Source organism: Dermacentor variabilis, chromosome 2, assembly GCF_050947875.1.
Source record: "Dermacentor variabilis isolate Ectoservices chromosome 2, ASM5094787v1, whole genome shotgun sequence".
NCBI classification, from domain to species: Eukaryota; Metazoa; Arthropoda; class Arachnida; order Ixodida; family Ixodidae; genus Dermacentor; species Dermacentor variabilis.
Genome location: NC_134569.1, coordinates 263,009,968 through 263,082,056, shown reverse-complemented (window position 1 = coordinate 263,082,056; position 72,089 = coordinate 263,009,968). Strand labels below are relative to the sequence as shown.

The following is a 72,089-nucleotide window of genomic DNA, read 5'->3' as shown; positions in this document are numbered from 1 at the left end:
TGCGTGTGTTCATCAAGCTCTTTCTTGGCGACCTCAGAGCGGAAGTTGGGAGCGCCAAAAATCTGCCGAAACTGGTGTTTGAATGCCGTCCAGTCAGGCAAGGTGCTCTCGTGGTTGAGAAACCAAGTCCTGGCAACACCAGTGAGGTAGAATGCGACGTTGCGAAGCTTGCGCATGTCATCCCACCGGTTAGACTCACTCAGGCGGTCATAATTGTCCAGCCCGTCATCAATGTCGTCACTACGAAGGCCAGCGAACATGGTGGGATCGCGCTGCCACGTGCTGACGGTCCATGAAGTAACAACCGGTGGGGCAGAGACAGTGACGCCGGAGGCTCCTGGAGGATCTTCTTGGGGCATCCTGGCCCAAGAAGATCCTCCTCGTGGAGCAAGCGGCGGCCTGAACGCAGCTCCAGGGAAACTCGAAGGCGTAGAGAACCAAGGAATCGAAAGCAGCCTCCACCACTAGCGAGACAGTTGTTAAGCCTCAACGGTTTATTGCGCAGGTCGCGCGCTGTAGACGAAGACGCTGGCCATGATGTTGAATATATACTGATGAAGAAGATGAAGGGGTAATATAATGCTCACAATATTGACGTACCGCTTCCGAAGCGTTATGGCGTGGCTTTGCACTTACCCATCTTGCGGCACTAGACTACAGCCAGGAAGCAGCAACCTTTCCTACCACAAATTTGTGTTCTCAAAGTCCTAAATCACGCATTTCAATGAGCACACACACGATCAATGCATAATGAAGCTCTCCATAAAATTTGATTGTCAAGGCACTCGAGGAAAAACCCGCCAGGGGGCCGTGGAGTTCATCAGTGTCTCACATGGGCTCCCGCTTCTCGTGCTTCTCAACCCGGAAAAAGGCCAGTGACGAACCCAAGTTTTGCACCGGTGCAGCCGGCAAGACCAGAGTAACCGGCGGACACTAGCCACTTTCGGGTGAGTGCACCTTATCTCAAGATATAAAGCGTTATTCCCGACGACCGCCCACCCGCCCGGTTAAGCCTAACGCCAGAACCAGCTCCCGCGATCTCATCGGCAGAAACACCCTCGCGCCGCGCGCCACGCGCCGCGTGAGCACGAGCACACGAGCGCTCGCCCACGCCGCGGCAAAGAGCCCCTACGATGAGCCGAGAAGCAGCTGCTGCAAGCGAAATGACAAACCAAAAGAAGATGAAGCAAATGCAATGCAAACAGACCGGACGGAAGAAAACACCGGGGAAGGTACCTGGAACTATGATGCAGAAAGCGGCCGAACAATCGAAGCGGAAAGCACCTGGATCACAAGAAACAAGAAAGCAAAGAAGGACACCTCGAATTCAAAGACGCCGGCAAAAAAACCAACCGATGAGCAAACGCCCAATGCAGCACCTTTACAGCAACAACGCAGACCCAGGATGCCGCCCCTGCCACTTGACGACTTTAAGATCGTCTACCGCCCGCAAGCAGGTCTCGACCTCGCCAAATGGCATACCGTCGCAGTCATGCACGCCATCGGTAGAGCGAGTGGACTATCGCAGCAGGACTTCAATGATAAAGTACGCGTACAAGTACAGAGAATCGAAAATTTAATCATCGCAAGCACGGCCGACAAGGAAGACGCCAAGATGCTGGTCAGCATCAACAGAATACAGCTCGGAGGCACTTACCACAACGTCAAAGGCAACATACGAACCCCTGACGACGTATCCCGAGGCGTCATCAATGACCTCATACCAGGAACAAGCACCGCAGAACTTATGGCAGGAATCCGAGCACCGGCACGATACACCGTCCTTCACGCCCGAATGATGGGTCAGTCGACCGCGGCAATCGTATTCTTCGAAGGACCGCACGTTCCCTACTACATCATCTTCCAGAGCGTAGACTTCCGCTGCAGACCATATCGCAAGTCAGTGCAGTACTGCCGCACCTGTGGCAACACGGGATACCGCCAAGACGTCTGTCCGAAACCCATCCCAGATTTTTGCTACAAGTGCGGCAAGACTGGACAACCACAAGACCATGACTGCAAACCGACCTGCAAGCTCTGCGTAGAAGCGCACGAAACTGCAAGTACAGAGTGCAAGAAGAAACTGAAGCCAAGCCCTCCACCCTACAATATACGGCAACAGCGCCTTAACAGACTACAAGAAAGAGACAACCGCTGGAGCTCCAGCAGTGAAGAGTTCCCGGAGCTGGGCACCTCGGCCACCAGTTCGAGCAGTGTCAGTGCGGGCAGCTCGCCCAGGCGCAGCAGCTCCAAGCCAATACTGCGAAGTGCTTCGCGCTCACGTTCCCGCTCTCGCTCCCGCTCAGTCAAACGCGCGAGCTACGCCGATGCGGTAAACGGCTCGAGCGACTCGGCTGGTACGAGCAGCTTGGATGCATCGGCCGAAGCGGCAGTCATTCGGGTCCCAGCAAACAAGCAGCAGAACCAACAGAGCAAACTGCAGAATCAGCACAGCCAATTACAAAGCCAGCAAGACCTCATAGACAAGCTACTCCGCAGTCAACAGAAACAGCAAGAGCTCACCGACAAACTGCTTCAAAAATGCAAAGAGCAACAAGAACTCACAGACAAGCTGCATCAAAAATGCCAGGAGCTCGACAACATAAACAGACAGTCGGGAACGACGTTGACCAAGGCCGACGTTGAAGCCATAGTAGATGCAAGGTGCCTGATATTTCAAGAAGCCTTTATGAAGAACAGTCACGCCACAATGGAAAAAGTTGTCCAATCAGCTGTCGAAAAAACAGCCGCTACCTTCGAAAACAAGATCGCCACGTTAAACGCCATAATTGATGGGATCGCACCACAGCTCAGCAATTTTATCGCGCATGTAAAGAACAACTACATCACTAAAGCACAGCTCGACAATTCGCGCCCCACGACTCGGAAGAAGGCACGGGCGAACAGCCACAGCGACTCTCACTCGGTCTCGCCCACTCGCGATCGCCGACGCGAATTCGAATCTTACGACGATGGCGACCCCTAACCACAAGGCAAAGAACCAGCATTCAACTATACGCATATGGCAATGGAACTGTCGATCATACCGCCCTCGACACGCCAATCTACAAGAATTCGTCAAGCTGAATCAACCCGACGTCATAGCACTACAGGAAATCAACACGCAGAACGTCCGACTGCAAGGATACGCCACATATGCACAAACCCGACGAACTGCCATACTGGTGAAGAAAACTTTCAGAGCCCAAAAACATGACGTAGAGGACACCCAGACCGAACACACCTTAATCGAGGTTTTACCGGAACGAAAGACGCAGAAAAGCCTATTCGTGGCCAGCGTGTACAGCCCGCCTCGCGACCAGCTACTGGACTTCGATCACTTTGTGCGAAAAATCAGGAAATCCACGAATGGACACCAACTCATCATAGTGGGAGACTTCAACGCCTCGCACACGGCATGGGGCTATCATACCACCACAAAGAAGGGTGCTAGAGTGCATGATGCTGCCCAGCAACACAGACTCACCCTCTGGAATGATCCTCTCCAGACCACAAGAATTGGAAACAGCGTCTCGAGGGACACCAACCCCGATCTAACCTTTACTGCTGACGTCCCCTGGGCAGAGTGGAGTCGACTCCAGGAAACCTTAGGTAGCGATCACCATATCCTCCTATTAGATGTAGCACACACCCGTAAACAGAACAAGACCGGAACTGCACGGGTAACTGAATGGAAATCCTTTAGGGACAAGCTAGATTCCGGAGCAAGCATAACTGACATTGACGAGTGGCTCAAAAATGTATTAGACACAGCAGAACGTTACACCAAGATCATACAACTCGATGCCGATAAACCCGCGGTCGACACCCACCTCCTCCATCTCTGGGAGGCAAGACGTGGCCTCCTGAAGAGATGGAAGCGACAAAAGCTTAACAGAAAGCTAAAACCACGTATTGCTCTCCTGACCAAGCAGGCTCAAGACTATGCGGACCACCTCGCCAGGCAGAACTGGCACGCTTTCTGTGACAAGCTACAGGGGACTCTGAGCACGAAGAGGACCTGGCACCTCCTACGCGCACTCCTGGCCACTGAACCCACCAAAACGAAACAGAAGCAACATCTTCACAGTCTTATCCACAACCACGCCGGATCAGAAGAACACCTCCTTCGAGAACTACAATAGAAACTATGCGGAGACGCACCCTCTACCGCGTCAACTCGCAGCAAAGAATACTCTGGAAAACCGAATACAGAACTCGACCGACCCTTCACGCAGGCCGAAATCCACGTAGCCCTATCCAAGCTGACTAGAAATACTAGCCCTGGTAAAGACCGGATCATTAACAAACACCTACGCAACCTACCGCCGCAGGCAACCGAGGCTCTCCTCCGTTACTACAATGAGTGCTGGGAGGAAGGAGAACTGCCTGCTGTGTGGAAACACTCGGACATTACCATGATCCCCAAGCCCAACAAACCTCTCAGCTTGGAGAACCTACGCCCAATTTACCTCACCTCGTGCGCGGGAAAGCTTTTCGAACATATGGTTCACGATCGCATTACCCAGTACCTGGAAGACAACGGTCACCTACCAGACACCATGTTCGGCTTCAGGCAGCACCTCTCAACGCAGGACGTTCTCTTACAACTAAAGGAAGGCCTTCTAGATCACTTAAACAATCGAAGCAAATACTCCATAGTGGCAGTAGACGTCAAGGGAGCCTTTGATAACGTTAGCCACGACGCGATCCTCACCAATCTCGAAGACACCGGCTGCGGCGCTAGGACCTACGCATACGTCAGAAACTTTCTGATGGACCGCACGGCAACAGTCGGAATCTGCAACAACCGCAGTGAAAGCTTCCTACTTCCAAACAGAGGCACCCCGCAGGGGTCGGTCATTTCACCGCTACTCTTTAACGTAGCTATGATCAAGCTACCCGCACTCCTCGAGACCATACCAGATCTGCGTCACGCGATGTATGCTGATGACGTCACGCTCTGGACCAGAGCTACGAACGTTGGAAGGCAAGAAAGTAGCTTACAAGAAGCCGTCGACACCATCGAAAGCTATCTCCGCGACTGCGGTCTCCGCTGCGCCGCAGAGAAGTCTGAGCACCTCGTCCTGAAAGCAAGAACGAGAGGCCGACCACCCAACTACGAAGAGCCCGACCCTACCATCACACTCAACGGGACAACAATCCCGAAAGTCGACACCATACGAATACTTGGACTCCACATCCACAAAGACGGATCGGGAGCTGCAAGCCTACCGAGACTAGAACGCACCCTTTCGCAACTCACGCACCTTGTCAAGAGGATCTCAAACCAAAGAAGCGGGCTCAAGGAGCAAGACACTCCAAGCATAATACAAGCACTGCTCACCAGCCGCATCACATACGGCACGCCGTACCTGGCTTTAAAGAACGGTGAAATAGAAAAGCTCAACATCATGATAAGGAAGGCAATCAAAGTCGCCCTGGGACTACCCGCCATGGCCTCTACATCCCGTCTCCTTAAGATGGGCGTCCACAACACGTGGCAAGAGCTCGCCGAAGCGCACAAGAACAGCCAGCTAGAACGCCTCAAGCTCACGCCCACAGGTAGATCAGTACTGCGACACCTGAACTACAGCGAGACGTATGTCGCAGACACGGACAAGAAAGAGCGAATACCACCGGACGTTCGAGAGTGCATTTGCATCGCACGTGTCCCGCGCAACATGCATCCCATATATCACAAGAGTAGAAGACAGGCTAGAGCCAACGCCATCCAACGAAGTTTCAAGCATGACCCGAATGCCCGCTACACCGACGCGGCCAAGTATCCGCATCCAAACGCGTACGCTCTCAGCGTGGTAGACTACCAAGGCTCCGAGCTAGCATCGGCAACCGTCAAGGCACGCAACCCGGAAACGGCTGAAGAAGCGGCCATCGCCCTCGCCACCACTACATGCACAGACTCAGTGGTTATATTCACTGACTCTCAGGCCGCCTGCAGAAACTTCTTGAGGGGCCGCATCTCGGCCGATGCACTCAAGATACTAAAACGACGAGGCACTCCGCTCCCGTACACCTCCGTAACGTGGGTACCCGGACACGAGGGACTACAGGGGAACGAAGCGGCCCACGCCGCTGCCCGCGAGCACGTCAGCCGGGCTCCCCTCTCCCCACGCGCTCTCGGACCCGCGACAGAAGAGACGGAGGCCGTACCCACCAACTATTCGGCCATATTGCAACATTACAGGCTCGAGTGTCGAGTGTACCCTCCACCGCACCCTAAACTCGACAGAGAAGAAAGCCTGATCCTCAGACGCCTGCAAAGTAATACGTACACGCACGGAATGATAATGCATCGCCTCTACCCGACGCTCTACGGATACCTCTGCGCACTCTGCAACGTACCCGACACTCTGGCACACTTGTTCCTGGAATGCCCGTGGCAGGAAGGCAGCGAAATGCAACTAGAGACGCACGCAAAACGAGCAATAGAATCAAACGACCTATTCGAAACGTGGGAGGCCAAGCTAACCCTCGGGGACCTGGAAGACCAACGACAACTCGTCGCCAGGGCCAAGAGGGCAGTCGAAGCCAGAGGGTTCCTGGACTAAGGAGCCTTCCCACCTTAGGGTGATCCCCGTCCTCGCTCGGGACACTGTTTCGTACAATAAACGTTTCTTTCTCTCTCTCTCTCTCAAGGCACTCGAAGCTTGTATATGTCTTGTACAAGTAGTGCCTTCTTTGTCCTATTCTGAAGTTTCATAAAGCACCTAATGCTACAGTGCCAACCTAACACATTTAACAAACCGAGGTCCAAACGCTCAAAACATGTTGTTTCAACGTTTAAGATGCTGCCATTTCTCGTCAGCGCTTCGACGCCACACCGCGACACAAGCATCGTCCCAGTCGCTGGCCCAGCGCACTGTCGCCACTCCGAGCAACATAACAAAGGCAGAGAGCTTTGCGTTGCACTGTCCCACTGCAGGTTATAGCAATTGCGCTTGGAGCGAAACCAAAACTGCCAAAAAAATACTGGTAGACTAGTTGGCCAGTCAATAGAATGCCAATCCGAAGCATGTACTTCTCATTATTCCCATGATGGTTGAACGATCGCAGCGCCAGATTTGCCTCTAGGTATACTAATGTAGGTATATTCTAGGTATACTCTATGCGAATTACCAACTAGCTCAAGCAACCACCCTAGGGACACTTTACGAAGGTGAGTCATGCTCGCGAAGTTAAATATCAATACAAGGAAAATCCAAAGGCTTTATGGAAGTGACATGCAGATTTGCCACCCGTTGAAAGTTATACATGTATTTGCTGAGGGTAGATTACAGCCGGTACATAATCCGCTCTTACAGGATGACTTGTGATACGTAAAAGACGCCTCCCTCACGTCTCTACTTTCTTTTCGTGTCTTTGAGCTTGTTTTGCACCATCTGTGCTACAGCGAAGCTGTTAGCATCTAGTTGGTCGGCATTTTCGTGCCCGTCAGCAAAAAAAGAACTTGAACCGAAAGATACTCCATATCTCCTTAGGAATCGGGCACACAACACACTCCTCAGTATTTATTACAATAAAGAAAAGCACAAAACAAGCGTCATAACTGCACGATGGCTGATAAGGTGCCTGTGAACAATGCGAGGCACGTTCCTTCTCCCCGTGTGCGAGTTTCCCGGTCAAGATTACGGTTGCCTAAGCTGATCTGCTGGGAAAGGGGCAGCATAGGAATCAGTGAGTGCCGTCACCAAACTTCATATATATATAAGGTAGACCTGCCTAGCAACTCATTCAGTTCATTGCAAAACCGTTGTGAGTAGTTCACGCGAAGAATCCCGAAGAGCAGCGTAAATACGATGAGCGTCGAAGAGAGCAAATCCCAATGCTCAACAACGCTCCTGTGCCAAGACACAGCAGAGCAATAAAACATTTCGCATCCCCATCGACAACAGTTTCGTGGTTTTCAAACTGCTTCACTGGCCGTCCACTTTCGTAGCTTCGCGGTGATGACCGCGTTTTCGGTAACAGCTGCCTACGTGTAGCCGGGTGCAGTTCTGCTCTCTTCGTCGTCGTTCATGCGCTCTCGTAACAAAATACATCTACCTGCACTACATATTTTCCCAGCATGTTTCCTTTATGGGAAGTTTTGTATTACTGCTCATTGCAGTCTGTGAAATTGGCAGTGTCAGCTAGTATATTTAGTCTTGAAAAAATGCTTATGTAAGCGTAAGTAAAAACTTTACTATAAATATTGCTGCATTTCTTTGTAATATTGTCAGTAACGAATTTTTATGCACTGTTGCGCATTGTATGAAAGAAAAGAATTGATCCACAAATTTTTGATATATTGTTTTGCAGATCATTTTTCAACTCAAGGTAAAACACATGCAAGAGTTGCGTAAGAAACGAGCCTACAAGAACACCATATTTTAATGCAGCTGTTTTTACTGTTAAATTTGATTATTAGTTGTCAACCAGGTGCTTTCAGGAAGAATTTTGTAATGCATAGATTATGTAATCTGAGTTGGAATATTGTTCTTACTGCACTTCATTACGTGGACCTCCTTTTTGCATGCACTTGGCCCTTTGTTATGTGTACTGTATTTGCTTAGGAGGTTAAATCATAAGTTCTAAGTAAAAATACGCCTGTGAGAACGATGAAATAAATTTAGAAATAGACTTGTGCTGGGGGGGAGGGTGGTGAATTGAACTTTTGGATGAGTTACATACGATTTCAGGGTGCCATTAAGGTTCATAGCGGAATTGCAGTGCCGTGCATATGCAGCTGCAAAGTTGGATGTCTCTTTAGGACTGTTTTGCTTGTTTGGCCGTTGCTTCCACTTTAATAGTAAAGAGAACTGTTTTGTGTTCATGGTGATTCTCTGCTGACTGATACATCTGACACTTCTAGAAGACAATAACAAAGAATGATGAAATATTCACTTTTTTCCCAACCTTCCATGGGCTTTTTGGCAAGTTAGCTGTGTTTTTTTTTTGTTATTCGAGGTTATCTTGTCATTGTGCACTGTCCGCAAAAGTTTTCGACTAACTTTAAAGAGCGGCTTGGCACTGTAAGTTAAGAGTCAAGCGACGTGCATGCATTAGGTACTTTACTCTATTTGCAACAGGCCTACACAATGCACTAAGGGTAACTTGACGCACACTGCGGGAGTCATCAAATTCGTTGAGAATAGATACTTGAATACTTCAATCAGCAATGGTCATGCGATTTTTTATGTTGAGTCGTCTGACTCATCTAGATTAACGGACGGATTCCCTCAGCAGTCGCCTTGCAACTTTCTTGAGGTGGTCCAGGAGACTGCTAGAACAGAGTCTGCATGACGGTTGTGTGAGGAGTAACCACCTTGTATACAGCACACATGGACTCGGGACTCTCTTCCGAGAAGAGTTCGGGTGTCTCCGTCAAAGTGCGTCGTATACGTGGCGAGTCCAAACTTTTCCAAAAGAGTAAGGTATACTATAAATTTGCTAGTGTGCATTAGGCTCAGGAGCTTTACGTTTTGGGCGAGTTGGTTGTACATGATTTTTTAGAGACTGTCACGGCTTGTCATCCGTTCGCCGTCGGCGCGAAGTCGTCGGCGTGGTACACAAGCCCGTTGGTCGTTCTGTACTCAAGCGAACACAGCGAAGGAGTCAGAGTCGGGAGACAGAGAGAAAAATATATTTATAGACTGACAACGACACACAATTTAAACGAAACACAAAAACATAAAAACCTAACCCACATGCACTTAATCTAGATCAATAATGAAGTCAAAAGAAATACAACGAACAGTTAACAGTAAATATAGAAACTAACACTACACAAAACACACTTAACGGTGGCCAACTAAACAGAGTTCAAAAGAAAAGAAATGTTGGCATGGCCGGGCAGCAGCTGCAAGTCCATAAAGCGTGGAGTCAACGGCAGAGCTTTCCCGAAGAACGCTGGCAAGCCGATCTCGTCGCGGTGGATGCGATTGCTGGGCTGGGATTCCCGGTAGCCTAGGTCTGACGTCTTCCTTCGAGCAGGCTGAGCTAACATGAGGGCAATTACCGTGAGCTTCGTTGCGGACGTCGGTTTGACGTCTCTTACGTCAACTGATAACTCGCAGTTCAGACGCGGCTAGGCGGCCCAGGCGATACTGGACGGCATTAGCTCCTTGACGATTCTCAGCAGATTGTAGGCTCAGCTTCCAGACTCCTTAGCTCGGTCTAAAACCTGCGTTTAATAAACTTCTCATTTCCCTAGTACCATGTGTTGTGCAACTGCAGATATTGGTGACGATCCAATCAAGTTTACCCAAGTGTATCCCGGCCCCTCCCAAGGTCTTGGCCGCGCTCCTTTTAATTAGGGGCGAGGCAACGGGTGATTTCGCACTGCTGTGAGAGGTCGGCCACTTGTATTGCACCACACACGACACCCTTGAGTCCGTGGCGGGCCTCTATTGTTCGTTCACAAAGGAGAAACGATGGCAGCCAGCCATATGGCACGGTCGGCACACATACACTGTCAGCGATTCGTGGACACAGGACTGCGCAGAGACACCACATATTTCGGAGTATTCGCACCCCTGCTTTCTTAGTAAGCTTCTCAATGCAGGTTTGGGGCAGAGAATACACAGGGGTTCCAACAGATAACCGTGGGGGGGGAGGGGGTCATAGTTGCGCCGACAACACAGCGATTCCTACAAAAAGCTGTCGGTGCGTCACCTTTTCGCCGACGACAAAATTACATTAACCTCTGAACCAGCCTCCGACTTCTTTCGGCCGCTTGCCGGAGCGGCCGGCAGTAACCGTCTTGCTCCCCGGTCCATATTTCCACGACCTTTTGGCGCCTGTTGTTCGGTGCTTCGCCGAAACGAATGATGCCGCACAGCGACGGAGATTTATGCGTGCACAAAGACAGGAAGTCGAATGAAGAAGGGACACACCACATGCGCAAGTGGTGTGTTCCTTCTTTGTTAGGCTTCCTGTCGTTGTGTGCGCATGTATGCGCATGTGTGCGCATGTATAAGGCTCCCCACGCATTCTCTAAGGAGCCCTAAGTACCTCTATCGGTATTTTCTCTTTATTTTATTTCGGGGTTAAAATTTTTATTTTATTGATATTTATTTATAGATACTGCGATATTTTACCAGATCTTAGCAGGGTGGGAACATACAAGTACATTAATAAAAACATACAGTTCAAGCAATCATGCCGACGCTTGAATTCAAAATGGCAAAAGGACAAAAAGCATGAAGAAAGGAGCAAATAAAGTAAGTGCGGTTGATTCATGAATGCAGGTGCGCCTGAAAACGGGATAAAGAATTTTGTGTAACGACTTTATCAGGAAGTTTATTCCAATCAACTATTGTTCTTGTAAAATAAGAGTATTTGAAGCAGTTGTTGTGCGGTGTTAACGGGGTTGCTGCTAGGGAGTGTTTATGACGAGTAGCATAACCAGTTAAAGGTGTTAAGATGTGTGAGGTATCAATATGGTAGTGACCATCCATTAGTTGAAAAAAGAATATTAATCGGGAAACACGATTTTGTTCTGTAATCGAAGAGAAGCCACTACGTGTAAGCAGATCTCTTATAGAAGTTCGACCGTAAGAATTGTAGATGAATCGGACAGCTTTCTTTTGAATTCTTTCTAATTTCTCAATATTTGTTTTTGTGTAGGGGCCCCAAATGATTATTGCATATTCTAAAGTAGGACGAACTATTGTATTATATGCCAGGAGGCGGACAGTTGGTGTGGAGAATTTCAGCGACCGTCTGAGGGTGAACAATTTGCGAAGACAATTGGCCATTACAGTGTCAGTATGTTTTGACCAGGAAAGATTATGGGATATGTGTACACCGAGATATTTATAGTGAGATACTTGGAAGATATAAGTGTTCTGGGAAAAATAGTGGAAGAGAAGATACTTTTTTCTTAGTGTTATTCTCATAAAGACGGTTTTTTCATAGTTAATGGCCATTTGCCATTGATGGCAGCATGCAACTATTTTGCCAAAGTCACTATTTAGCCTGGTTTGGTCTTGGGGTGAGTCAATCTCATCATATAGTACACAGTCATCCGCGTAAAGTTAAATTTTTACAGATAGATTATTGCCAATGTCATTTATATAAAGCAAGAATAAAAGAGGACCCAGCACGGATCTCTGCGGAACGCCAGAGGCAACAGGTAATGTGTTGGAGGAAGTCTGGTTTATTTTAACGTATTGGACACGGTTGGTTAGGTGCGCCTGTATCCAATTGAATAGCTTATCATTTCTAAGTATATAACTTAATTTGTGAAGTAATTTCCTGTGGGCTACTTTGTCGAATGCTTTACTGAAATCCATGAATATAGCGTCGGTTTGTTTTCTATTATTTATTGTGTTGGCAAAATCGTGAATTCTTTCTGCTAACTGAGTGGTTGTAGAAAAGCCCTGCCGAAATCCATGCTGAGAATTTGTCAATACGCAATGCTCATCAAGGAAACCAATTACATGCTTATAGACTATGTGTTCAAAAATTTTGCATGTTGTTGAAGTCAGGGAAATTGGTCGATAGTTTTTTATGCAATTCTTGTTTCCCGATTTGTGTAAGGGTTTGATTATTGCAGTCTTATTGCAGATTATGCCATCCTGAAGCGATTTACTAAATAAAATTTCCAAGTATTTCGCACACCACTCGGCATAACGTTTTAAGGAAGTGTTTGGTATGCCATCTGGACCGGGGGATTTTTTTCATCAATTTTTAACAGTAAGTGACATATACCATATTCAGAAATAACAATATCGAGAATGGGGGGCAAATTCATGTAGAAAGAGGGCAGACAACCGTCATCCGTTGTGAATACACTACTGAAATGATTGTTAAAAGCAGAACATACAACCTGCTCATCGTGTACACTCTCACCGTCTATTATAAACATATCGGACGGGGAAGAAGAATGACTCATCGTCCTCCAGAATCTCCCTGGAGACGTTTTCATGAAACTAGGAAACTGTACATTAAAGTAATTATGTTTGTCAGTTGTGATCATTTGTTTTAATTTATTTGATGCTTCCTCAATGACCCTTTCGGAATTGGAACTTGTTTTCAATTTTGCAGAATTTTTAGGCCGTTTAAGCCTGCGCTGCTGGCGCAACGTCTCCCGGGAAATCCAAGGTTTCCGACGTGTAGCCTTCCTCGCAATTTTTGGGACAAACTGTTGCATACAGTTGAATATAATGCCTTTAAATAGAAGTCACAGATCATTCATGCTAGCTGCGTTGTTTTTAAAGTCGTCCAGATGAAATGCTAGTGTATCAATTACAGACGCGTCATCTGCACGAGAAAATTTAGGGTAATATTGAATGTTGTCATTTTTACTACGAGGGGCAATATTGCAACGACAATACAACTGCTTGATGATCTGAAATGTCGTCTGTGACCATACATGAGACATCATGTTGTGTATTTCCACTCACAAAAAATAGATCGAGAACTGCATTTGAATCTTTGTGGGTTCTAGTGAAATCCTTAACTACCTGTAATAAGTCAAAATTAAAAGCAATATCGATCATCTCACTATCAATATTTGTGGTGGAGCGGGACGTGAATGTTCTCCAGTCGACATTTGGCAAGTTAAAATCGCCGGTTAGGATTAGTTTATCTGCTTGTTTTATATGGGAGTACATATATTCTCCTAAGCATTCGAAGTTTTTGACAGGCGAGTTAGGGGGCCTGTATACGGCACCAAGAATATATTTGACGTTGTTAATACAAAATGTGCAGAAAACACTTTCTACTCCAGAGGTGTCCGGCATTCTTAAGATTTTAAAGGAATGTTTATAAAGAATAGCTTCGCCCCCTCTTCTATCGCAGTCTTTTCGCATTATTCTGCGGTTTATCGGGACAAATTCGCTATCACATATATCTTCATTTAACCACGTTTCCGTTAATACGGCAATATCGGGGTCAAGAGAGCAAAGGATGCCTTCAAGCTGTTCTACTTTGTTGACAACGCTGCGGCAGTTAAGGTTTAAAATGGTGAAGGGTGATTGGCAAGTGTTAGCGCGTCATTTGCTCCTTCGTTTTAGCTTACAGCGTTTGTCCTTTTCCACATCCCACACAAACATTTCACCATCAATGGTGCATTTATCAAAAACTAGTTTAACTTTGGAGCCCTGATCACGCTCTTTTGAGCTTTGCCATAATTTTTTTCTTATCTCCCGAACTTTCAAAGAAAAGTCCTCTGTTATAGAAAGCGTTGTCTCTTTAAGCTTTTCGCACTCTTTCAGCACTGAACTTTTATCGCGATAGTCCAAGAATCTTAGAATCACGGGGCGTGCTTTTTCCTTTTTCTTTCCTAGCCTGTGACATCTTTCTACATTATCAATAGTAAGTCCAAGCCTTTCCTTGAGAACCTCTTTTTTGATCACATTCAAGAGACTATCGTTCGTCTCCCCGTCTTGTTCACTTAGGCCATACACGATCAAATTGCTTCTCCTACCTCTGTTTTCTAATTCATCGACATTACATAGCAAGCTGGAGACATTATTTTCCAAATCAGTTACTGTTTTTTTTTATATTAATAACACCTGTTTGTAATAAACGTAAAGTACTCAGTTGAGCTTCCAAGCTGAGCATGCGTTCTTCTAAATCAGCTATAGCTGCTTCAATTTTACTCTGTTTAGCCAGTACATCATTGATAGAAGCAGTCATGCTACTGTGGGCAGATAAAAGTTGCGACAACATTTCCCTATCCGTTGGACCAGGGTTTGACACAACGTCGCCACATTCCAAAAGACTCATTTTGAACGGTAACAAAGCTCTCAAAGCGCTTTTTACAGTCGTCAGTCTACTACGCAAATGACTGTGTGGGCAACACAGCAGCAGCGGGAATCGATTATCGGATCGGATACAGTACGAGTTGTCCAAGTAACGTACCTGTGCAAACAAGAAGAAGCGTTTAGGCAACATGCTGAAGCTGCTGCTGCTGCATTGCCCACTGTCGGGGCGCCGGAACTATGGAGCTTTTGTACTGATGAAGCTTGACGTCACTGATCCGATGGCGTCCCCTGTCGGAGTGGCCATGCTAGGAGCATCCACAGGAGTGCGCAGAATTGCCAGATGAAGAAAGTGCTCAGGAACTTTACGCCAGTCATACGCCTGGACGATAGGGCAGGACCATGACGAATTGCCGGCAACAACCGCGTGTTCAACCGGTGCAAGGCACGCCATGCCCCGGTGACGAACAGCATGACCAGCGAAGAAATCCAGGAGCTGTACAGACAAGAAGAAGCGTTTAGGCAATATGCTGCTGCTGCTGCTGCATTGCCCACTCAATTGTTTCTGATAGCTCATATAAAGCTACCGATTATCTACATTTACACTATTGTAAAGAATAAATGAATTAACGTTGGAAATTACGCATTTTTGTGCATATTCAAGGTATTCCGCTTTTCGGGTGACTGGACTTGGCTACTCGCCAAAAATGTTTACGCATTAATAGGACAGTGGTGCGGACGGTGATGAATACGTTTGCCCAATAATATTGCTCGCAATAACTACAATTTCCCTTTGCGTCAGACTTGGAGTGCCAGATGGCTAAAGGTGTCTCGGCGCTTTCGTATTCAAATCGTGCACAGAAGCTGTATTGTAATACATTCTTAAGACATTGTAAGACATTGCTAAGACATTGTAAGACATTGTTAGACATTGCTTGCTGGAGCAAATGGTAAAACAGTCTATGCAGGCCGTGCAGACCCTGTCGGCTTATTCCATAGCTTTCCCACAAGTTGTAGCCAAGGTACAGTGGCTGGAATATTACCTGCTGTAAGATTCGTCGGACGATCCCACCGCTGTCAACCAGATGTAGGAGTTGTCGGACGATCTCGCCGCTGCCACCATTTGAAGGAGTTGAAAGTCGTAGTGAGGAACTTGGCAGAAACTAGGTGAACAGGGTTTATTTGCATTATTTACAGCTGAACATGAGATACATTTACACAGTCTAGCGTGACTCCCAAATGGGGCCCGCAAGACAAAGCATACAGCAATCGAGCACACAGCTCACGAGTAGATTTCGAGCACGACGACGAGCACCCTCTAGCAGGCGACAATCGCCTTCTTAAAAGCACTTGATCCCCCCCTTGAATCCAAGGGGACGGAAACGTTCATCCAGTCATTGTAAACAGGCCGCCTCTCCCCTAGACTGTATACACACACACACAGACACACACACAGGTGCAATGGTCCGAAGCCGACGTCAGAGGGACTTCGTAGAACTCGGAGCCGTCGCGGGTAGCGTGACCGGGTAGCACATTGTCTTTCGTCTTGGTAGGGGCGTGGGAAGGAGCCTACGACAACGTTGCCGCGGCAACTCCTCCACCCGTAGAAGATCAGGTCCGTGTTGGGGAGTTGGGTAACAATAGTTGGCCCGCCGAACTCATTCGGTGCCTCTACATTCCAGAGCTGCCTTTCTCCTTGGTCGCCTTGTGTGTCGGCAGACTGTGACGAATCCTGGGGCCCCCGTACCGCAAAGCACCCTTTTGCCAAGGCGGCTCCCCGTGCCGCAGAGAGACCATGACGACCTGGCAAATTAACCAACAATGCACAGGGCGCCAAACGTGGCCAGCCCTGCTGTCGTCACCGATCCTCCAAACGAGGCGCATGGTCGGTTAGCGTCGTCGTCCTCGTTCGTTCTCCGAAGGGCGCCGCCCACTCTGGATTGATCGACGCACCTGCAGCGGGCTTAAATAGCTGCAGGCAGGTCCTGACACTATCGGAGCCAGCCGCGAAACACCCCGTCCCTCACATAGCACAAACACAGACTCTCGTGTTATCAGAACGCCGGCCGAGAAGCTCCAGTTAGACGAGCAAGGCGGGCCCGCATACGCGCGAACTCGCCTCCATTAGTTGAGATGCAGAAACAATGTGCTGCTGGGTGCGCGGCGAATGCTGCAGTTCGACGCCGGAGGCGCCCAGATGTGGTGCGGCGTGAATAAGAGGCGGAGCGACAGCGTCGACAGAAGCCTGCAGTTCAAAAGCGCGACGCCGATGAGCACATCGTGCCCGCCGGGAGCGCGCCGCAGTGCGAGAGCGTGAGGACAACGCGGAGCGACACTGCCAACAAGACCTTGTAGTTCTAAGGGATGCACACTCGCGATTATCGAGTTTTCTCTGTTCACGTGTCTACACACGTCACACCACGCGTTTTTAATTAGTCAGGCTACGTGTACTGCAATTCAAATTGCCACTACAGCTACGTGCATTTTATTTTGAGTTATATTCTAGCATTAGCATTTGTTATCGCGTTCATTGTATCGCCACAATGGTACAAGTGCGATTTTTCTTGCAATATCAACACGTTGCCCCTGCCCAGTCGCCTGGTCTCGCCGCGCCCATGGGCTGTCAACTTCGGTCACCTACCAAATCGTAACACCGGGCGGATAGCCGAAGGAACAAGAATGCGACGTGGGAACAAACTTCTGGCACAATGCACGCCGTTACCGGCACATACTTGGGAACGTTCTTCCGTTAGCTAACCCATGCACCTATTCTCTTCGCTATCCCTGCTTCCCTTTCCTATAGGTTCAATAGTCACCCATTCACAACACTAGGTTTCGTTCCTGCATTGTGTCCCACAGCTGTTCTTTGGCATTTACTACCATTGCTCCGATCAGTTTCCCGGGAAGCGTACTAAAATGGGTTGGTTCATCTCTATCTATCTTACATATTACCGGGTCAGTTGGTCGCATGTTAGAATCCCCATAGAATAAAGCTCAATACCGTTTCTTCCTCCTCCCCTTAAAAGTTCTACCTAAAGCCGCAATACTTCACCGTCCTAGGATCACCCTTTGCTTTGTTATCAGCTTTCGCAGTCGCCCCTTCATGACACTAATTGATTTGCCTTTCGTTGCTTTCCAGCGCGGCGGTTCCGCCTTCCTACCTTTTTTGCACATGGGAGCCTAAACTATTCGCGGTCCTCGCTTCGGTGCAGCCACCCTTACTTGGCGGAATGGTGGTTCTTCTTTTATTCGTTCTCTTCCACCTTCCACTGCAGCCATGCTCGTTCTTGAGCTCGTTTACTAGCTTCCTGACCTGCTTCGGTAGTTTAGGCTTCGCCTGCTCCAGACGGTCTGGTCGCCACTCCTTGCACACACACCCTAAAGCTAAAATCCACTACATCTGCCTCACCTGCCTATACAAACCGCGGTACTTCAAACTGGCAGGGATGTTTGAACTCCGTACAACACACGCTCAGGGCTCCCTTTCCAACACATTATCTTGTACTAACACCGTTATGTAAAACTAGCACTGCCCGTGCAAAAAAGTCCACTTATGTGTACAGTGCAAAAGACGAGGACTGAAGGAAGAGCACCACACAGCGCCGTCTTCCGTCAGTCCTCGTCTTTAGTGCTGTACCTGTACACACATGTCGATATTGAATCACGTACTCGCCCAAGCTTCCACGTTATCAAAAAAAGTCCGTAGTACTTCCTGGTACTTTACAAAAAAAAGAAAAAAGAAATCGAAGCGCACGATTAGAAAATAGTCCACTGGCTTAGCCTAACATGCGTTAGAACCAAAGTAAAAACAAGGAAAGCTAGTAAAAAGTTTCGGCAGTCCCCACCTGAAGATTTCTTCGGAAGTAGATATGACTAGCATTCAAACAATGTAGTGACACACCGCATTGCTGAAGACTCCTTTATTTAGAATCTCTAGCAGTAATTACAAATTATGTTGTGCACTGCGCAAGAAATGCAGTTCAATGTGCGAAAGAAATTACGGACACGAAAGGAAAGAGCGCTCTAAACGTGTGCCCTTTGAACTGACTTCTTTACTCTCGCGTCTCTGATATTTTTCCTTACCTCACGATATATTTTTCGCCCCGGCAGCTACAAAATTGTGTATGAGCCAAGTAGCCTATGAAAATTAGTTGTTGTTATTCAAATATTTCCGTTGCTTCCGCCATATGGGATATTAGTTGTCTCGGGAACGGCACATTTTGCTATGGCTTTCCAGGATCGACCACGACCTTGGCGGCATGACGACAACTGTATGACGAAGGAGCAATGGTGTTGATAGAGTGACGAAAGCGTCACCATGACGGCAACGATTTACGATTCTTAAACTGAGGTGCTGCCTGAGCTTCCACTGTCCACCGTACTATGTACAAGAACTTTTGTTCAGACCTCCCGATTACAGGCCAAGTGTCGTCGTTGCGGGTGAGTGCAACTTTTGACAAAACAAGTATAAAATTCGTGGATGGGTTTTGCTCACTATTGCCATTCGCTATTAAATTTGGATGTTTCAATATTATATTACAACTTTCACGATACCGCGCCCTACTTTTTTTTTATTTTTGGTGTTGTCCATCGTGCTGCCTTTAACCACCGGCTCCATCAATCCTCATAGTGGGTAAGGTCCACGGAGCTAAGAAGCAGAACATGCGCGGCGGCGAGCAACCTTCCGAGCCGTACCAGAGGCCGCTCACGCTCTGGTTCGCGGTGACGGTGTTAAGTGCCTGGTCGGGGTCCTTCTGCGTGGGCATCACGCTCGGCTACACCTCGCCGGCAGCTGACAGCCTGGCGTCCAGCACTGGGGCGAACGCCAATGACCTCCACACCGTGGCATACTCCGCCTGGTAAGTGTCACACCCGGCTCCCGTGAGAAGTAGGGTGAGAAAAAAAATGCGATTGTGGCGCCACGTGAGCTTGCTGATGGCAGGATTGCATATAAAACATACCGGTGGGGATTCATTTTGTGTGCGTTTTGCATTTGGAATGTGCTGATGGACCGTCATGTTTACTTATAGCTGTAATATTACATGCTGCCCTAATTATTCTGTACTTATGATGAAAATCCAACACGGGAGAAAATGGTTAGCACGTTAAAGCTGCTAGTTTTCTGGTGTTCACAGCGACGACAATGCTTCACCAGAAGGATGAATTATTACATGCAGTAATGCACGTAGGAAGGCTCGTAAATTCATGGGAAGTATAAATTGTAATAAACATTCGCATACTGACTGAACCTGCCTCAAAGAGACTCGCGAACAGATTTAACTGTTCCAACGCTCGCGGCATGAGAACCGACCGCGTGGAGAGCGCCTGCATCTCCCAGTGCCAACGTTCCGTTCTGCCAACATGTCGCTGTGTCGCGCCGCCGTAACTTAGCAGGTCACGTGACTTCAATCGCTTTGTGAGCAGGCAGACAGCGCGCAGCAAAACACCAACATTCTCGAGCTCGCTGTCGTGTTCGTACGCCCGCCTTTGTGCCCGTGGGAGATCACGGCGACCTGTAAGAATCGGCACGTGTGGCTATGAGCGCATGAAAGCACTCCGAGGCTCGATACAATGGCTATGGCAATAATAGTTGGGCAAGAACAATGAAATACGAAAGCACGTCACTGATTCAGCACTTGTCTTATATTCGAAGAGAATAGAAATAATCGAAAATTAAATAGAAAGAACGATATTACGGAACCAATAATATATGCAGCTTAAAAAAACATTAGTAAACAATTGTGCAAACTTGAGAACTACGCTGTAACAGCGCGACTGAAACAGGGACGCACAGGGAAACAGACACTACAGAACAAGCGCTTGTTCTGTGGCCTGTGTGCTTCCTGTGTGCCATTGTTTCAGCCACGCTGTTTGGGCATAGTTCTAAAGAGGAACCAACTAGTCCTCATCCCAGAAGCTACTAATGTGACAGCTTCTGCCTGGCTATATTGCCAGATAGTGTTTTACTTGTGCCGTATTCCGGTCAATCAAGCTCGGACCGATTGCCGGATGAAGATCGGTGTATATGTGAGTGGCCAGAGGGGTGCAGCCACCTGCTGGGGCACAGCTCGACCACACAAGTGTAGTGCTAGTGGTACAGTAACCAATGACTCTAAAGAGGTATATTCTATATACTTGCTGGTGCTAAATCTTCGGGAGCGGCGTAAGCGTGAGAGCTATTACGTACGCCGCTGTCGAAAAGTGGCACCAGCAGCAAAGAATATACTTGGCTGCATGTTTGTCTTGTGTAACATTGCACCATTAATCTAGCCACTGAAATTTACCCCTCCACTCGTCCGGAAAACCCCCTGCGCTTGCCAGATCATTTGATTAAGCATGCCAAGGCTCCGTAGTCAAATGTTTGATATTAAAGAATTTTAGTGCGTGCGGTATTCCGGCAAGTGCGGGTGGTTTGCCGGTTGGGCGGAGGCGTAAACGTGAGCGGCCAGATTGGTGGCACCAGCTGGTGGTACAATGCTCAACCACACAAACACAAAGCCAATTACTATATTCTCTTCAGCTGCTGGTGTAATCTTTTAACAGCGGCCTAATCGTGCTCAGCATTACGCCACTGCCGAAAATTATCGCTACCAGTGAAGCAGGATATAGTGGGTCACTGCAATATTAGCTCTGTGTTTGTCTCGTTCAATTCTACGCCACCAGGTGGCTGCACTACTCGGGCCGCTCACGTTTACGCCCCCGCAAATCCGGCAATCCGCCCAAACCGCCCCGTTTGCCGGAATAGTGGGCAGGCTAAAAGTCTCTATTAATGGGTTTGACCGTATTCGGCATTTTGATAAACGAAATTGTATTTGGAGTTTCGCTGGATGGATATGACGTTACACATTTCCCGGCTACAAGCACGTTTCAATTTATAGTTCAAGAAAACGAGGTGGTGGCGTATCTCTTTATATTCGTGAATGTCATTGTTACGAAATCTTGGCTGTATATACATGTGTGACTGATGATTTTGAATGTGTTGCAGCAGTTTCTCAAAATATTATGATTGTTGCGGTCTACCGCCCATCTCAAGGTGCTCTAACGAAACTTCTTCATTATATGGATTCGGTACTTGAACTTGCTAGTACGAAGAAATTACAAGCGGTAATTGTTGGTGACTTCAACGTCGACTTACTCTCAAAAAAGGACATGATCCAACATAGTGAAAGTATGCTAGCAAATGGCTGGGAAAACCTTATTGAACTTCATACGCGGATAACTTTGAACTCAAAAACATGATTGATTTATGTTTTACTTCTATCGCAAAAGATGAGACATGTTCGGGAGTGCTCAGTTCGGGCATAAGTGATCATCTGCCGTTTTTTGCCGCGTTGTCATTTCGTGGGCGCACAGATAACAAACATTACTTCAAGCGAGTCGTAAATAATCACACCACAAACTTTACTTTGCTTAGTTTCAAACTTTACTTTCCAGTGTAAATTGGTGTGATGTTTATGCTGAAGAAAATCCTACAGCATCACACGATGCATTTGTGTCCAAAGTGAAACAAATATACAATGTAGCATTTCCTTCCATCCCTGTGGTCAAGCATAAAAAAGCTAGAAAGGAATGGGTAAATCAACAACTATACAAGCGCATACAACACAAAGACAAATTATTCAGTAATTTTTTAAAGACTCGTGACCCTGACATGCTAAAAGAGTTTAAACAAGTTAGAAAGAAGCTGAGCAGTGATCTCAAGAAAGCTAAATTGCAATATTACGTGCATCGATTTGAAGCCTCTATGAGTCATGGTCGTAAAACGTGGAACATATACCGCGAACTAATAGGGTCATCTTCACCGAATGTGCTACACGAAATTGTTGTAAATTGTGACAAGTACTATGGTAACGATGCAGCGAATTTATTTAATAATCATTTTGTTAATGCCGGTGCTTCAACTTCTACATCTGTTTTTTGCACTGAACGTAATATTCGAACTTATATAAAACATCGCTTCAACGAGACTATGTTTCTTACGCCTACGTGTGAAACTGAGGTTTTTTCTGTTCTTATTTCCTTGAGTAACAAATCAGCTGCTGGGGAGGATTACATTAAAGCCCAGCCTATTAAAGCAGTTGCTCACATAATCTGTGGCCCCATGGTACACATTTGTAACAGTATATTATCCAGTGGAATCTTTCATAAGATAATGAAAATAGCTCGTGTCGCTGTAATCTTTAAGGGTGGAAAACACAATCACTTGAATAATTGCAGACCAATTTCGTTATTGCCGATATTTTCCAAAGTGGCTGAACGTATTATATATAAGCGTCTAAATAGTTTTTTTCTGGATAAAGGCGGTTATCTCGAATAAGAAATATGATTTTCAGAAGAATAAATCGACCGAAATGGCATTATTAATAGTCCAAGATACAATTATAAATAACATCGAAGAAACATTTACCATTGGTATATTCCTAGACTTTCGCAAGGCTTTTGATAGCGTAAAACATAACATATTACTACAGAAACTAACTATATGGCATTAGGGGCATAGCATTGGAACTTATGCATAGCTACCTTGAATCTAGATTTCAGTATACTTCCTTGAAAAGGTACAGTTCTGAAAAGAGCATGATTAAATATGGGGTACCAGAAGGCTCCATTTTAGGGCCGGTATTATTTACTATTTACATAAATGACGTAATTATCGTTCCACTGACAGAGGAAATTATACTGTACGCTGATGACACTAATGTCTTTTTTTCCGGAGCCGACCTTCACGAACTAGAAGTTACCGCAAGCCACTGGTTACAAGAACTTAGCGAGTGGCTCTATCTAAACAAACTTGACTTAAATGCAAAAAAAAAACGAAATTTAGTTTTTTATTCCAAGAATAAGCAAACAGATTACGACGTAAAACTTTTTTATTCTGGATCACAACTTGAACATGTCTCAAGCCATTCGTTTCTGGGTCTTACATTTCACGAAAACCTAAGCTGGACAGAGCACCTAAATAAGATGCGCACTAAGGTTGGATGATCTGTTGGCTTGCTACAATGAATCCGATGCTTTGTGCCTATCAAGCTTCTCATACAGTTGTACTTTTCATTTGTGCACTCGTACCTTAGCTACTGCCTCTTAGTATGGGGAAACGGTAATAAAACAGATATAGAAAAACTGGCAGTACTGCTACGGCGAGCTGTTCGGTTGCTGAACTTCTCAAAACAATACATAAGATCTTCTATACTAATGATGCGCTACAACATTCCTAATATTAGAGACTCTTACAAAACAAAGATCTGCATACGGCTATTTAAAGAGATCTCCAGCAACAGGGAAATGTTTTCAAGTCGTTACCTGAGTACAGACACAGGATACAACATACGTCACACATCAATAGTAATAAAGAAACCAAGGACAATACATGGCACGCAAACTATCGAATATGACACCATGTGCTTATGTAATACGTACCCTAACGTTGTTGATGAAGCTATAAATCCTATAACAATTCACAAATTTAAACATGCAATACAAAAAATATTTTCAGCTCGCAGTGTGTTTAATGAATGTTAATAATGTTTACTTCTTTAATATCAATAGTAATGTTATTAATGTTATATGCTGCATGTATAACTTTCGCTAATACCAGAATGTTCTAATTTTTGCTGTACTGTATCTATTTATTTAGTTACTTGCTATATGGCACACGGTTGATACTTTTCAATGTGTTTAAAATTTTGCTGCAAATAGTTTCGCAGTTTTGTGACTTGTTAGTTGTACTTTGCTTTATCAGTAGACTGCTACTTCTGCTGCTCCAGCGAGGTAAAAGCCTTAGACAGGAGGATTACGCCTCCTTTTGGCTTACCTTGCGGGCAAACCTTGTATTTGTCTTGCCCAAATAAATAAAGAAAAAAAATTGAGGTGAATTCTAGCTCTCACTAACCTAGGATCACTGCACTTTACCCGACCTATCACCTCTACATCCTGCACTATGCTGGGATCAGCAGAAAATATGAAGCCAATTTCATTTCTTGTTTCACCATTAAGGCTTTTTCAGGTCCAATTTATGTTGCTACGCTTCCTGAAAAAGGTGTTCATTATTCGAAGCTTATTCTTTTCGGCTAATTCTAACAGTATCGCTCCTCTAGCGTTCCTAGAATCGACGCCGTAGTTCCCAATTCCTTATTCACCAGCCTGCTTTTTCCCCACTTTTTCATTGTAGTCGCCCATTACTACAGTATGCTGAGTTTGCACTTTTCTCATCGATAATTCAACATCTTCAAAAGACTGATCCACTTCCTCATCCTCGTGACTGGATGTTGGGGCGTAGGCTTGTACTACCTTTAATCTATACCGCTTGTTAAGTTTGAGTACGACTACAAATACCCACTCATTAATGCTGTAGAATTTTGCAATGTTGCCCGCTATGTCCTTGTGGATTAGGAATTGCTTCTTATCTAGGAGACCTCTATAGCAGAGGACATGTCCGCAATTCAGCAATGTATAAGCCTCACCAATCCTTTTAATCTCACTAATGCTGACGATATCCCAAAAGTGCTAATTCCTCATAGAATCCTGTTAAGCTAGCCTCACTTTAGAGGGTTCTGGTGTTAAACGTTGTAAGGGTCAGTTTCCATTGGCGGCCTGTCCGGATCGAGAGACTCTTAGCACCCCCTGCTGCGTTACAGGTCTGACCGCCGCGTTGGTCAGGTGCTCCGCAGCAGCTGGGGACTGAGGGCTATTGAGTAATTGAGTGAGCCATATGGGAGGGGGTGGCCGAATTACTGTACCAGGGAGGCCAATTCCTGATCTGGTGGGGAGTGTCTTGTTGAAGCTTTGTGGGCCTTCGTAAATTGGTTGTACCTGGATTAGTATAGCCCCACTCGCTCTCGGCATTTTTGCCAGTGTCAGGCGTCACTCCAAGCCTGCAGAAGCTGTGCACTGAAGGAACTGTGTTTCAAGCTCACCATCATAAAAAAAAACTTATTCAGGGATTCGAACTTCCGACTAATGCACCCGAGCATTCACCATAGCTCAGTCAGATAAACCCGCAGGCGGGGAGGCTACCTTATCACCGATAAGCACAGCCCCGTGGGCTCTAGATGCCTAAAAACTTCCTTGATTTATTCGCGATAGAACTGTTTTCCCGATAGCGATGGGTAACTCAATATAGAACGATTCCTAAGCGGTTCTGCCCTCGTAGTTCCGGAATCACACGTGCGTAGGTGACCCGGCGTAGTATTTCTCAACGAACGCGGCTAGATATACGATACATTTTCAGCGAACTTGAACAATACTTAAATGTAGTGTGGAAAAAAAGAAAATAGGAAGAAATAAAAGCGTTCAGAGCTTACCGGGAATTCTTTAGTAACGTGTTCAAGGCGGTACACCAAACAACTCACGGTCTCGGCTGCCTCTCTCACACATCGGAGAAGTCATTCCTTACGAGGTGGAACTGATACTGAATCGCCGCCCAAGTCTGAGGCGCCAACTGAGAGAAGGATGCCTAGGCAGAGACCTTCGCTCAAAGGGCAAATCCTCATAGTGAGGAGACAGGCCGCTCACAATGGTGCTGAGCCGCGCGTAAGAAAGGCTTCCTTGGATGGCGGCCTTTCTCTATGGTTGGAAAGCGCCTACACGTCGCCTCCTTCAAGCTGCAGCGCATGTGTCTGCGATCGGTTAGACATTGTTCGAACAGTTCGCGCGGGGAATCTATTGAAGTACCTATTACCGCCGCACTTGCAATACTTACAATTTAGCAGTTGTGAATGCGCGCTCGTGATCTTCATGAGTACAAACAAAAATCTGCGAAAACTAATATAAGTGCAAATGTAGAGGAAATAGATGGGTGCGAACTACGTACTTTTTTACATGATGAAGATCTGTATTGTGAACTTTGCTACTGCTATCGCTACGTTATTTTTCTTATGATGTGCGTGACACTGTAAACTTTCTCATATTTTTTCCTCCTTTCGCATGACATTCATTTCTTTTGTCTGCGGTACAGAGCCCATACTAGTATCCGTGTTTCGAAATAATAATAGCGAGCACGATGAGCTCGCTTTGATAGCAGGAAGTGGCATCTCAATGGGTGCAATCGGCAGCGTGCTTCGGAAGTTGTTGCAGCTGATTCCGTAAATGTTGCATGCCTAAAAACTTCCTTGATTTATCCGCGATAGAAGTGTTTTCTTGATCGCGATGGATAACTCAATATAGAACGATTTCTAAACGGTTCCGCCCTCGTGGTTCCGGAATTGCACGTGCGCAGGCGACCCGGCGTAGTATTTCTCAATGGTTTCAACATCGTGGTTTCGGAGTCACCCGTACGCATGCGGCCATGAACGCGGCTAGATGTATGATACATTTTCGGCGAACTGAAGCAATGCTTAAATGTAGTGTGGGAAAAAAAGAAAATGAGAAGAAATAAAAGCTTTCAGCGCTTACCGGGGATTCACTTGTAGCGTGTTCAAGGCAGTAAACCAAAGAACTCACGGTCTAGGCTGCCTGTCCCACACATCGGAGAAGTCATTCCTAACGATGTGGGACTGATACTGAAAATCCGTCTATTCGTCTATCCACCACAAAATCTCACGCCATTTTCATGCGCAATGACACCGGCAGCGCCTATTGCATGAATTTTACAGGAAAAGCAATAGCGAAACTCTTGGAAATTGGTTGTAAAAGCCAGGTACCTATGTTGGACATGCAGCGGACCTCCAGAAGTACTTTAGTGGAATAAAACGACTGCGACTGAAAACCAAAGCTCACTAGTGAACAGGTAGCGTGATTTTCGGTTAATAATCACTGCTACGCGCTATTAGACGGCAAAGCCAGCAATATAATTTAATCCCTGACTTGCTGGGGGTCATTTGGTTGCAAAATCTTTATGCTAGGACGGCGTAATCGTGAGCGGCATGCTTTTTCTCGAGCGCGGCAGAAGGCGACAGCCGCACCTCTTTTCGCTACCACATACGCACATTTGTTCGCAAAAAGGTGCGTCAAATATCACAACATCCCGCGAGTGCGAAAATTTAAACGGATTCGGAAAGTGCAAGGCCTGTACTAACTGCAAGATGGCTATAAGCTGATCAGAGACGGCTCCAACATGTCGAAATCGGCAATATAAAGCGTCGATCACTGGTGATCGATTTCAGTAGGCGTAACGAAACAGTTAAGGTGGCGCGCGATGTGGCCATCATGCTTCGCTTCTGCGGCATCCAGCGTCGCCGACCATCTTGATTTTGTTTCTGTTTCGCGTCGCCCTAAAACGAAATAAAGGAACACCCGAACAAAACGAAAGGGCGCGAAGTGCAAATTCGCCAGTCACAGCAAGCGTAGCACAAATTCAAGAAACAAGAAGACGGGCATGCGGTCACAGGAGCGAAAAGAAAAATAGTGAGACTACCTGAGTAAGATAATGAATGAAACATAATGGCAAGATCAAAGCTTAAAGAAGGATGGGCAAAGGAAAGTCAAAACCAACAAAGTTTGAAAAAAAAAACAAATGATTTGAAGCGTCTTCAAAAGTGTCTCGAGAGTTGGGCCACTCCATGGCATGACGGCTATGACTATTTCATTCCCGAACGGTTCTTATATTTATTTATTTTTATTATGATACCCTCAAGGCCCGAAGCTATTACAGAGGGCTGTGGGAAAACGGCAAGCATAACAATGAAATACGGAAGATAAACAATCTAGCGTATTAGTAATTCCTAATTATTAATACTATGTAATATCTTGCCTAGTGTTTGTAAGTACGACAGGTAATGTAAACAAAATAGCCCCTTGATAATTCCTATTAGTACAATGTTAACCAGTGACGTCCTGAGTCATTTGCAATACGGCAAGTAAATGAAATAACATGTTAATAATTCATAATTATACAATGTTAGCTAATGCCTAACGAAAAAGTTTGTTGCGGACGATACAATTTCACAGGGAAGGTGGTTCCACTACCGTGATGATCTGGGTAAAAAAGATAGACTGAACGTGTTAGACATAATAGTTCTGCGGAAACCCGCAAGGTGGAGAGAAATAATTAAGGGAATGTCTGATGGATGTCCGATTTTCCCTTTATTAATTACTTCTCTCCAACTTGCGGGTTTCCGCAGAACTATTATGTCAAACTTTTGCCTTTGCTTCGTGTTGTCGACAAATTCGACTTCGCCCTGCCATCTGCTAGCCGCCTGGTTAGCGCGGATGGTAGAGCGGCTGCCCCGGAAAGGCGGTGGTCCCGGGTTCGAGTCCTTGACCAGTACGAATTTTTCAACTGTGAGGCTTTTCATTCGAGGAATCCGTATAGCAATCGCTACGAACGGGTGGATGTCTGATTTTTCTTTTATTAACTGAACATGTTAGTGTTGCCTGTATGAATTCTGACCTTATGATGATGATCGATGGGGCTCAACAGGTAATGACGCTGAGAAATGAAGTTACTGTGAAGGGAGGAATGGTAACAAAACTTGTGAAACAGTGTCAAACGTGCTATTGTTCTACGAGATGCAAGTAATGGAAGAGATAGATTGTCCTTCATTGATGTTACGCTAGTGGTACGGTTATAATTTGAAAATATGAATCGGAATGAATTATTTTGGACAAGCTCCAGTGAAGAAATTAGGTTTTCATGGTATGGGTCCCACACAGCTGCAGCGTATTCTAATTTAGGATGCACTGATGACTGGTAAAGTAATAATTTTAAGGATTTTGGTGCTTTGGAAAACTTGTGGCACAAGTAGCCGATGGGGACATCGCACTACCGCGTAAAAAGGGACCCGGACAGGAACATAAAAAAAGACGCACCGAATTCCAGTTTCTTTATGTTCCTGTCGATGCCCTTTTTTTACGCGCTAGTGCGATGTCCCCTTATAAGATTACCACCAATTAGCCCAGCTTTCTGCCTTAAATGTAAGTAACCCAGCATGCTATTAGCTTTACTTATTATGTACTCAGTGTGAAGGTTCCAGGTTGTTTTTGCTGTTATATGAACTCCTAAGTATTTGTACGAGTTGTCCATTCATACCCACTTAATATTGTTCCTTTCCAGTCTTTTGTAAATTGTTATAAGTATTCGTTTTTCCAAGCACTGCTGGAATTTGGAACAACCTAGCTGGTTCCTTGCGGGAGAAACCTAATGAAGAGTTTTTGAAAGAATTGTTTAACCACATTTTGTAATTACGTTTCAAATTCATTGTATGTGGTTTTGATCTTGTGTCTGGTGTATCCACTCCTGCTATGTCTCATGTATTGAGACAGCAGTATCTGTAAATAAATAAATAAATAAATAAATAAATAAACGGGTTGTAGAGGAATATTATTTAGATAGTAAGTAGGAAGAATACTGGTGCTCCTCTGCACGCGCATAGCTTTACATTTATTAATAATAAGTTAGGGGAGAAGGGAAGAAGAATTTCTAAAACTGAAAGTCTTTCAAGCAAAGTCTCTTAGCTTAGAATGATGCGATCGTGGTGGGTGTCGAGAAACCCGTTCAGTGTAGTGATCTCTGTTCAGATTAAGCTTGCCATAGTAGAAAAGGTGCAAGTATTTCAGTCTTTCTCGACGTCTTCTTACCTGCAGTGTTTCTATATTAGCTCTGTGTAAAAGAACACTGGGAGATGATTTACTAGTATAATAATTCAAGATGAATCCAACTGATTTTCTTTGAACATGTGAAGTTTTGTTATGTTTGCTTGGGTGTAGGAATCCCAAACAACCGCGGCAGATTCCAAGATAGGCCTAGCGAGCGTTTTATACGCTACTAATTTGACTTCATGTGTGGAATGCAACATGGAGCTTCTTAAAAAAACCTAGTTTGCTCATAGCTTTATTTTGGATATAAGAAGCATGATCATGCTCACTTGGACGAAGAGAAAAAGACGACATACATATATTATGGAGCTTCGGCGATGTCTAGAACGTACATGTGTTCACACGAACTAGAGAAGGCGAGAAAACTGCAGAAAGGATATTATGACAGGAAGGCGAAGAAGCGAGAATTTTTTTCGAGGGACCGTGTTATAGTGTTATTAGCAACCGATAAAAACAACGTCATGCTCTCTTGGAAATGTCCGTTTCCAGTTATCGAAAAACATAGGGAACATAATCAAATATGAAGAGCGCAGACCACTAAGGCAACAAATGATTGCACGCACTACCACCGCTCAGCCGACTGAGATTGCGACGAACCAGGATTTTCCTGGTGATGTCTCACGCATTACACTGAGACAGATGCAGGACTGGACAGACGTCAGCCTAGCCCTAGAGCTCACCGCACACAAAAGCGACACCAAGTCAGGGAGGTTCTGACCAGCTTCAGAGACATCGTCTCAAATATACCGGGGTAGGTGGACATTGTTCAATGTGCATTAAAGCCAACTCCAGAGGCTCCGATATAGGAGCGACAAGACCCGTTGACTTTTTCTATCAAAGAAGCCTTGCAAAAAGAAGTGAATGACATGTTGCAGCTGGGCATCATTGAAAGAACGTCGGGCTACCGCTCACCTATAGTGGTCGCTTAAAAAAAGATGGCGCATGGAGGTTGTGCACCGACTTTCGCCAACTCAATAAGGTTATTCTCCCAGATTGTGAGCCGATCACATCACAGATATGCACATGGGATGTAACTTTGTCTCAGGCTTCGGTTTCCAGATGGCCAGCTATGTTCAGAGCTCATCACATATTCATTTGCATGTGGACTCTACCATTTCAAGTTTATGCCCTTTGGCATCAACAGTGCACCGACAGTGTTTAATAGGTTAGTGCGAGTCATGACTGAAGGCATTCCCGATATGTTCTACTACTTTGATTACGTGTTTGTTGCCAATGAGACTTGGGGAAAACCATCAGGAAACAATGACGAGATGTTTTGAGCACGTTAGAACGGCTCATGTAAATATTAAGCTAGCAAAATGCCAAGTCGGCTGCCCAACAACCAGCTCTTTGGGTTACATCATCGGGCAAGGTGCGCACAGACGACGCCCTACTGAGAAGATTCTAGCGGCTGTACAAACGCAAGCCAAAAAGGAACTGAAATTTTTCCTGCGCATGGCGGGTTGCTACCACTACTTTGCGCCCAATTACGCTGAGCTGACATATGGATTGACAGAACTTAAAGATAAGGGCTTCCAAAATAAATTAGTTTCACGTGAAGAACTCGAAAGATCGTTTCAAAACATGAAGAAACTATTGGCCACGCAGCCTGTACTGAAATCCCCCAACTTGCACAAGCCATTTGTTTTACACACAGATGTGTCTTCACGAAGCGTAGGAGCAGTACTACTCCAGGAACATGAAGGTCGTCTGCACCTAATATCTTACAGAAGCTCGAGATTACTACCACGTGCATCAACCTACTCTACAATCGAAAGCGAAGGCCTTGATGTAGTTTGGGAAATTCAGAAATAAGACGTGTTTCTGCATGGCTCACCGTTCACATTGCAGCGAGATCCTCAACCACTGCGCTATATTGGCGATACACCTCAGTAACAGGGTCCTACGTTGGAGTTGACTCCTTATGGAGTATGACTTACATGTTGTATACATTCGCGGAGTGGGCAACATCAGAGCTGACTATAGGAGTCGCGTGATTTTCACAGAACAGTTGGGACGTATTGTCATTTTAAACATGCCGTCTTACTCTTGACATATGTTCGTGGTGCGCTGATTCGTTCCTTGTAATGTGTTGTTAGTTTGCGTTTGAACTTATGTCCCACTTTCAGAAACTGCGAAATATGTGTATACACCGTACTTAGGGGGAGTGTACTAAGAAACTAGTATGGCAAACTAGTATGCGAAGATGTGGCATCGTTCCCCACCTGCGGCAAGTTAATTTTTCATCCACTTTCGTTTCCATTATTTATCGTTTCTTTATTTCGTTTATTAGGCACAAGTAATTTCCCCTATGTTGTCCTTGGTGTCAGTGTTGTTGGCTTATTATAGTATGGCAACATGGAATAAGGCAGCGGAAGCCACGAAGAAGTGAATGAGTGCGCTCGAGACGAACGTCCATGGAAGCTCGCGGCTCTCGGAACGGAAGACAGCTGGCGTTGCGAGGCTAGCAACGACATGTACGGGTTCAATCTGAGGCACAACACAGGCCAAGCCGGTGCTACCACACCAGTCGGGACGAGACTTGCTTGTCCTGCGTTGAACCAGTGCTCCAGGCCAGAACTAAGGTGAGCACCAGACAGAACGGGTCGGTGCTGTTCCTGCGGGGAACGAGCGTTCGAGCCCGGCGGTAGCAAGTGACCCTGGTAGAGAGTGCGATTTTCGGGCGAGCGATTTCAAACTCCTGCGGTGGCGAAGATGTAGAGTATCCGCCTCGCGTGCAAGAGGACCGGGGTTCGTATCCCGGTGCCGCGCAATTTTCCACCGGATAAAAAAAGAAAAAAAATCCGCGTGTTGATAAAATTGCGCAACAGGCAGGGAGTGCGGCCTGATCCCGGTGAGCAGAACCGGTAACGCACACTCTCACCCGAGCAGAATTGGCCACCCTGGTGCAGTACTTGGCCACAACATCCTATATGAATAAAACAACCAAACCCTGGCCCTATGTCCCCAGCAGCCGCGAAGCAATTGACCACGGCAGCGGTCAGACCTGTGATGCAGCAGCGGTTGCTAAGAATCCCTGGCTCCGGAAAGGCCGCCATTTGAATCTGAACCCGGCAACGTTTAACGTCAGAACGTTATCTAGTGAGGCGAGTCTAGCAGTGTTATTGGAGGAACCGGAGGGTAGTAAATGGGATATAATAGGGCTCAGTGAGGTTAGGAGCACAAAAGAACCATATACAGTGCTAAAAAGCGGGCACGTTCTCTGCTACCGGGGCTTAGCGGAGAGATGAAAACTAGGAGTCGGATTCCTGATTAATAAGGATATAGCTGGTAACATACAGGAATTCTATAGCATTAACGAGAGGGTGGAAGGTCTTGTTGTGAAACTAAATAAAAGGTACAAACTGAAGGTCGTACAGGTCTACGCCCCTGCATCCAGTCATGATTAGGAGGAAGTCGAAAGCTTCTATGAAGACGTGGAATCGGCGTTGGGTAAAGTCAAAACAAAATCCACTGTACTGATAGGTGACTTCAATGCAGGGTAGGCAAGAAGCAGGCTGGAGAAAAGTTAGTGGGGGAATAAGGCATAGGCGCTAGGAATAGCAGGGGAGAGTTAGTAGTAGTATTAGTAGAGTTTCCAGAACAGAATAATGTGCGGATAATGAATAGGTTCTTCCGCAAGCGGGATACTCGAAAGTGGACGTGGAGGAGCCCGAATATCAATACTAGAAATGAAATATACTTCATACTCTGCGCTAACCCTGGCATCATACAAGATTTGGACGTGCTCGGCAAGGCGCGTTGCAGTGACCATAGGATGGCAAGAAGTCGAATTAGCCTATACTTGAAGAGGGAACCGAAGAAACTCGTACACAAGAAGCCGATAAATGAGTTAGCGGTAAGAGTGAAAATAGAGGAATTCGGGATCAAGCTACAGAACTGGTATTTGGCATTAAATCAGGAAGAGTACCTTAGTGTTGAAGCGATGAGCGACAATTTTATGGGCATCCTTGAGGAGTATGCAATAGAATTTGGTGGTAACTCCGTTAGACAGGATACCAATAAGCTAACGCAGGGGACGAAAGATCTGATCAAGCAACGCCAATGTATGAAAGCCTCTAACCCTACAGCTAAAATAGAACTGGAAGAACTTTCTAAGTTAATCAACACGAGAAAGACAGCTGACATAGGGAACTGTAATATGCATAGAATTGAACATGCTCTCAGGAACGGAGGAAGCCTAAAAGCAGTGAAGAAGAAGCTAGGAATAGGCAAGAATCAGATGTATGCGTTAAGAGACAAAGCCGGTAATATCATTACTAATATGGATGAGATAGTTCAAGTGCTGAGGAGTTTTATAGATTTATACAGTACCAGTGGTACCCACGGCGATATTAAAAGAGAGAATAGTGTAGAGGAATTCGAAATCCTTCAAGTAACACCGGAAGAAGCAAAGAAAGCCTTGGGAGCTATGCAAACGGCGAAGGCAGCTGGGGAGGACCAGGCAACAGCAGATTTATAGAAGGATGGCGGGCAAATTATTCTAGAAAAAGTGGCCACCCTGTATACGCAATGCCTCATGACCTCGAGCGTACCGGAATATTGGAAGAACGCTAACATACTCCTAATCCATAAGAAAGGGGACGCCAAAAAAATGAAAAATTATAGACCGATCAGCTTAGTGTCCCTTGCTTACAAAGTATTTACTAAGGTATTTGCAAATAGAATCAGGAACACCTTAGACTTCTGTCAACGAAAGGAACAGGCGGGATTCTGCAAGGACTACTCAACAATAGGCCATATTCACACTGTCCATCAGGTGCTGGAGAAATGTGCGGAGTATAACCAACCCTTAAATATAGTTTTTATTGATTAAGAAAAAGCGTTTGATTCAGTCGAATCCTCAGCAGTCATGGAGGCATTACGAAATCAGGGTGTAGACGAGCCATATGTAAATATACTGAAAGATATCTATAGCGATTTTACCGCCACCGTAGTCCTCCATAAAGAAAGGAACAAAATCCCAATAAAGATAGGCGTCAGTCAGGGAGATACGATTTCTCCAATGCTATTCGCAGCGTGTTTACAGCAGGTATTCAGAGGCCTGCAGTGGGAAGAATTGGGGATAAGAGGTAATGGAGAATGCCTTAGTAACTTGCGATTCGTTGATGATATTGCCTTGTTTAACTCAGGTAATTCAGAGGACCAATTGCAATGCATGGTCACTGACCTGGAGAGGCAAAGCAGAAGGGTGGGTCTAAAAAGTAATCTACAGAAAACAAAAGTAATATTCAACAGTCTCGGAAGAGAGCAGCATTTTACGATAGGCAGTGAGGCATTGGATGTGGTAAGGTATTACATCTACTTAGGACAGGTAGTGACCACGGATCCGGATCATGAGACTGAAATAATCAGAAGAATAAGAATGGGCTGGGGTGCATTTGTCAGGCAGTCAGAATGTACAACAGGTTTCCACTATCCCTCAGAAGAAATGTATATAACAGCTGTGTCTTACCAGTACTCACGTATGGGACAGAAACCTGGAGGCTTACGAGAAGGGCACTGCTTAAATTGAGGGCGACGCAACGAGCTATGGAAAGAAGAATGATGCCTTTAACGTAAGAGATGAGAAAAGAGCAGATTGGGTGAGGAAAAAAACGCGAGTTAATGACATCTTAGTTGAAATCAAGAAAAAGAAATGGGCATGGGCAGGACATGTAATGGGGAGGAAAGATAACCGATGGTCAATAAAAGTTACGGTCTGGATTCCAAGGGAAGGGAAGCGTAGCAAATGGCGGCAGAAAGTTAGGTGAGTGGATGAGATTAAGAAGTTTTCAGGGACAACATGGCCACAATTATTACATGGCCGGTGTAGTTGGAGAAGTATGAGAGAGGCCTTTGCCGTGCAGTGGGCGTAACCAGGCTGATCATGATGAGGATGACGTGAAAGTGTCTGGCATAACCCGCTGTTACGGTTGACGTGTAGCACCCCGTGCAAGAAGGATGCCCAACCACCATGCCTCATCGAAACGAAGTGTGAATTCCTAATTCGCCATGGTTGTCTCGAGTGGATGACGGGTCAGGCAGGGCCCTGCAGAGCTTACAGGCCCTTTTGTGTGTGGGCGTGAAAACCCTTTCCGCGAACAAGACAGGCCCTCAGGGCTGCCGCCAGCCGAGGCGCGCTCGTGAAGACGTCAACTGGGACAATGGAGCAGACGCCCTTTCCACGCACTCTCAAGCTGTACAGGAGAACTTCCGCGAACCAACGTCGGCTAGAAGAAGGGATCAAGCCGCCCCTCCCGGATCTACAGGCTCACTGAAAGTGAGAGCCGCTGCAAAGCCACGACGAGGGCTTACCAAGTCAACTTAGAGAATGTAAAAGACGCCCTTTCCGCGAACCAACGTCGCCTAGAAGAAAAGAAAAGCGCCTCCAGTCCCGGACGTGGGGATTGGTACCTGTGGAGGCGGGCCCGTACCGGCTCACTGAAAGTGGGAGACGCCCATCCACGAAGCAGACTCTGTGCTTTTCACGTGACGTTGACGTGAGCAAGTTACCGCCCACAATTTTAGAGGACCTATTTAAAGGGCTCCACATGTACTTTACACTTCATTCTTGTAACATAGCAGTGGCAGCGATGCTGCCGTCATGTAAGAAGGGAGACGTTGACGAACCAGTGGTTAGCCGAGAACAACGCACAAGAGTTTAATGCACGTATATATAAAGCAAAAAGGGGAAAGGGAAAATTAGGAGTGAACATAGAAAAAGAACGTGGCGCGTGCGCATTGACAGCGCGCACATGATGCGGCGGTTTGATACCACATTTTACAACATTTCTTCCCTCTTAAAAACGCTGCACTGCCTTGTGGGATTTTGTGGAGAGTCGAACAGGTTGCATGGTTACTTGGTCTGCCCCGGATGCCACGAGCGTTGGAACAGGCACCTGGTGGTCCAAGTCCCGAACCACTTCGTGGGGTGAAGATTCTCCCGCGTCGTCGGAGCTCGCGGATGGCTTTTGGCAGAGTGACGGTGCGCTCTGAGTACTGTCTCTGCTGGTTCATCTGGAGAAGATTCAGTACGGGTGCGCACTTGGTCGATGTGACGCCGCACGATTGCTTGAGGAGTCTCCACTGTGACCATCCGTCCTCCCGATGTCTGTTACCCGTCCTGGTATCCATTTACCATTTGACCCGTAGTTGCGGACATGTACACTACAGTCTGTTGGAGGCAACCACTCGTCGTGTTCCTTTTTAGAATTAGACACAGTCGCCGCAGGGAAGCAGGTGTCCAGGCGCGATCGTATCTGGTACCCCATTTCCGATGGCGACTTTACGGTTTTCTGGAGAGTCCTTCTGTAATTAAGCAAAAAACGCATAAGGTTATGCTCCAGCTTTCCGCGTCGCATCTTCCAGAGACCATCCTTGATTGTCCGTACTGCCCTCTCTGCCGCTCCGTTTGATTGCGGGTGATAGGGGACGGTTCTTAGGTGTGTAATGTTATTCCTGTCAGCAAACGTTGCAAATTCCTGGCTGGTGAACTGTGTTCCATTGTCGGATACGAGGGTTGTTGGTACCCCGAAATGGCTAAATATATCCCGTAGGCAGTCAATGGTGATTGCCGAAGTAGCCTCGTTCAGCGGCACTGCTTCTATCCACTTAGTGTGGGAATCTACTACCACGAGAACCATTTTACCCTCTATTGGTCCCGCAAAGTCTACATGAACCCGCGACCATCTCTCCTGCGTTTGAGGCCAATTTAACGGCGGGGCCGCTGGTGGCATAGGCAAATTGGCAATGCGATTCTCGCATTGCGCTGCCATGAGCTCTACTTCGCGGTCTATTCCTGGCCACCAAAAAAAGGACTGCGCCACTGTTTTCATTGCCGAGGACCCCTGATGCGTTTCATGCAATAATTGTAGCAAGCGCTTACGCGCTGCGACAAGTATGACAACACGGTGTCCCCAATAGACGAGCTCGTGTGCCAGAGATAGCTCCAACTTGCGATCAGCAAAGGGGACCAAGGAATGGACAAGTCGTTTTGCGCCTTTCGGCCACCCGTGTAACACGTTTTGCTTTACGCGAGCTAAGGTTGAGTCATTGGCGGTCAGCTCCTTCAGCTCACGTGTTGTGACTATCCCTTCATCCAGGCTTTTCAAACAAAATACGTACTCTTCAGGGTCAGGTTCCGTAACGAGATCGGAGCCCTGCAGCGGCAGTCTGCTCAGTGCATCCGCATTCAGTAGCAGTCTTCCCGGAGCATATTCGAGCTTGTAACGGTAGCCTCCCAAGTAGAGGGCCCAGTGTTGGATGCGAGCTGCAGCCATGGCAGGCGCCTGGCGGTCAAGCCTCAGCAGTCCTAGAAGTGGCTGGTTGTCGCTAACCAGGACGAACTCTCGACCTAAAAGATAATCCCGGAACTTAGTCACCCGAAAAACAAGTGCCAGTGCTTCACGTTCTAACTGAGAATTTCTTTCGGCTTTTGTCAGGGTTCTTGAACGGAACCCGATTGGTCTGTTGGTGCTTCCAATTGTGTGAAAAAGAACCGCGCCTATACCACGAGCGGATGCGTCACATTCCAACTTCAGTTGCCTCGATGGATCAAAATGCACAAGGACCTCGGCGTCCTTAAGATGCTGCTCTGCCTTGCGAAATGCAGATTCCTGTGATAACTTCCACTGCCAGCGTGCGTTTTTTTCTAGCAATTGGTACAATGGGAACAATGTATCTGACATATTCGGCAAAAACTTTGAATAGAACGAGATCATGCCCAGGAACGAACGCAGCTCACTTAGGTTTGCGGGACTAGGGGCATTCATGATAGCATCTACATTCTTCTCAGTTGGGTGAAGGCCGGTACGATCAATACGATGCCCAAGATAAGCGACAGATGGCTGGCTAAATTTACACTTATCGTATCTGAGCTTCACGCCGTGCTCTCTGAACCGTTCTAAGACAATCTGCAATCGAGCTCCCCTGTCTTCAACCTTTTCCGCGACTAGAACATCATCCAAGTAAGCCTGAACGCCAGGTAACTCAGACAGTATGGCATTAAGTTTTCTTTGGAAAATTGCGGGAGCCGAGGAAATGCCGAACGCAAGCCTATTGTAACAAAACAGGCCTTTGCGAGTGTTAATAACGCAAAGCTTCCGAGACTCCTTGTCCAAAAGCACCTGGTTATAAGCATCCCGCAAGTCGAGCGTACTTAACAACTGGCCTCCTCCTAATGACGCAAAGATATCTTGAATTACCGGAAGTGGGTACTGCTCCGTGGCGCAAGCAGGATTTAGAGTAGCTTTAAAATCACCGCAAATTCTGACCGAGCCATCTTTCTTCAGAACGGGTACAATGGGCGTCGCCCAATTCGAATGCTTGACTGGCGATATTACACCCAGCGACACTAACCGGTCAAGTTCTTGCGATACCTTGTCACGTAGAGCATATGGAATAGGTCTCGCCTTACAGAATTTGGGAACAGCGTCGCCCTTCAGCATGAGGCTGGCTGGTGGTCCCTCGATCAACCCCAAGGTTTCCGAGAAAACGTCCTGGTATGTGTCGCGGATGGCATGGATCCTGTGACAGTCCACTTGATTCGTCGTGGCCTCGCTTTCACCCGTCCTTTGTAGTACCGGAACGCCCGCTTGTTCCAGGAGCATTAGCAGGTCTCGGCCGCACAAGCTTGGTCCGGGGCAGTCTAGCACTACAAGGGCACAGTTAACAGAAATATCGCGGTATTTTACACAAAGTTGAAGCTCGCCCACCACCGGCAATCTTCCATTGTAGCAGGATAGCTTCACGTGTGAAGGTTTCAAGCTTGGCCAGCATTTGCGATGTTTATCAAAAAGCTGTCGCGATATTATGCACACCGGGGAACCGGTATCTACTTCCATGGAGAAATCCACGTCTCCCCAACTAAACGTTCGTCTAATTGGTGGCTGAAGAGCATTCTTTCGTGCTGACGCCAACGTCTAGATGTACGCACTATCGCTGTTGTCCTCTTCTGAAACGGCGTCTTCCACCGCCAAGGCTTTCGCGTGATGGACTCGCCGATTGCTGGGAACACCGTTACCATTGCGGCTGCGACACATTTTTGCCAAGTGACCCCTCTGACCACAAGAGTAATAGAGCGCTTTAGCCCATCGACAGCTGTTGCTGTCGTGTCTAAAACTGCCACACCTTCCGCACTCCAGTCGCCCTGCGCTTTCCGTGCTTGATCTCGATGGTAGCTTGCGATGTGCTTCCACTTTAAGCACAGGCGGTACGTCTGCGGACATTGTCCTTGCGTCTTTTTCGGCAGTTTCAGCGGCTATTGCAATCGACTCCACTTCCTCCAGCGTTTATTCCTTCTTTGACAGAAATTGCTTTTGCACAGCGATTGAACGCACGCCACAGACAATTCTGTCTCGAAGTAGCCTGCTCAGCGAGTCACTAAAATTGCAATTGTCTGCTATGCACCGAATTGCAACGAAAAAATCATGAATGGATTCATTCTCCTGCTGACAGCGGTTGAAAAACTGGAAACTTTCAGCGATTTCGTTGCGCTTTGGGTCATAGTGGTCATTCAATACCCTGACTACTTCGTCATAGCTTACGGCATTGGGCTTTGCAGGTGGCATCCTTCCCTTTAGGATTTGGATCGTCGACGTACTAAGTGCAGCCACTAGAAGTGCCCTCTTCTTAGAATCCGAAATGGCATTAGCTTCAAAATACGCTTCCACTTTGATGGGGTAAGGCTTCCACTTATCTGCGACGTCGTCGCAGTTTGGAAGCATGTAGGAGGCCATCGTGGTCAGCTGTACGGCTGTCTCCAGGTACTCAGCATTGGGTTCTACCTTGACTGTGTGGGTGCCTTCCTGGCTCGTCGCCACTGTAACATAGCAACGGCAGCGTTGCTGCCGTCATGTAAGAAGGGAGACGTTGACGACCCAGTGGTTAGCCGAGAACAACGCACAAGAGTTTAATGCACGTATATATAAAGCAAAAAAGGGGAAAGGGAAAATGAGGAGTGAACATAGAAAAAGAACGTGGCGCCTGCGCATTGGCAGCGCGCAGATGATGCGGCGGTTTGATACCACATTTTACAACAATTCTCTTCTTATCTTTCACCAACCGTTAAATAAACCACGCAAGTTTCGCAATAGAAGTCATCTTGCCCTTGCCTGATCACCATCATCTACCGGATGCCTGCAGCCCGCCGACAACGCTACAGTGCCCAATAAGTAATGTCGTATTTGAAACAAAACAGCGCGTTATTCACGTGGACAAAAAGGGAGAAACGGCACGGACAGTGCTCGTCCGTGCCGTTTCTTCCTTCTTGTCCCCGTGTATACTGCGCTGTTTTGTTTCAACTATGTCTCACCAACTCGCCCAAACGCCTTTTTTAACAAATAATGTCCGTCGAGTTTCGATAAACAGGCGTCGAAACAGCTGGTCGGCAGCGGTGGGATACACTACCTTGGAGAACCCAACAGCTGGTCGGCCGCGATTAGGATACGCAACTCGGGAGACCCCAACTAGGACGACATCTACGAGATTGTAGGCTGTTCTTCCTGGTGTCAACGGTCCAAAGGAAATTGTCAGGATCGATGACTGTATATGGTGAGTGCATGGCTTTTCTTCACTGAGATATCACTTGCCTTTACGAATTTTTCGGAGATGTAGAGTGCAGTGATTTTTCTTTAACAGTGGACGGAAGATTTGAGTACGTCGAGGTTGTTATACAGTGAAGAGTTAGCAGCACTAAGGGCAGCCATGAACTTGAGGGCACTAAAGAAGCCGGAATTGTTGAGCTTGGCCAGAGAGTTGGGCCTCCATATTGCCGAATCAAAAAGAAAGCCGGAGATCATTGAGCGGATCAAAGCCAGCGGGGCAGACGACGATGAACTGAGAGAATGCCTAGATAGCATTGTAGATAAGGAGGAAGAGCGTAAGCGCCTAGAAGAAAAGGAAGAGTGGAAGCGCGTAGAAGAAAAGGAAGAGCGTAAGCGCCTAGAGGAAAAAGAAGAGCGCGAGCGCGTTGCACGCGACACACACGAAATTAAGCGCTTAGAGAGTGAGTTGCTGAAAGCTCGAAATACTGAAAGACCTAGTACAGAGGAACGTGAAGCCGAATGCGGAATGACAGATTTGATGGCACCCTATGCAGTAAAAGGGGACATAGGTCTTTTTCTGGTGCAATTTGGCCACACGTGTGAAAAGGCAAAATTCTCGAGAAACACGTGGCCGCGACGCTTGCTTTCGTTACTGCCACGTGAGGCAGCTGATACCATTGCCCGCATGGGGCAAGAAGCAGAGAACTTGGATGAAGCCAAAGCAAATCTGCTTAAAAAGTATATATTATGCGCAGAAGCATTCAGGCGAAAATTCAGGGAAGTCGAGAAGACCGAAAGTGAGTCATACTCAGATTTTGTATACACCTTGGAGGTAAACCTGAAGGAATGGCTCAGAGAAGAGAGTGCACAAAGTGACGCCGAAAAGACAACGCAGCGCCTCGATTGAGAACAGTTCTACCGCCGGCTGCCAGTAAACATCAAGTATTGGGTTCAGGATAGGCCAGGCGTAGACACTATCACGAGAGCGGCCAATCTCGCTGACGATTACGTAAATGGCCATGCGTTCAAAGGCGAGGAAGTTCCCAAGAAGGAGGTGAATAAATAGAGATTGCACAAGCAAGAGCGATGGTGAAAGTCGAGTCGGTATAGATCAAAGGAAAGGTCAAATTCGGTGAAAAATTGTGACCAGGACACCGAAGGAAAGAAGGAGTCACTCTAGCGGAGGGCAGAAAGGCAAAAGAAAAAAGCTTTCGTGGCCAAGAAACCAATAGCTTGCTACAACTGCCAGCAAACGGGGCATATCTCCGTGGGATGCAAAAATCCCAAACTAGTGTTGATGTCACTAACTAGTAACGAGGAAAATCTGAAATTGCTTGATCCATACATTCGAGACCTCGTGGTAAACGGGAAACCATGTAGGGTGGTACGTGACTCGGCTACCACAATGCACGTGGCGCATCCGTCGTACGTAGAGGAAGGCCAGTTCATAGGAGAATGTGCGCTGGATAAGGCAAGCCGTAGAATCCTCCAGTGTTTGTCTCCCTGTGGCCAAGATTCGTATCAAGGGTCATTTGGAGTACTGGACACTGAAGCCGCCGTCTCGGCACATCTCGCGCCGCAGTGTCCATGTATCATCATCATCATCATCATCATAATCAGCCTGGTCACGCCCACTGCAGAGCACAGGCCTCTCCCATACTTCTACAACTACCCCAGTCATGTACTAATTGTGACCATGCTGTCCCCGTTTACAGGAGGTATTCAGAGACCTGGATTGGGAACAATTGGGGATAAAAGTTAGCGGAGAATACCTTAGTAACTTGCGATTCGCTGATGAGATTGCCTTGCTTAGTAACTCAGGGGACCAATTGCAATGCATGCTCACTGACCTGGAGAGGCAAAGCAGAAGAGTGGGTCTAAAAATTAATCTGCAGAAAACTAAAGTAATGCTTAACAGTCTCGGAAGAGAACAGCAATTTACAATCGGCAGCGAGGCGCTCGAAGTCGTAAGGGAATACATCTACTTAGGGCAGGTAGTGATGGCGGAACCGGATCATGAGACGGAAAAAATCAGAAGAATAAGAATGGGCTGGGGTGCGTTTGGCAGGCATTCTCAGATCATGAACAGCAGGTTGCCATTATCCCTCAATAGAAAAGTATATAATAGCTGTGTCTTACCAGTACTCACCTACGGGGCAGAAACCTGGAGGCTTACGAAAAGGGTTCTACTCAAATTGAGGACGACGCAACGAGCTATGGAAAGAAGAATAATAGCTGTAATGTTAAGAGCAGATTGGGTGAGGGCAGATTGGGCAGAAGAAAAGAGCAGATTGGGTGAGGGAACAAACGCGAGTTAATGACATCTTAGTTGAAATCAAGTAAAATAAATGGGCATGGGCAGGACATGTAATGAGGAGGGAAGATAACCGATGGTCATTAAGGGTTACGGACTGGATCCCAAGGGAAGGGAAGCGTAGCAGGGGGCGGCAGAAAGTTAGGTGGGCAGATGAGATTAAGAAGTTTGCAGGCATGGCATGGCCACAATTAGTACATGACCGGGGTTGTTGGAGAAGTATGGGAGAGGCCTTTGCCCTGCAGTGGGCGTAACCAGGCTGATGATGATGATGATGATGATGATGTCCCTGCAAACTTCTTAATCTCATGCGCCCACCTAACTTTCTGCCGTCACCTGCTACGCTTTCCTTCCCTTGGAATCCAGTCTGTAACCCTTAATCACCATCGGTTATCTTCTCTCCACCATTTATCCATATATGGAGCAGGGAATCAGTTATCTTCCCTCCTCCAGTACTCATATATTTTCTAACAATTCCGAGGATTTGTCGCGACGCAGGGGAATTGGGTTTAGTGAAGGGTACTGCAGTAAAACACGTTGTGGGGCTAGTTGGTGCATAGCTTGCAATAGGTGAAGCGCCAATAGTGACGGCACACAAGAAGAAATACACACAGGACAAGGCGCTACTTGCAACTGTTTATTGAAATCACAGGTGGCTGATTATATAGCCATGAGGAGAGGGAGCCACCTGTGATTTCAATAAACAGTTGCAAGTAGCGCCTTGTCCTGTCTGTATTTCTTCTTGTGTGCCGTCACTATTGGCGCTTCACCTATTGAAAGTTAGTGAAGGGATAATGCAAGCCCTAACTCCTTCTGAGGCAAGGGAGCTCGCGGCCAAGGCAATGCACGCAAGCGGCGGAGGAAACAGGTTCGACGGAGGATTCGTCAACCAGTACCAAGCACAGCCCTATATGGGGATATTGCGGCAAGTGCACTAGCTAATGTAGAGGTCAAGCAAGCGCCGGAACCTGAAATTTCTCGTGAGGCAGAATGCAGAAATAGTTATTAAATGTAAGCCCTGCCACATTGATTACTGAGCAGGAAAAAGATTCCACAATGCGTAGCCTAAGGCTGACGCTAAAGAAGGTGTTGCCAAACAGAACGTAAAGTTCCTCAAGAGGGCAGGCGTCCTCTATAGAAAGTACACCTGTCGAAAGGGAGTGCAATTCGACCAACTAGTGGTGCCGCATCCCTATCGTGAGCAGCTCCTGCATCTTGCCCACGTGGGCTTTTGGACAGGTCATTTGGGCATTCGTAAAACAAAGGACCGCTTACTGCAGGAATTTAACTGTCCCGGCTGCTTTTGAGAAGCAGAAGCATTCGTAAGAAATGGCGACACACGTCAACACATAGGCAACGCATATAGGCATATTTCAACGCATATAAGCGCGTTCTTTAACAGTAATAAACAGTTGGTAGTTTACGCTACATAAGTCCACGTCCTGTCCTTCACTTAAAAGTCGTCAGTGTAACACTAAGCGCAATATAATCATGAACGTTCACCAACTAGCCTTCTTCAATATTTTAGCAAACCCAGAGATAGAGGCTAAAGCGCGAATTAAACTTGTTCCCATTATCACGGAGCTGTTTCGCAGGCTCATAACAGACACAGTGGGACCACTTCGTGCAACGCAGTCTGGATATCGGCATATTCTTACTGTAGAATGCCTCGCAAGGAAATTTCCAGAGGCAGTGCCTCTCAAAGAACTAAGATCGATGGAGATCGTCAACGCTCTTTTGTTCATCTTCGCGCCAGTAGGGTTTCCCGCAGAAATCCAGTCAGATCACGGATCCGTCTTTACGAACGCACTGACCTCGACGTTACTGGAAACGTGCGTTATTAAAATCATTCATAGTTCAGTGTACCACCCGCAGTCAAACGCGGTAGAGAGAGCCCACTCAGTCATGAAAAGGTTTTTGCCAGCCCTTTGTTATGAGCACAAAGCTGATTGGGAGGTTTGCTTGCCTGCAGCAATGTTCGCGCTTAGAACTGCACCAAGCGTATCAACAGGTTTTTCACATTCAGAGCTCGTTTAGGGTCGCTGCCTTCGGTCCCCTCTTCGCTTTGTTCGATAAGCCTGGGAAGGCCAGGCGGACGATCCTTCAGTTGTGGCATACATGCCAGAGCTGTTAGACCATTTGCACACTTCTCAAGAATTGGCAGGGATGGAAATGCGTAAGCCACAAAGCCTTCGGAGCTCATTTACCGTCGCCGCCTTCGGTCCCCTCTTCGCATTGTTGCATCAGCCTGGAAAGGCCGGGCGGACGACCCTTCAGTGGTGGCATACGTGCTAGAGCTGTTAGAGCGTCTGCACACTTCTCAAGAATTAGCAGCGCAGGAAAAGCGTAAGGCACAAAGCAATGCTAAGAACTGCTATGACGGGGCGACTCGAACGCAACGCTTTGAAGTTGGGGAAAATGTAATGATCCTGAAACCCTCATTGAAAAACAAACTACAAGTTTGATGGGAAGGACCAGTTGACATAATTCAGAAATTATCTGATACAAACGAGGTAATCCCGGTGCGGGGAAAACGAAGGACACCACAAGTGTACCATAGCAATCTACTTAAACCCTACCGGCAGAGGGAGGCCATTGTGAACACGTCCCTTAACCAACCTGAGTGGATGCCTGTCGACTTTCCGGAGTTAACTTCAGTAATGGGGGCAAAAGACATCCACGAGACCATTGACAAGCTAGAAGAGCAGGCGGAGTTGAATGCCAATCAAAGGGCCTAAATGAAGGAACTCGTGCTTGAATTTAAAGACATATCTTCAGACAGACCTGGCAGGACGTCTGCGATCGTTCACGTCATCAAGTTAACCTCGTCGGACCCAGTTCGTTCGAAATCTTATCACGTTTCACCTCGTGAACGTCAAATCATAGCCGCTGAAATAAAAATGTTAGAGCTAGGTGTAATCAAGCCAGTAGAGAGTGATTATACCTCGTCTCTCATCTTGGTTGAGGTCCCAGGAAAGGAGCTGCGACCGTGTATCGACTACCGCCGGCTGAACTTAATCACGAAGGACCAGACCTACCCGGTACCGCATATCGAGGAAAGGCTTGAGGGAGTGAGCAGTGCTAAGTTCATCTCTACGCTCGATTTAGTCAGAGGGTATTGGCAGGTTCCGTTGACCGAGAGGGCCAGCAGGCTTGAGGCGTTTATTTCCCCGAAGGGAACCTTTCGGTCGAAAGCGCTGAGCTTCGGATTGAAGAACGCTCCATATTGCTTCTCTAGCGTTATGGACCATGTGCTACGAGCAATGGAGGACTTTGCACTTCCGTATCTCGATGACATAGCAATCTTTTCTTCATCATGGGCGGACCATATCCAACACCTGCGAACCGCGCTGTGTCGTCTGCGAGAGGCGTACTTAACTGTCAAGGCTCCCAAATGCCAATTTGGGCGCGGTTAGGTAGCTTATCTAGGTCATGTATTAGGGCAAGGCCATCGTCGGCCTTCCGAGGTTAAAATTACCTCAATAGACAACTTCCCGCAATCACGCACCAAACGGGAGATCAGGTCATTCCTTGGCTTGGCAGGCTATTTCCAAAGATATATCCCGCGTTATTGCCAGATTGCAAGATCTTTAACACATGCTCTCAGAAAAACCGAAGCACAAACGGGCAAGTGGGATGGCGCAAAAGAAAAGGCTTTAAGTATGCTGAAGAAAGCACTAACGAGTCAGCCAGTGTTGAAGGCGCCCGACTACCCTAAGCCATTCATTCTTCAGTGTGATGCCAGCGACAAGGGTATGGGGGTGGTGCACTGTCAAAAGACAAATGACGAGAACGAACAACCCGTACTGTACGCCAGTAGAAAGCTTTCAGTTCATGATGAAGCATACAGTGCATCAGAAAAGGAATGCGCCTGCGTAGTATGGGCAGTGCAGAAGCTAGTCTGCTATATCGCTGGTTCAAGGTTCACCACAGAGAATGTGTGATGTGTGGTGCGCGACATGGTGCCGTGATCGGGACGGTCAGGAGCAGACGACACTGAGTGCACGCGCGCCGAGGTGGAAGAAGGAAAACAACGACGCCGAAGAGCGTCCGGCACGAGAACGCGCGGCGCATGAAAAGCAACAAAAAGAAGAAAAGTAACCAATTAGAAAAGACCACGGGGTGTAAGGCAGCCAATCCGAGAATGCTTAATCGGCCAGAAAAAAGAAAAAGCGTGGTGCGTTGGCAGAAGAGAGGACAGGCAAGGAGACGCAGGGGAGACGCCAGGAGAGTTCCAGGAAGCAACGGCAGGAGGAGGTCAACCACCGGAGCGGGCGTTGAAGACGAGCCGTCGGGTTCCCGACCCGAGCCACCAGGACTTCACCCGACCGGGGCCTCCTGCCAACCTGTTCCTGTGCGTCGCCCGTCTACCTGAGCCGGCCGCCGGCTGCTCAAGGCCGGTGAGCTTCTGCGCCAGTGGGCAGGACGAGAACAGTCGGGCTTCAGGCCCGAGTTCTAAGCCAGCTGCCCGGCAAGAACGCCACCCCCGTCTGTCGTGCCGCTTGCTGCCCGAGGCCGGCGTTCGAGCCTCTGCGCCCGTGGGCAGCGCGAGAACAGTCGGGCTACGGGCCCGAGTTCTACGTCAGCTGCCCGGCCAGAACGCCGACGCCGTCTACTCCTGCCACCAAGCCGCCCGCTTTACCTCGCCTAGCCAGAGCTGGCGCGCTCCGGTCGCCCGGTCGGTCAGCTTACGCCGCGACCTATGGTGAGACCGGCGCCACTCCTTTCGCCAGCTTGTCACCGCGTCGCCGCGTCGAGACTGTTACGCGTCCCTGCACTCGTGGCGAGCCCGGACTCGCGCACCCGTTAACCTCATGCAAGCCCTACGTGAGTTCTTTGCCGCAATGTCTTCTTGAGTGTTTATTTTAGGCATGCTTTCCATTTCCTTCTATTTGCTTTATGCCTCTTTTTAGTTTGATTAAAAGTCCTTGTGTGCGTGTCCAAACCAACGGCTTTGTCCTCAATTGGGTTCTCGGAGGCTCCGCCTAAGAGAACCGTCATAACCTTTTGAGTGCACGAACCTTTCTCCCCATATTGGGGTCATCACAGACTGACCACTGTCCCCTCACATGGCTGCAGTCCATATCTGGGAAAAACGGTTGTCTTTTGCGCTGGACCTTAGCTTTTCAACAGTACATCTTCGATATCCGTTACAAGAAGGGTAAGCTTAACGACAATGCCAACGGTCTGAGTCCTTGCCCTTAGAGTAACGAAAGCCTCATGCTCACTAGGGTTTCCGTGGGAGTTTGTATTTCTTTTCATACGTTCTTTTTATTATCGCGAACTCGTTCTTGATTGTTAGCTGATTTAAATAACCACGTCTTAACGCTTTCAAGAAATGGCTGTTTTAGTGTGGGAAAGGAATGGCAAAGCAGTAGTGGGTATTCTTTTTTTTTAAAGCCTGCTGTGTCTTGGGGGAGGGTGGCCTTGTGCTCGCCGCTCTGTGGTTGGGGGTCCGGCACTATTCTGCGTTCATTGCTTGCCCAAACAGGAGACGAAAAGTTGTGAGACCGGCTTGCAAGTGCAGTTCACCGAAATGGGCCAGGGAGAAAAGACACAAGAGCGCCACGGGGACTCATCAATGACTCCCAAGAATATACCAGCTACGAACCAAGGTTTCGACACCTCTGAAGGAAATTCTGCTACTGAAACGCCGATCCTCGTCCAGTGGCAGCTGGCCCCTACGCGTCTGGATCTTCGTCCCCCGCCGGAGCTGCTGTTACTATTGGCGTGTAACACTCGTGCAAAAAGGACGCCTGTCCACCATGCCTCATCGATACGTTGTGTGCATTCATAATTCGCCATGGTTGTCTACAGTGGATGACTGGTCTGGCTGCGCCCCACAGTGCTTACAGCGCAATTTGTGTGTGTGCTGGAAAACCCTTTCGCCAAACAAGACATGACCACCGGGCTGTCGCCAGCAGAGGCACGCTCGTGCAGACGTCAACTTGGACAATGGAGCAGACGCCCTTTCCACGAACTGTCAAGCTCTACAGGAGAACTTCCGCGAACCAACGTCGCCTAGAAGAAGGGATCAAGCCGTCCGTCCCGGACCTACAGGCTCACTGAAAGTGAGAGCAGCTGTTAAGCCACGACGAGGACTTACCACGTCAACTGGGAAATAGGACAAGGTGCCCTTCCGCGAACCAATGTCGCCTAGAAGAAAGCAAAAGCGTCTCCAGTCCCGGAGCTGGGGGTTTCATGCCTGTGGAGGCGGGCCCGTACCGGCTCACTGAACGTGGGAGACGCCCATCCACAAAGCAGACTCAGTGCCTGCCACGTGACACTGACATGAGCAAGATCCCGCCCACGATTTTAGAGAGCCTGTTGAAAGGGGCTCCGCAATGTAAGTTACACTTCATTCCTTTCTTATCTTCATCCAAGATTGAATAAGCTGTGCAAGTTTTGCACTAGCAGTCGTCTCGCCCTTGCCTGGTCACCATGGTCTACCGAATGCCTGCAGCCCACCTACAACGCCACGCTACCGAATAAGTAACGTCGGCCGAGCTTCGATAAACAGGCGTCGCAACACCGCCTGCTGGGGTTGTGGCCGCGGCGCCACGTTGCTGGCAGTGTGGGCGTGCCGTGCTGTCGCGCGAACATTTCAGAGTCTGCTCGTGCGGCCGCCTGTACGATTTCGTCGTGGAAACTGCACTGTCGTGGAAACTGCAAGCACAGGCGCCTCTGTCCTCTTCACCAAGTACTGTGTGTTACCATCTTACGAAGACTAATCGTATCATTAGTAAGGACACGCTTGGTAAGAACACACATTGTCAATTGCTGCTGCTCATTATTGTTATAGTGGCAACTGTGTCTTTCTTGAATTTTGGTCTGTAATATGCCAATCCTCTTTGTAATGGGCAGACCTTGAGGGCAAAATAAATAAATAAATAAGCAACAAACAAACAAATAAATAAATAAGTAATGAGCCGCGGACTGCGTAGACCACAATAGGAATAGTTCAGTGTCTTGCTATCTCATCATAAGTGTAATTGTTGCCCTCTGTCGTTGATAAATGTTCATCCTGCCTATGACTTTGCTACCCATGTCTGACTCTCTGGGCCCACGAAACGAAGAGCGTTCGAAGCCAACCATTGGACCAACTTAGGTGACTGCGCGTGTGGCTATGTGTACCTATGTGCCCTTGTCCAACGAACCTCTTTCACGCCAACATGGGTCAGCGTAGATGCGGGACTGCCGCTGTTTGAAGAAACTTTTTTACGCTGACTTGGAGGCCTCATGTTCTGTTCGGTCTCTGCTGGTCTTCAATGAACCTTTTCGACCTTATGGGTCCCTTATGGGCCAGCAGGTGTGTGTCGCTCTTGAATGAGCGTCTTTGAGGCAACATTGGGTGACTATAGGTGCGAATGTGTCGCTCTACAATGAAAAAAATATGATTTAAATTTATCTTAGCCTGGGCCGAATCGAACCCACTTCACAATGGTTCTTCAAGGACAGCAGCCAACGTTTCTGCAGGTTGCGCCACAAATCCCCACGGTACACCTTATTTCGGGCAACGCCACCAATGCCCAGGGTGCACCTTCTTTCCTGCTATCCTCACCATTTAAGTACAGTCAAACTCAATAACTTTCCGACCGCGCGATCTCAGAAGACATTTGATTTCCGAGCACTCTGCGACAGTATTCAGTAAAACCGAACATCATAATGCCGTTCACATACAGTGGTAGAGGCTGTAAGTGCGAATACTAGGCTGCGTTGTGAGGCCTTGCAGATATTCAGCTTTTTCTCACATTGCGTGTTCCGTAAAATTTGTGGCTGACTTTGCATTTTGTTCCGTGCTGATGTGCCAATATGCGGAAATGAACCAATCTCAATCTCATGCATTATGCATGCTTAGGTGTCTCATGATGACTACAATGCTTTGGTGCAGGTTCGGCTCCCTTTTGCCGGTGGGCGCAGTGTTGGGATCGGTTGCATCGGCGTCTATCTGCCAACTCATGGGCCGTCGGTTCGCGCTCCTGCTGAGCGCGCTCATTTTTATGCTTGGCTACGTGACGCTCTTCGCTGCCAGATGGTCGATGGTCTTCTTGTTCGGCCGCTTCTTGACGGGAGTGGCTACGGGCATGGTCTCCCTCTGCGTGCCCGCCTACATCGCCGAGATCACGCTGCCTGCCTACCGAGGGACCGTGGTATATATGCCCTTGAGCCCCTCGTCCAAGCAAGCGCTTATTCATTTATTCTTTTTTCGCCTAAGCACAAAGTGAATAAGGACAATAGATCAAGGTTCACCCACTCCTCCACAGCATGGCGCAGCATCATCATCTAATATTTCATATATCTTCCACTTTAACATTTAAAAAACGCCGATCATAGTGTGCCAATAGATGGACTGAGAAAGGTCATCGGTAAAAATGCAGAAGAAAGCCATTATCCACCTACTTTAAACAAAATAACCAGCGAACTCACATTCTCCAATGGAAAGAACTTAACTCGCGCCGTTGAAACCGCTCCGCCAATGCCAGAAGAAGTGTGCCAACTCACGAACGTGTTTACACCTACATTATAGCGCTTTCTTTTTCGGATGGTAAGCTCTTAATCATGTTGAGACATTTTTGGCGTGTCTGGGATCTGCGCATTTTGTAATCACTTCTAGAGAGAAACAATCACTTAGGTGGCTTGTAGGTTACGTATGAGCACAACAGCAGTAATAAATTCAGTTTCTTGTATATGCTGTTCTGTGCTAATACATGTGTCTGTCTTAATTTTTTCTCTTTTTCTGTGTTCCTATACCAGGTTTTCAATTTAATAGTTACCGCCCATATATAGTTGTGTGTCTATCTGCTCGTTTCAATGTGTTTTCTGCTCATTATCATGTATTCTGTAGTCGCATTTTTCACTTAGTATTGTTGTTGTCGCCGTAATTTTGTATGTTTATTAGGTCCGCGTCGTCTCTATCAGGTCTGGCTATGGGAACTCCTTCTGTAGAATTTCGCCTGTAAAATGTTTAAAGAAGTAATAAAAATTGATTGATTTATTGGTTGAAATGACACCTTCTCATGACGAGAGTACGTAGTCTTAGCCAGCAAATAAGGTTATAATAAAAAACGAGTGTAAGAACCTCTAAACAGCGTGGGATGTGAGTGCTTCCGTCGTTGTCGCCCTGCTTTGCCGCAGCACCAATGCCATCTAGCTCAACTGCAACGCCTTCCACCAGATGGCGGGAAGTGCCCAAGTTCCTGAGTGCACAGCCACAGGGTTAGACAAGGCTACCGTTGGGCTGATTAATGAACTAGGATCAAAAAGGAAGCAAGCTCTTTGAAATGAGTAGAAAAAAGGTTACAAAATTGTCTATAGAAAGAGAGTTCGAGGCAAAGTAGAATGAACTTAATTTTTAAAGCTGATGTGGAATACAGTCATAAAGACCATTGACTATTACATTGTAAATATTGCACAGTAAAATAAGGAGCAGTGGCGCTGAGGCTATGAGAGAGAGCACGACGACGAGAGAGAAAAACCTTGTTTCGGTGCTCGATAGGCTGTACTAACTCTCGCTGCTCTATCGTTCTTGTCGCTAGCGCTTACTGCCCAAAGTGCTTCGCGAGGTTTAGTGGAGATGTTCAACCTTTTGCAAACATAGAACTCTGAAGCCGGACGATCCATGTCACTTCTCCCATGCCTGAGGAGGCTAGTCCTACCGATCCACCCCAGACACCGTCTCCGGTCGTCTGTCCTGGTGCGCCACGCAAACGGGATCCTCGCATATTCAACGGCACTGATAATCACGACGTAGAGGACTGGCTCTCATCGTACAATCGAGCGAGTGCCCACAATAAATGGACTGAAGCTGACAAGATTGGTTACGTAGCATCTATCTCTCCAGGGTCGCCCATCTTTGGTTTCGAAACCATGAGGCTGACTTGTCCACCTGGACAGCATTCCGAACGACATATCAAGAAGTCTTCGGTCGCCCTGCTGTGCGCAAACTTCGAGCTGAACAACAGCTTCGCTGTCGTGCCCAACAAACGGGTGAACCCTTAACCAGCTACATTGAAGATGTACTTGACATTTGCCGGCGTATCAACCCAGATATGACGGAAGACGACAAGGTCAAGAACATCTTGAAAGGTATAGAAGATGACACCTTCAAGAGAATCCTCAGACGGTCAACTACCTCATAACGCTTTGCCAGAGCTATGAGGAGCTATGCAGACAGCGGCTTTCTACGCTCCGAACTCTCGCTGCGGACGTCGAGCTTTCGGCTTTGAGTGATGGTGTCAGTGCTACTCCTTGCAGTTCAGCAATCTTCGACCAAATCATGCAGTTTGTACGAGAAGTGGCACGCCAGCTCTCTCTTCTAACCAGTCAGTTCTGCGTCAGATTCGTCCTTTTCTCTCGATCTCCGTCAGGTGATACAAGAAAAAGACGCTAACGCCGTACCAGTTGCTCATCAACCGTCTGATACGCCTGTTCCACTTACGTACGCTGCCGTTGTCGTGAATCCAAGGCCTCCGTCTGCAGCTATTCAATCCAGACATACCAGCGCCTTTTCCTCACCACCGCAAGCAGCTGCAGCATATGCACCTGCCCAACCAGCTACTGGCCGCCACAGCAGCCCGTGCGCCCACCTCGCCAATATTTCCATCAGTCTCCGCCCGCTATTCTCAATCCATGGCGCACCCATGACAACCAGCCTATCTGCTATTCGTGCCGCTTACCTGGGCATGTAGCACGGCTTTGCCGCCGGCGCGGATGGTATCCTTCGGATTCTCAGAGGGCACCAAACAACGATTCCGACCTAAGTCCCGTTCCAGCCCTTCGAAGCGTCGCCTCCTGCTTCCCGAAGCTTCAATACCCATCGGTCTGCGTCTCCCCGTCGACGTTCTCTGTCACCGCTTGTCCGTCATCCTGAAGATATCCGAGAGGAAAACTAAGGACCACAGTTCCGGAGGCAAGAACAGCACTCTCAATGAACTCCTCAAGACCTCATTTATTTCCTGCGAACGTCCTTGAAGTTTATGCAGAAGACATTGCCGTTCATGCTCTTGTGGGCACGGGAGCAAGAATATCAATGATTTTGAAACAGCTTCGTCTTAACCTTAGAAAAGTCGCGACGCCATCTTCTGCCATTTCATTACGTACAGCAAGCGCTCCACCAATTGAACCCTTAGGGAAGCGTACCGTGCGTGTTGTTTTAAGCGGCACTTGATACCATGTTGGGTTCGTTGTTCTTCCTCGCTGCTCCCGTGCCATGATTTTAGGATGGGATTTTCGGTGCTCCAATCATGCCGTTATAGATTGTGCCCGTGCTGAGCACGCGCTGTCGCCATTCGGCAACAAAGTTTTTGAAGATACAAATGACACTTTCGGTGGTGTGTTCATCACCGCTGACACCAAGATTCCTCCATACTCTGCCGCACTTGTACCCGTTTCCTGTGTTGGGTTTTCCGACTCCACAGTTTTTTTCACGACGTTTCAGCTTGTTGCTCGCCGTCATCCCTTCATGCTTCCTTTTGCCTTCTTGCCATTCAACAAGGTTCCAGCGCACTTTATGTATCGAACCTTCTTCCTTGCCTTGCTAGCCTGCTCCAGGATGAGTGTCTTGGTTATGCTGACGAAATCCAACCAAGCTTCCTTCACGATCTGCCTGACGACCCGGCTTCTCCTCTGGTTGACGCTTTAGCCCTTCAAGTTTCTCCTCCCACACCGCCGTGTGACCCAAGATTTTCCCTGTGTATCAATCCCAACCTCACTCCAGGTCAGCACGCCCGGATCGTCGACCTTCTTGACCGCTTTTGCACATCATTCGACCTACAACAATCTCGCTTAGGCCGTACTTCCACTCTTGTCTATCACATCGACACCGGCAACCATGCGCCTTTACGCCATAGGCCGTATCGTGCATCCGCCATGGTGCGTGTCGTCATTGCTACGCTTCATGGCGATGACGCTACGGATGACGATGACGTTGGAGACATGCTACAACGCCGCAGCATACAACCTTCGCACAGTCTCTAGGTTTTCCCTGTAGTGCTGGTCAAAAAGAAAGATTGCACAATTCGCTTTTGCGCGTACTACCGGCGACTTGCAAGGATGTTTATCCACTACCCCGCATTGACAACGCGCTAGACTTCCTCCAAGGCGCCAAATTCTTCTCATCCTTAAACTTATGGTCCGGGTACTGGCAAGTGCCAGTGGCTGAGTCCGACCGTCCAAGAACTGCCTTCATGACACCTGGCGGTTTATTTGTATTCACCGTGATGCCATTTGGCCTGTGCAACGCGCCTGCCACACTTGAAAGAATGATGGACAACATCTTGCGCGGCCTCAAATGGCAGATATGCCTGTGTTTTCTACACGACATCGTTATCTTTTCACCGGACTTTCCTTCCCACTTACTTCGACTTGAACGCGTCCTCAAGCACATCGCCGATGCTGGCCTCCAGCTTAACTTGAAGAAGTATCGCTTCGCTGCCCGGCAGCTGGTCATCTTCGGCCATGTCGTGTCGAAAGAACGTGTACTGCCTGATCTGGCGATACTAAAAGCTGCTGCCTAGGTTCGGCGACCAACGACTTTGAAAGAACTGTGCAGCTTCATTAAGTTAGCACCATACTTCCGCCGTTTCATCCGCAATTTCGCCCCCATTATAGCACCTTTAACGCAGCTTCTTCATGGTGGCCACAACCTATCGACCTGGTCACCGGATTGCGATGCCGCATTCACACAGCTGCGTAGTCTCTTGACGTCGCCACCAAACCGGTGCCATTTCGACCCAAGCGCTGGAACTGAAATACACACGGATGCCAGTGGCGTCGGCCTTGATGTCGTTCTCACTCAGAGAAAGGCTGGCTTCGATGAGTACGTCGTCGCCTTTGCCACTCGTGCACTCACAAAACCTGAATCGAACTATTCTGTAACAGAAAAAGAATGCCTGGCTATAATTTGGGCCATAACCAAATTCTCGTACTTCTATTGGCCACCCATTTGACGTGATAACTGATCACCAGCCGCTGTGCAGGCTGTCGTCCTCAAAAGACCCATCCGGTCGTCTTGCTGGATGGGCCCTTTGACTGCAGGAGTACGACATTCGAGCGGTGTACCGTTCTGGCCGAAAACACTCGGACGCGGATGCCTTGTCTCGTTCGTCACTAACAGAAGAGATTAGCTCCCCGAAGGCCTCATTGTCCCTATCTTCCCTTGCTGCCACGGATATTCTTTTGGAGCAGAAGAAAGACCCATGGATTGTGTCCATGCTGAGCTTTTTGTCCACCCCATCGACACCGTCGTAACTACCTCTCGAACAGCCGCAAATGGTTGCTTGTCATCCCTCGGTATCCGCGTTCGGATATTTGTGCAGCGTTCCACGACAACCCCCAGTGTGCGCATGCGAGTGTACTGAAGCCATACGTGCGTCTACGCCTTCGTTACTACTGGCGGGGGATGTATCAATTCATCGGTCATTATGTCCGCTCCTGTCTCGTTTGCCAACGCCGCAAAGCTCCCCATCGTCGATCAACCGCCTCATTGCAGCCTTTGCATTGCCCAGCACGTGCTTTTGATCGAGTAGGCATCGAAATTTATGGACCTCTGCCAACCACATCAGACGGCAATCGCTGGGTAATCGTGGCCATCGACCATCTTACGCACTATGCGGAAACATTCCCTTTGTCCAGCGCTTCTGGACGTGACGTCACCTGGCTTCTCCTGCGCCGTATTATTCTTCGCTACGGAGCTCCCTGGGAATTACTCAGTGACAGAGGCCACGTCTTCGTCTCCGGCGTCATCGAGGCTCTCCTCAAAGAGTGCCGCATCATTCATCGCACCGCTACTGCATATCATCCGCATACTAATGGCATGACCAAGCGCTTTAATCGCACTCTTGGTGACTTGCTGGCCACGGATGTTGCATCCGACCAAAGCAAATGGGACCCTGTTCTACCATTTCTGACCTGCGCTTACAATACTGCCAGGCAGACTACCACGGCATTTTCGCCCTTGTTTCTCCTGTACGGACGTGAACCTTTTTCCAGAATGGATACTATCCTTCCGTACCGCCCTGACACCACGGAATCCACTACCTTATCCGAAGCTTCTGCACACGCAGAAGAGTGTCGCAAGCTGTCCCGTATATTTATGTCAGAAGACCAGCAACGCCAGAAGCACCATTGAGAAACTTCCCATGCTCATGTATCCTATGCTCGTGGGTTGCTAATGTGAATTTGGGTTCCAGCCCCTATTCCTGGACTGTTCCCGAAACTCGCGTCGAAGTACCAGGGCCCATACCGCGTGATGAACCAAACGTCTGCAGTCAACTATATCGTGGAACCCCTTGAGCTACCTTTGGATCATCGCCGTCGAGAACGCGAAATTGTGCATATCGAGTGTCTGAGGCCGTACTATGATCCACCTGTGTTGTTCTACCCGTAGGTCGCCGGGACGGCTTCCTTTTCCGTGGGGGAGATAACTGTACTGTAACAAAAGGAGCAGTGGGGCTGGGGCTATGAGAGAAAGAACGACGACGAGGGAGACAAACCTTGTTTCCGCGCTCGATTGGCTGTATTACCTCTCGCTGCTCTAACGTTCTAGTCACGAACGCTTAATGCTCAAAGTGCTTTGCGACAATAAATATGTTAGCAATGCAGGAGAATAAATTAAAACCGCAAGCACGGGCGGAACATAGTGGAATATTAGGAAGCCTTCAGGATGCCTTCAGAATCGGTAGACGTCTGGATCACCTATTTATTGTTACTGATTGTACTGAAATATTCAGAGAAGAAAGAAGACCGTCACATCTGGCATTTTAGACAATACCGGATCATATGAAAATGTTGACCACAAGATCACGTGGAATATTCTTGAAGGGGAAGGTTTAGGCAACTGCTGTGTATATCTTTTGAGGCAGATTTACCTAGTAAATACCGTTGAGTTGAATGGCAAGGGATGACGATCGAGGAGGAAGCTGATTTCAACTAGGAACTGAGGGAGAGGTGCCCCTTATCCCTTCTGCTGTTTATGATTTACATGGTAAGCATGGAACTCATCGTCGGGTTTGATCTCTCATACAGACACGAGGGCAAAATAGTAGAGCAGCAGCTTCCAGGTTTGTTTTATACGTGAGACATTGTGTTGCTTGGCAAGAAGAAAAAGTTGCATGCAATGTCTCGCAAATATCTGTTGAAATGTTTGTGTAAATTTAGTATTGAAATTCAGCGTTAAAAATTTGTTTTCTTGTAGTAAATAAAAATAGTGAACAGACTTTGGGAATGCACGGCCAGGAAGTACTTCGGGAAAAGAAAAACCTTGGTGTATGCATAAATGAAGGCAATAGCTCGATATATGGAAGCACACGAAAAAACAATATAAGAGGAAACGAAATGCGGCCATAATGAGACAGAGGCGCTATAGAATAGGTACGAGATGCTGTGAGCTATATGGAAAGGTGTAATGGTCCTGGATTTACATTTCGAAATGCGTTAGTTTGCTTGAAATTGGTGCTAAAATCAGGACTCGATGGCAAACAAAGGTCAGTGGGACGCCTCTCCTTGCGGACTCACGGGAAGACTACAAATAAAGCTATGCAGGGTGATATATGGGCTGGACAAGTTTTGAAGTGAAAGAAGCTAACACTAAACTTGATTATGAAAAACATCTGAGGAATATAGAAGAAGGTAAATGGGCTGGGAGAGTGTTCAGGTAGTTCTACAGGAAAGAAAACATGGATTCGCAGTGGAGTAAAAGAACTAGGAAGCTTACAAGCAAGTATGCGGCATGTATGGTGAGCAACAGGCAACAAAGGACATCAAGCAGAAAATCAGAGAAGCTGAGATATACTAGTGGGTAGCGGCAATAGGAAAGAAACCTGCTCATGGTTACTACTTTAGAGGAAACAGACGAAATCAGGCAAGAAGCAATTTAGAATAACTCAGAGCGATGCTCCTCCTAACTCTTGTTAGATCAGGATGCCTTAGAACGCGTAGTTACATGTGAGGTACACTAACACTGAAGAAACCCGTGCTTGCTACGGCAAAGCTAGGGAAGCAATCGAACATGTTTTATTACATTGTCAAGGTATCTGCCCAGCAGTCGGTTTATGCTGCTCTGGCCTCCTTGAAGCCCTTGGGTTCAGCGAAAGCATGAGAAAAGTAACCATGTTAACCGTAGAGATCAGTAAGAGGTGATTCCGGGTGTGGTAGCGGAGAAGTATGGGGAGCCAAAACAACGGAGGCGCACAGACGCACACTAGTAGTTCAGGAAGTTTGATGCTGGGAAGTCTTTGTGTGTGTGTTTTCTTTTAGGAAGAGATGAGTAGGACATCAGACAAGATAACAAGAGCTTGGTAGTGCAACCAATCGCGTCACTTGAAAGTGAACGCTCATAGCATCCATACATCCATTCATCCAAATATCCTGCCGGGCTTACAAGTTTACCGTAGATGGGTATGCGGGTTGGCTTTGGGCGCCTATGGTAAAGCCAAAAATGAGACAGTGCAGGGTGGCAAGTGTTCAGCCTCATTTGAAGTCAGAGAAGCGAAGAGAAAAATTAGTTTTGAGGAAAGACTCAGGAACATCGATGAAAACAAATGGATGGCTAAAGTGCACGAGTATCTCTACCTGAAAAGCACGCACGCATAATCAACGAACACCACAAAAAAGTTGGCCACCAAGTACTGGGTATTTAAAAGCGTCAACAGATAACCAGAAGTCATCAAAGAGGAAGTCATAGAAACAGAGATAGTAAATTGGATGGAAGAAATGGGAACGAAAATGACCGTGAAGATTTACAAGAATGAGAAAAAGAAATGAGAAGTAACGATATGTGCCAACAAGGCAAAGGGCAGTCCCTTGCTATTTGAGGCTCTAGCTGATTGCCTTAGGACAAGAAAACACCGCAGGAAATATCCGCAACAAGATGAAGCATTTGTTGGTTGTAACGGATATTCGGAGACCACTCAGAACATCCTAATGAAATGCGAAGGGTTCAACCCAGTGAGACACGTACGTAACGTACACCCGTATGCCTTCCAGATGCGCTTGAACTAAATGTGAACTGAAGCATTTACTAGTCCGCAGTGGACATAAGTAAAATACACATTGACATGTGACTTGTTTATCTTTCTCTGGTGAGCGCTTTTCACCGTCTAACAAATTTTATCGCTCAGCGTGGGATGCACCAGCATGTATGGGAAGTTTCTGGAATGTTATCGATGGTTCTATCCGCTGTATATTGTCACCGAACCTTCCGTAATCTGAGTAGAACTTGCTGCTGGGCGAATTGGTTGAATCTAACGAATACATTGTTGCGTCCAAAAAGAAAAAAAAAGGAAAAAAAGACCTCGGAGGGAGAGTATGAAACGACAGATCGAGTGCTAAACTTCAAATAATTTTATTCTTACAGCAGGGCAGGGAGAATGAACCAATGCGCATGTGTACACCAGTATTGCCCAGAGTGATTACAGTGAGGTTTTTAACAATTGCATCACGTTTACCATGAGAAAAACAGACGTATCACTAATAAAAATCGTGCCTCTCGCTTTTATGTGATACTCCTCCAAAATTGCCTCTTTTTTGGAGCAACAATGTATTCATTACTTCTGTTCTCTGATGGCATGCATGCGCGACGCGAATGGTGTAGAACTTCAAGGAGGACACGCGCGCACCAGCGATTACTCTGCAACGTTCGATGGCTCTTGTATCAAAGCCGACGCGCTTGACCGGCAGATGAGATTTCGACGATCGCCGACTGTGTTCGCTGTTTTCGTTGTGATTTGATTGTCCCTTGCTTTTGTGCGCTCAAGTTTGCCGAATAAAAATTAGTTTCGGTATTCACAGTTTTGCTGTTGTGTTCTTTACCTTAACTGCCACGTGATGTCTGGTGGAGGTGCTTTACCTTCATGTACCGAACGCCCGCGCAAAGCCGCGATCCATGCCCGAAACCCGAACCCCAACGTCGCCCAAGGCTAGCGACATAGCCACAGACTGCAAGGACTGCCCACGGAGCATGCACTTTGTTTACAGGACCAGGGAGACCATGGTCATCTCAACAACTACAATGGCAGCCCCAGCGTTCCCTGTCTTGCTTCAACAACACAGCTAGCCCCCTACCTTCCGTGGAGCTTCATTGGAGGGTCACGAAGCCTGGCTCGAAACCTTCGAAACAGTCTCAACCTTCAATAACTGGACCTCTGAGGATAAGCTACGCCATGTCTACATCTCTTTGGAAGATGCCGCAAGGACTTGGTTTGAGAACCGCGAGTCCAGCCTTACAACGTGGGACCTGTTGAGCAGTAACTTCCTGAGAACCTTCACGAGCGTTGTTCGAAAATAAAGGGCTGAAAACCTGCAGGAAATCCGTGGAACACTACCCAATGAGACCAGCGCCATCTTCACCGAAGAGATGACTCGTCTTTTCCAGCACGCCGACCCGGAAATGTCCGAGCAGAAAAAAGTCCGCTTCTTCATGCGCGGTGTAAAGCAAGAACTTATCACCGGACTGATCCGCAACCCACCGAAGACAGAAGCCGAGTTCTTGACAGAGGCATTGAGGATTGAGAAAACTAAATTAATGCGGTCTAGGCAATGTAAGCGCCAAGTGCTCACGCCACCGTGCGCAACCCAGGAACCTCCAAGAGACCATCAGGGACATTGTGCGCGAAGGACTGCGCAAGATGTTTCCTTCATCGCCACTTCACGCATCCTTAGTCACGGACATGGTCAAGGGCGAACTTCGAAGGTTACTGGGCGTTTTGGAAATGTAGCCCGAATTGCTGCTTCCCGTACCGGAAGCGATGACCTAAGCCGCCATCGCCCGCCGTCAAGGTCCCCCTTGTACCCGCGCCAGGACCCTGTAACGTCGCAATTTTGTCGATCACCGTTGCCAACACCAGGAGGCCTCCCCGTCGCCCAGCGCAGCTACGCGAGCATGACGAACATTTAGTGAGCCACCGCCCACTGCCCGCTCTGCTCTCACTGCGGAGAAGGCGGCCATGTGTAGCGTTAATGCACATACCGCGACTAGGGACTGAGAAAATTCGCCGTAAAAGGCTCCACGTCCGCAGCTTGGCGAGTGCCCACGTGAAATCGCTGAGTACCTCGTCGGCACTCAGTGCAGTCCTCGATGACCGCGTTCCGTTCGCCCTCACCAGGCCGCTACCTGTCGCCGCAACGCCGACCGTACACTGGCCCAGCCAGGGGCCGCTCTGCGAGCCCATATCCGGAAAACTGAGAGCAGCAGCTCATAGTGGTACGCTTGCTGTTCGTCGAACTGACGAAGATCCTCCACCGCCGACGAAGACCCCGAAAATCCTGTCTCGACGACATATCAACGAGACGCCGCCTTCCCGAAAAAGTTAGGCAGCAAAGAATAAGCCGACGGAAGACGACCTGACGACGGCACGTGCCAGCCACTGGTCAACATGATGGATCCGTGATCCCATGCCAAGACCTAACTGTAACTCAAGACGACGAATCACCGACCTCGACGTGCTTCTCGACGGCGACGCAATCACCGCCTTAGTCAACACAGGAGCCGATCACTCCGACATGAGTGAACCTATGGCCTCCCAATTGAAGAAAGTTTAGTCTGCATGGGAAATTGCTCATATTAGGACCTCTGGAGGACTCCTCAACACTGAATAACGAATCTGTACGACAAGAATTACTGCTCATGACCGGACTCAACCTGCCACCTTCGTTATCATCCAACTGTGTTCATGAGACATCATTCTCGGCATGGACATCCTGAACCAACACGGCGCAGTCATCGACCTGAACTTGAAGTCGATAACGCTGTTGAAGGATGAAGCGATACCGCCGGAGAGCTCTCCTAATCACCGTGCCTTGAGTGTGCTCGAAGATCAAGTGGGCATTCCGCTCACTCAGGCATTGTTATTTCCGCCGTCACCGAAACAACCGCAGACGTTGAAGGCGTCATCGAGGGCAACCAACGTCTTCTGCTAGACCGTGAAGTTTGCTTCGCAAGAGGGATCGCTCGACTACACGCAGGGAAAGCGCAAGTGATGTCATCCAACTTCATCAAGGAGTTCAAGCACATCAACAACGGCACGACAATTGCGTAAAGCTAGATAATTGTGGAAACCAGCAATGCGTTTGTCCTCTCGAATTCTACAGCATCTATCCCGACGTCCATAGTTCCCGAAATAGACTTCGATAGCTTTTGATTTTGAGTATGAGCAATAGCTCAGAAGGGTTCTCCGACGATACAAAGAGTGCTTTGCGACGTCAAGGAGGATTCGACAAACACCAGACGCAAGGCACCGCATAGTAATCGTAGAGTGCACTAGACCACTGTGCCAGAGTCCTTACCGAGTTTCGGCGCGATGATGTGAAGATATTAGGCAAAAAGTCAACGAAATGCTGCGCGACCACATCGTCTAGCCGTCGAAAAGCCCATGGACATCTCCAACAAGAACATAATCTGTACCAACTACCAGCAGATTATCGTGATTGCTGGCACGCCTGAGAGGCAGAACGCGGACAAGTACACAAGAATCAGCCTGTTCCAAATTGAAGGCAAGTACTTCGAAGTCAGCGCCTATCAAACGGCTCCGCACACCGCGTGCAAGGGTGTGATACGCAAGATTGATCTCAACGATGGTCCTGCTGTCCTGGAAAGAAACTTTCAACGAACGAAATCCGCTAGCCCTAGCAGCGAAGCGAATTATGAACACAGGTACAGTTATCATCGCTTTCGACCAGGGTCCACCCAGGTTCAACCAGGGTTCGACCAAGGCCGTAGAGAGATGTTTTCAGCTGAGCACGAGGTCGCGGGATCAAATCCCGGCCACAGCGACCGCATTTCGATGGGGGCGAAATGCGAAAACACCCGTGTACTTAGATTTAGGTGCACGTTAAAGAACCCCTGGTGGGCGAAATTTCCGGAGTCCTCCACTACGGCGTGCCTCATAATCAGAAAGTGGTTTCGGCACGTAAAACCCCATAATTTAATTTAATTTAGAGATGTTTTCTCTATCGCAAGCATGTGGATGTTTGCTACGCATGCGGCATGCTGGGCCATTGAGCGTATGTGCGTCCGACAGCCGAAAAATCAACGTGCGAAGGATGTGGTACACCTAACCAAGAGGAGTCACACTAATGCTCACCTAAATGGTGTCTATGTGGAGGACCACACATGGCGGTCGATAAAACCTGCAAGCAACGCTTCCACATACCATACTGTAGTGAGAAGACGAAGAAGGGAACGAGCAAACAAGAACGCAAGATTACATCAAATCGGCAGCACGTCCACCAACCCGGAAAGAGCGGCGGAAAGGTGCCCTCGATCCAGGGGTCGTCCTAGGAGTCGTCCCAGGAGTCATTCCATAACCAGAAGCCTCTCGAGATCCAGGAGCCAATCGAGAGCTAGGCAGCGCTCCTTCTCCAACGCATGTGTACTTTGACTCGCCTGGAGGACCTTCAGACCTCACGGAAGAAAATAATCAGCGGCTGTCAACCTGGGCCGATCGAGTCCGACGAGGAGCTCATGGAACACAGGTAACGCGCTAGCCAACGCCAGAGAATAACGGAGTAGAAAATGATAGGTTAGCGCAACTAGGTAGACAACCATGGTAGACAAGCTCATTACGGAGATCGCAGAAATTAGAAGAATCTCTCCGATAGCCGCGAGAAATCATCATCATCAGCCTGGCTACGCTCACTGCAGGGCAAAAGTCTCTCCCATACTTCTCCAACTACCCCGGTCATGTGCTAATTGTGTCCATGTTGTCCCTGCAAACTTCTCAATCTCATCCGTCCGCCTAACTTTCTGCCGCCTACTGCTACGCTTGCCTTCTCCTGGAATCCATCCCGTAACCCTTATTGACCACCGGTGATCTTCCCTCGACCTGTTACAACGATAGGTTTCTGTCGCACAGCAACACTTCTCGTACAACAGGAGTTTGTCGCATTATTTCAAGAACACTTCTGTTATGACAATTTGGGGCCTGTTGCAACGATAGGCTTCTGTCGTACACCAACAGTTCTCTGTAGTACAGCAGAAGTTTGTCGCGTTACTTCAGGAACACTTCTGTTGTGACAATTGGGGGCCTGTTGCCACGATAGGTTTCTCTAGTATTTTAACAGCTCTCTGTAGCACTACAGAAGGTTGTCGGGTTACTTCAGGAACATTTCTGTTGGGACAACAGGGCGCCTGTTGTGATGACAAATTTTTCTGTAGTACTAAAAAATCTGTTGTCGAGCTTCAGCTTTCTGTTGTAACAACATACATACGACAGAGTGTACTTCTGTAGTCACAACGAGAAATGTCTGTTGTACATCAGAAAAGTATGTCGCTCCATGAGCAATCTGTAGTTACTACAGAAAATCCTGTTTTACAACAGAAATTTCTGTATTACAGAAGACAAACTCTGTTGTCATGTTCAACTGGGTCCTCATTACATACCCTGCCCATGCCCAATTCTCTTTCTTAATTTCAACTAAGATGTCATTAACTCGCGTTTGTTCCCTCACCCAGTCTGCTCTCTTTCTATCCCTTAACGTTACACCCATCATTCTTATTTCCATAGCACGTTGCGTCGTCCTCAATTTAAGTAGATCCCTTTTCGCAAGCCTCCAGATTTCTGCCCTATAGGTGAATACTGGTAAGACACAGCTGTTATACACTTTTTTCTTGAGGGATAATGAAAACTTGCTGTTCGTGATCTGAGAGTGCCTGCCAAAGGCCCCCCAGCCCATTCTTATTCTTCTGATTATTTCAGTCTCATGATCCGGATTCGCGGTCACTACCTGACCTAAGTAGATACGTTCCCTTACCACTTCCAATGCCTCGTTACCTATCGTAAACTGGTGTTCTCTTCCGAGACTGTTAAAAATTACTTTAGTTTTTTGCAGATTAATTTTTAGACCCCCCCTTCTGCTTTACCTGTCCAGGTCAGTGAGCATGCATTGAAATTGGCCCACTGAGTTACTACGCAAGGCAATATCATCAGCGATCCGCAAGGTACTAAGGTGTTCTCCATTTGGCACAAGAAAACAGAAGGTATATTCTAAAGCTCTGTCTCTGAAAAAAGAAAATCACTAGCGGGTCCTATGGACTGCCTAATCAAGGCAAGGAAGAACAGTGACAGCAGGGTATTTCGAATTCGAAACGAGGCAGATTTGAGGATTTTCACTAAGCATGCGTAATAGGACTTCGCTTCTTCCAACACGGCTTACGTTGAATCAGACGAAATGGTATCGTTGTTGTCAAATTCCAGCTGCTCAGCTATTCATTTCAATGCAAGAAATCTGAAAAAACACTATGATGAATGTCATCTGCTGTTATCATGGATCAATATTTCCTTTTCACTGGTTTGTCTAACAAAGACATGGTTATGTGATAGCGATAAGAATTTGTTTTCATTTCGATCGTACACTCCGGAATACTGTCTTCGCGTGTCATCCAGCCACGTCGGTTCCGCAATCTTTATTTCACAAGATATAGAGTGTAAACGGAGGCTAGATTCATACCTTAGTATGCTCGATTGCGAAACTGTATGGATTGAAATCAATAATTCATGTTTCAATACCGGTGAAAAAAGCACTGTATTTGGTTACAACTACCAATCACCGAGTTCTAGTGTAAACACGTTTTGCTGCCCTTTAGATGAAATATTGCACACAGTTTTGAATGAAGACAAGAACATCGTTATCATGGGAGACAAATATCAATCTCCTGGCTGAGGACTGCGCATAGAGCAGAGTCTCATGATCCGGATTCGCGGTCACTACCAGACCTAAGTAGATGTATTCCCTTACCACTTCCAATACCTCGTTACCTATCTCAAACTGCTGTTGTCTTCCGAGGCTGTTAAAGATTACTTTAGTTTTTTTGCAGATTAATTTTTAGACCCACCCTTCTGCTTTGCCTGTCCAGGTCAGTGAGCATGCATTCAAATTGTTCCACTGAGTTACTAAGCATTAGCATCTGTCATGGATACGATATCGTGTCCCTGTTACAACTACCTACTAGGTGCCTCTCTAACTCGGGTACTCTCATCGATCATGCACTAACTAACCGGCTTTATCCCCCGGGGCTTTTATCGCACAAAGCAACATAGCCGACCACTTTCCAATTGTGCTCTATTTTCCACGTCTTAATCATGCCTTGGCAACTCGGCACGCAAAATCCAGGTTTGACAAAGAACATATCATAGAGCTAGTTAAGGCTTCAGATTGTTCGCGAGTAACATGATTAAATGACGCTGAAGCCTCTTATAATGAATAATTTGGCGTAATTATTGCATGTATATTCTCAGCAACAATAGTTAATGGCCGTAAACATTTCGCTTCCCCTTCAAACCCTTGGCTTACACCAGGATTATTGAAGAGCAGGCGCAAGAAGGAAAATCGGTATCGTAAATGCAAAAATAAACCATTGAACTAATCTCCTAAGCTTCGGTCCACGAAGTTTTGCACCTTACTGATATATATACTTTAACAAGCGAAGAAAACTTACTATGAAAATGTAATAAACCAAACCGGAAACGACTACAGAAAGCAATGGCAGAAACTTAACGCGTTTCTGAATAAGAATCCTAGTGGGAATACAATAACGAAAATTCAAGAAAAAGACTACATACCTACAAATCCTGAAGATATTGCAGGCGCTTTCAGCAACTTTTTTGCTACTGTGCCTGATATCCTTGGCGGTAATGACACTCACATGTCGCGCTTGTCACAACAATAATTTTATCTCTTCCAACTACACGCAGTGAGGTTCGCGCAACAATTATGAATCTTAAAAATTGTAGTCCTGGTTTAGATTCTATATGCTCGTATCATATCAAAGAACTTGTTGACAGCATATGCGAAGCTTCCAGTCACGTTGTCAATTTAATCTTTAAGACTGCCGTTTTTTCTAGCGACTTGCAAAGATCAAAAATCATTCCTGTGCACAAAAAAGACGTCACCTTACTAGCAAACTACAGGCCTATATCCAACTTGCTGTGTTTCAGTAAACCAACAGAAAAACTAATAGCACAGCGCCTATCTGACTACTTGGACAAGTTCCAACTATTAACACCAAGACAGTTTGGTTTTCGTGCAGGGTACTCTACTAACCTAGCTTTAATCACCCTCACTGGCCAGATCAAAGCGGAAATTGATGGGAGCAGATACTTAGGATCCGTCTTTATCGATTGCTCGAAAGCGTTCGATTCCCTTAATCAGAACACTATCTTTACTAAACTCTGCGCATGTAGCATAACAGGTCCATCTTTAGAGCTACTGCGAAGCTATTTACACGACAGGCAGCAACAGGTCTGCATTTCAGAAGTGCTGTCTGACACAAAAATAATTAACATTGTCGTTCCACAGGGGTCCATACTCGGTCCCCTGTTATTTCTAGTCTTCATTAATTATTTCTCAAACTGCCTAACTTTTACAGAATGTCTTTTGTGCGTGGAGGACACCACTGTTTACGCTTCCAATAACGACATTTACGCTAAACGAGCATTTAAATGATAAAATGAATAATATCAGTAGTTGGTGCGAGAAAATAAATTGCTAATTAACCCTCAGAAAAGAAAGCTTATGGTTCTTAGTTCACACAATAAACCTCGACCTAATATTGCACCACTGTGCATAGTTTCTCACCCAATATTACCATCTAACGAATGCTCATTTTTAGTGTTCAATTAGACTTCTTTCTAAAGTTTAACTTGCATGTCAGTTTCATAAAAAAGGAACCCGCTTATGGTATCAGGGTGCTTTTAAAGGCCAGACACTACTTTCAGAAGCACACTCTCCTGACATTGTATTATGTCTTTAGTTATAGCCATATAAACTACTGTATCAGTTCTTGGGGTCTTAGATATTGTCACGTGGTGGTGACGTTGAAGAACACAGTAGCAATACTGTGAAAGATAAAACTAACTTTTCTTGGGCGAACCTGTGCCCACAAAAACAAGCTACACTTATAGCACAACGATAGCGGCGAACACGGTCGGCGATCGTCGAAAATTTGATCAGCGGGTCAAGTACGTCGGCTTTTATAGATCGGTCGTCGAATGTTCCAGATTACCCACTGGGACCCGCGTGTCTTCCACAAAGTTCTGCACTATTCGCGTCGCGCATAGATGCAATCAGATTGCACAAGTTGCGGTGAAAGACAGTGTACGGAACCATCGATAACATTCCAGAAACTTGTTTTACATGCAGGCGCGTCTTGCGCTGTTCGATAACATTTGTTAGGCGGCGAAACGTGGTCGCCCGATAAAGTTAAGTACATGTGTCATTGCCCCCCTCTTAAAAAGCATCGACCCGATGCTGCAAACAAACGAAAGTATTAAACAAAAGCACTTGTAACACAGCAAAAAAAAAGTAAGTTAGTAAGCGTCCGTAAAAAGGTTTAAGGTGCACCACGTGCACCACTTCAGATCGTGCGCGGCGCCGCTATGAATGCGAAATGCCGTCTGGCACAACCTCATAGTCCAGTGCGCCAATACGTCGGATGACCTTGTAGGGTCCGAAATAGTGTCGCAATAGTTTCTCACTGAGTCCTCGTCGACGTATCGGGTCCATACCCAAACACGGTCGCCGGGTTGGTACTCGACGAAGCGTCGTTGGAGGTTGTAATGTCGGCTGTCGGTCCTCTGCTGTTTCTTGATCCGCAGGCGGGCGAGCTGTCGGGCTTCTTCGGCCCGCTTGAGGTAGGTAGCAACATCAAGGTTCTCATCGTCAGTGACGTGCGGCAGCATGGCATCGAGCGTCGTCGTCGGGTTTCTGCCGTAGACCAGCTTGAACGGCGTGATCTGTGTTGTTTCTTGCACCGTCATGTTGTAAGCGAATATTACGTACGGCAGGACGGCATCCCCGGTCTTGTGTCCGACGTTGACGTACATCCCTACCATGTCGGCGAGGGTCTTATTCAGCCGCTCCGTAAGATCGTTCGTCTACGGGTGGTAGGCCGTTGTCCTCCTGTGCCTTGTCTGATTGTATTTCAGTTTCAGAATGGCTTGTGTGAGCTCCGCTTTAAAGGCCATTCCTCCGTCGGTGATGAGGACTTCTGGGGCGCCATGTCGCAGCAGGATGTTTTCGACACAGAATTTCGCCACTTCAGCGGCGCTACCTTTCGGCAGTGCTTTTGTTTCAGCGAAGCGGGTGAGGTAGTCCGTCGCCACGACGATCCACTTATTTCCGGTTTTTGACGTCGGAAAGGGTCCCAGCAAGACCATCCCGATCTGCTGGAATGGTCGGCAAGGAGGCTCGATGGGCTGTTGTAATCCGGCTGGCCTTGTCGGTGGTGTCTTGCGTCGCAGACATTCTCGGCATGTTCTGACATAACGGGCGACGTCGGCGGTCAGGCGCGGCCAATAATACTTTTCTGGTAGCCTCGATAGCGTCCGGGAAAATCCGAGGTGTCCGGCGGTGGGGTCGTCATGTAGGGCGTGCAATACTTCTGGACGAAGTCCTGACGGGACAACAAGAAGGTAATTGGCGCGGACTGGTGGGAAGTTCTTGTTCACGAGTAGATTGTGTTGAAGCGTGAAGGTAGATAATCTGCGCTTAAATGCCCTGGGGACAACGTCGGTGTGCCCTTCCAAATATTCGGCGAGGCATTCCTCTTCGGTCGTAGAATAGTTGCCTTTCGCTTTTGACAACGACCGGCTAGCGTAAGCTATCGCCTGTTCGACTCCGATTCTTCTCTGGACTAGAACGGCACCCAGGCCTAGGCTACTGGCGTCAGTATGGATTTCTGTATCGGCGTACTCGTCGAAGTGCGCAAGCACTGGCGGCGACTGCATGCGTCGTTTGAGTTCTTCAAATGCGTCGGCCTGCGGCGTTTCCCACTTGAACTCAGCATCACATTTAGTAAGACGTGTCAAAGGCTCGGCGATGCATGAAAAGTCCTTGACAAAGCGCCTGTAGTAGGCACACATGCCAAGGAATCTACGCACTGCCTTCTTGTTGGTGGGTTGCGGGAACTGTGCGATGTCAGCTGCCTTTTGCGGGTCTGGACGGACACCAGATTTCCTCATTACGTGGCCTAGGAACAGAAGCTCATCG

The 72,089-nt window shown here is 47.4% G+C and overlaps 1 protein-coding gene across 1 annotated transcript; it reads left to right on the top strand.

Annotated features, from left to right (window-relative positions):
- The first annotated feature begins 19,080 nt into the window (after positions 1-19,080).
- On the top strand, positions 19,081-52,813 carry LOC142573281 (solute carrier family 2, facilitated glucose transporter member 6-like). Its single transcript, XM_075682919.1, has 3 exons — positions 19,081-19,154; positions 19,345-19,573; positions 52,000-52,813. The coding sequence occupies exons 2-3, from the start codon at positions 19,377-19,379 to the stop codon at positions 52,331-52,333; spliced, it is 531 nt and encodes a 176-aa protein (XP_075539034.1). The 5' UTR covers positions 19,081-19,154; positions 19,345-19,376; the 3' UTR covers positions 52,334-52,813.
- Positions 52,814-72,089: the final 19,276 nt, after the last annotated feature.

Excerpts from the sequence above, each read along its gene's own strand:
- LOC142573281 (XM_075682919.1), top strand. The coding sequence starts at position 19,377 with ATGCGCGGCGGCGAGCAACCTTCCGAGCCGTACCAGAGGCCGCTCACG. Across the intron at positions 19,574-51,999 it reads ACCGTGGCATACTCCGCCTG|GTTCGGCTCCCTTTTGCCGG; the intron begins GTAAGTGTCACA and ends GCTTTGGTGCAG.